The sequence below is a fragment of the Haliotis cracherodii genome, unplaced genomic scaffold (genome assembly GCF_022045235.1).
Source record: "Haliotis cracherodii isolate W230 unplaced genomic scaffold, xgHalCrac1.p SCAF_4, whole genome shotgun sequence".
NCBI classification, from domain to species: Eukaryota; Metazoa; Mollusca; class Gastropoda; order Lepetellida; family Haliotidae; genus Haliotis; species Haliotis cracherodii.
The window spans coordinates 46,010,044-46,082,132 of record NW_027266297.1 but is presented as its reverse complement, the minus strand read 5'-3'; the positions used below and the strand labels follow the sequence as shown (position 1 = coordinate 46,082,132).

Genomic DNA, 72,089 nt, shown 5'->3' with positions numbered 1-72,089 from the left:
TTCTCCATTACATTAGCAATGAGAAAAGCAGATTTCCAATCTTTGTGACCAACAGAGTGAAATCGATTAGAGATTATACTTATCCCGAACAGTGGAAGTGATGTAGCTTCTAAATCCAATCCAGCTCACGTTGCTACCCGAGGTCCTAGCTGTTCAAAATTCTTGACATGCAAAGACTGGTTTGATTGACCAGCGTTTTTGAGACTGTCAGATTCTGAATTTCCTGTATCTGAATTTCATGAATCAACAGAAACTTTAGGTATCACAACTTCACATGAAATGAAATCTTCCTGCAATGTAGATACCATTGATAGACGTATTCATCATTATTCTTCCTGGTATCAGTTGAAAAGATCAGTGGCAATCTACCGCAGAATCTTCAATTTTCTTCAAATGAAATCTAAGCAAAACAGTGCTGAACTGAAAGACATGCGCAGTGAATGCACCATTGTCTGTTCAAGAGCTTAAAGATACAGAAAGCAGTATACTCACTTTTGTTCAAAAAGCAGTAAATGAACCTGAAGTTGCCATGCTTTCAGGACACAGAGAACAAGGAATTCCATTCAAGCTGACAAGAAATAGTTCGATTCGATGTTTGAATCCAGTCATCATCAATGGTTTGCTATGTGTGAGTGGACGGTTACCCAAGGCTGATATATCTGATGGGATGAAGTATCCAGTTCTACTGCCCCGTAAAAGTCATGTAGCTATACTCACTGACCGCCAGATCCATGAGAGTTTAGGGTATATTGGCAGAAATCATGTCATATCTGCTATGAGGGAAGAGTATTGGATTCCAAATGCCAACTCTGCTGTGAGAAGTATCTTGGACAAATGTGTGGTTTGTAGAAGATTTAGGAAGCCAACCAGTGTGCAGATGATGTCTGATTTTCCTGCAAGCCGTGTTCAGCCATCACCACCTTTCACGTCTACTGGACTTGATTTTTGTTTTACCTCAAACTGTCATGGAAGGACGTAAGAACGTCAAACGGTATGGCGTTCTATTCACTTGTCTTGCTAGCAGAACTGTGCATATTGTGATGGCCATCACGAAGAATATATAAATATTAATGTGTCTTTATTATAAAATATGAAAGTTATGACAGCTTGTAAAAATTAGAAATATTTCCTAAATATTTCCCTGCTGTATTTTTGATGGTTGGATGACAGTGCACGAATTATATCATAATTATCCTGTAAACTGTAATATGTTTTGCAGGTATATATCAGTATATTTTTGCCAACCTTGTTTTCACGTAATTCAATGTTTTGAATCCCGTTTTGGTAAGAAATCTATCAGAGGATCATAGCATGCTTTTGTAGAGCTTCATGGCACACTGTTATCTCGTAAAAATAATCATATGTCCATGCCATCATGTTACGCATATTGTTTAGGATGTGCCCGTACCTCATAAGCATCGATGTCAACAACGTGCCTGTCAAAACGATCTTGTTTACTTGTTTCAAGAGTTTTGCATTGACCGTAACTTTTGAAGAATTCATCGTTCTAAGCACACAGTTACGCAAATTAACCATCAGATACAGATTAATCATACCTTTGTTCTTCAACAAACAGATCACAATCACTTGGCAGCTTGATATTTATCCATAATCGTGTGAATTTGTGATCAGGGCTGAGCTACGTGTTTCGCCGACGCCCGCCATTTTAACTGTGTGACAGCTAGCCTAGGTCGCGATGAAGTTACTGAATTTGGCTAATGCTTAGCATTTTGCATTATAAAGTTTATTTAATCTAATGAACTATGTCCAGAGAAACCCAGAATCGTATTTGATGATATGTCAAGACGTGTATTAAAGTTACTGTTAATTCTGACATCAGGAACTATGTAATCTTCGCTGATGTATTCATGCGCAGTATTTTGCGTAACTATTTATGAACATGTTTCTCATAAATATGACATCCAGTGCTTCTGTCAAAGCATACCAGTGGCCAATGTGTGTTATTAAACGTCTTATGCATCAGATAAATTCCAATTGCCTCCTGACATTTGTAATCTTCCTCTTTGTATTGTCCATCGTAATTCCCAGTCGATGTTGCTTGTTGTTATTACGTCCTCTCGGCAGGCAGCAAGGACGTAGCTTCGACGTAGCAGTACGTAATTGTTTATCTTGTGATATTGGAAGGCAATTAGTGAATCAATTAGACAGAATTCATTGATTGGTATAAATACTCATTATTATACCAAATTACCTCCTGAGATGGTTTGCCTTCCTCTTTATTTCAGTGATTTTACATTGTGAAAGTAGATCCCTCCATGTGACCATTTTCTCACACCTATAAATACGATGAGATCCATTCTGGGTCATTCTGACTTTGGCAGTCTAAAGGTCAGTTTCAATCAAAGGGCAGATAATTCAGCCCAAAAGTTCCTCTTGTCCTTATGTAATCATTTCTATAAATAGACTGCATTTTTTAACACAGACACAAATTGCTATCTTAGTAACTGTAAAGTTATTCAGATAAAGAAGTCATCCATATATATATATTTATAGCAGTAAACTACCATTATAGTTACAGGCAATAATTATTTTGCCCTGACACTGGTCCTTACAAATAAACCTTAAAGCTCAGAGGGATCTACTTATTTGGAAGCATTGTGTTGTCCATATAAGGCATTGTTATACCCACATGAATAAAAACTAATTATTCATTGAAAAGAAGTGTTTTGACTCTCAGTTACATCCAGACTTCGAGGTTTATCAGAAGTTCAGGTCCGGGCCACTACAATATCGAGACTGCCAATTCCCTAGACACCGACTCTTTCATAAATTCACTTCGCCGTTTTATTGCTTGTAAGGGACCTGTCAAAGAAATCTTTTGTGACAATGGTACAAACTTCGTAAGTGGATCCAGAGAATTTCGTCAGGCAATTGAAGATATAGATCAGTCTAAAACTAATTCTTACTTCCTCAAACAAAACATCATCTGGAAGTTTAATCCGCCCTCAGCTAGTCACATGGGAGGTGTGTGTGAAAGATCAATAAGGTCGGTTCGGAACGTTCTCAATCCACTCCTACAAGAACTTGTGGAACGCCTTGATGACGAGCTGTTTAGAACTTTACTCTGTGAAGTTGAGGCCATTCTCAATTCAAGGCCTCTTACAACTGTATCCAGTGATCCAAGGACCTCCATCCAACCTCGCCAAATCATCTGCTTATGGTAAAAGCAAGTGCTTATATCCCACCTCCTGTGTTTCATATGACTGCCGTCATATAGCTGGAATATTGCTGATTGCGGCGTTAAACAACAAATCAAACAACCTTAAATTTGCTTTTTTTAAGCGCTCGTATTTCACCAAATTCATTGCAAAATGACAATGGATACTCCATATCTTTTTCAATATAAGTTCCAGCCTTTTGCAACTGACAATATGCTCTCTTAAGAAGTGTTACTTGGCCAAGATTTGATTTCTGTGTTCTGGTTGTAGTCTGTCTGTGAGATAATGTACACATCTTTCTACGACACTGGCGATGGAGAACCTCGGCAGAAGGGTGCATGATCGATGGTTGGTTGCTTTGTTGTTTAACGCCTCTCCAGACAATCCAGTGATTGAAATCATGAGCATCGACCCACGCAATTGTGATCGATGACATGCATCAACCAAGTCAGCGAGCCTGACCACCCGTTAGTCGCCTATTATGACAAGCATAGTCGCCTTTTAGGGCAAACATTGAGAAAATGATTTCTTATATCTTCAGGAAGAAATATGACATGGTTTGACATGCTAATTGTTCATATTTGTTTTGTGAATAACATAGTTCTGTTATAAATGGCAGACAACTATTTCTGAGATTGAAGTTTTCTGAAATTATTTCAAAGAAGTAACCGGTGTAGTCATGTAAGTATCTTAGTATTTTGGCCAAACATTTGGAAACTTCATCCAGGTTACTGAAAGACGTTTTTATGGTTACCCACTCTTCTTAGTCATTAATGTCACAATGTTCCATGTCGTTGAGATCTTCATATAAGAGGGTTTCTTGCAGGGAAGATAACATGTTCTGGATGTCAAGTCAGTGGACGATATCTTTCATGTGTTTTGCAGGGTATACTCACATGACGAAATCCGCCATCCCAGATGATGTCTCTAATTGTTTTGGCTCATTCTTCAGTAAATTCCTAATATCCAGGTACAGGTATCACACATACAAGGGTTTTTTTCTTGATAAAATGTTTAACAATGGCAAATGTTTGTTGATCACCACCAACAACTACTCTTTTTGGAAACTCTTCTTCGCCGATCTTCAGGTCACTTTTAATTTGTGGGGCGGTCGGGTATACTAGTGGTTAAAGCGTTCGCTCGTCACGCTGAAGACCGGGGTTCGATTCCTGACATGGGTACAATGTGTGAAGCCCATTTCTGGTGTCCCCCGCCGTGATATGGCTGGAATATTGTTAAAAGTGGTGTAAAACCATACTCACTCACTCGTTTAATTTGCATTACATATTTGGAAACACTTGTTATGCTGGATGAGTGAGCTGACTGAACGGCTTCATATGGTATATTATCATGTTTACGTGGTGTTAAATCTGGCATTGAAGCTTTTGCTTCATTTAATAGTGATCTTTTGATATGTTTGACTTGTAAGCGTTTTCTTCCCAAACGATGTTTGATTTGACTTCTTAGATACTGCTTCCAAGACTGCTTTTCTTCTGCGGAAAATTATTCTCATCTATAGATTCAGGGCGTTTAGGAAATTAACATGATGAAGAATGTGATGGACTATCTGAACCTATGTCTGAGGATCTATGTGTTTGATGTGATATTGTCCCGTCAAGAGATTTAGCATCCTACCAAGAATTGCCCCTCCTACAGCAAAAGTATTGGCAATTTTTCTTTTAAAATTCAAGTTATCAAATGTTATCCTCCAAAATGCTCTTTTGTCAATTTCATTGAGCACATTTCAAATGATTTTGTAAAGCTGAAACTCTCAATGATTATTTTACGTCAGTGTTGATGATGAAGGCACCTGTCTAGCACCATTTGTTAAACCATGTGATCATGAACTGGATTATACCGTTATAGAAAATCAAGATATAACAGATCTAAAAAATACCCTACTGGTAAATAAGCGAGACGTCCCGACAATATGAACCAGAGATTACTAAAACAAATATCACTGTCCATAGACAAACCTTTACGCTTTTTATTCAATTTATCTCTTGAACAAAGCACGTTCCTATCACAGTGGAAACCAGCAAATTTAATGCCTTTGTACAAAAAGGGAGATAAATCCCACCATTCCAAATACAGGGCCTATTTCTCGAGAGTAAACTTCTTTCCAAACATCAATCGGGATTCATGCCAAAACATCAAACTACATATCAACTAATTAAATTTATAATCACATTTGTAATTCGAATGATAATCATAAATATCTTTGTATGATATTCTGTGATGTTTCTAAGGCATTCGACAAGGTGTGACACGAAGGTATATTGCATAAACTTCAACAATATGGTATAACTGGTAAATCATTAACTTGGTGTCATTGTTATCTGTCCCCTCGTTGCCAAAGAGTATCTATTAATGGTTGTTTATCAAGTAAACATTTCACCAAAACAGGGGTCCCACAGGGCTCTGTACTCGGGCCGTTCCTTTTTCTCGTTTACATAAATGATATTACTATTCCCACCAGCTCCGAATCGAGATATGAAAGGTTGTCTCTGGTTTGCAATCAAAATCAAATTGGAGGTGAATATCATTTTATACAAAGCAATGAAACTACGTCTTGTGTAAATCACCTAAAATTTACCTTTGTATTATAATGTTTCCCTGTCACTGTGTACTCTGTTATGTATAATGGGCCTGTGGCCTACAATACATAATGAATAAAGACTACACAAATGATATTGACCAGCTTCAAAATATTACCAGGTTATTCGTCGATGATACTTGTATAAGTACTTCATCTACTGATATGGTTTTAGTTGAATAAAGACTAAACCATGACCTTCTTTCCCTTCAACGGAGGGAAAGCACATGGCTTGTAAAAGTTTAATTCAACTAAGACAAAACATATGCTTTTTAGTCACAAACAGGTGCAGGGTTATCCACTTATTTGTTATGCTAACAGTGCCATTGAACATGTAGAAACTCAAAAACACCTGGGGGTCACTTTATCTCAAGATACGAAATGGACTGCACATGTTTCAATTATTGCTTGGGTCAACATCGAAAATTGTTTCAGCTATGCCATAACTTAAGTAAAAATTAAATAGATACAATCTGTCAAAAATCTATCTAAGTTGTGAGACCTATTCTGGAATACTCATCTGAGGTGTGTGACAACTGTTCTGCCTATAACGAAAATAAACTTACAGTTTGACACTGCCAGAATTGTTACAGGTTTGACCAAATTTGCCTTGACAGAAAGTTTATATTTCGAAACGGGTTGGCTATTGCTAAAAGAGATACGGAAAGTTATGAAACTAACTAGAGTGCACAAAATAATAATGTCCCTCATATGTAAATGATATGTTACCTCTATCAAGATATCAGTTTCAGGCAGTCCTAAAGAAGGCTTTGGCACAAATGATTTCTCTTCTCATTCTTGCAGAATAGGTGCAGCAACCTCAGCAGCAGTCAATGGCCAAAAACTTAATCAAACAGCTTGGTAGATGGGGCTCAGATTCCGTATATCCGTATACGTAAAATGTGTACTTGACTGCATTGTTTAATCATGACCATTCCACTGTGCCATGTTTGTGTTGCTTTCAGTGTGGCTGATAGGGTCAAGTTACCTGGCCCGGGCCCAACGCCCGAGCTCATGCCCCTGGTAGAGCGACAGATAGCCAGGACTGGACAGCATCCAAGGGCCGTGCTCATACATCTGGAGTCCAATGACATCTGCAAGAGGAAGGCCAGCCAGCTGTACCTTGACATTACCTTACTCTGTTGAGGTTCAACCTGCTAATGCATCAGACCACCAGTCTTTGGTCCGACATGCTGCCAAGGAGGCACTGGAATGGAGCCAATTGCTTTGGCCTGGAAGAAGGTCAATAGATGATTGGGCAACCATGTCAGGGAGCTTGGGGGTTACACATTCAGCCATCCAAGATTTGTGCTAGGGACAGTTATTATTTTCATTAGTGAAGTGTTGTTGGAAGTTTCACACAGCGTGGAATTGTTTAAATTATTTTTTCTGCACTTTTCTGCCCATCGACATAACATGCTCTGCATAAATAACTGACTTTTGTTAGTTTTATTATCTTTCATGGTGACGAAATATATTCACTGAACATTAATGCTTTCTCACCTGGATGATAAGGTTAACTCACGTCATGATTGGGACCATCTTTGGTAAAGTTTCCCAGCTGTATCCATGCCTACCATGGGCTACCATCGTGATACGACATCTTACATTTCTTTAAAAAAGGAGTACCACCATTCCCAGTATTGTTTCTATACTGTCTGCAAGTACCTGATGGCATTTAGATGGCATTTTGAACATGGTTTTGTTAGATACCTCTGGGATAGATTGAGAGGATTTGGGTGAATACTTGAATTCTTGTTTTACCCACAGATAAACATGTAAACTGTTGCAGTGATGATAAATAATTCAACTTTGATAAAGAGATCCAATGGCTTCAAAATAAATGCACATACATTCACAAGATTCCCTAAGGTTTTATAGTTCTACATAATATTAATGCAGACAATGTACAAATGTACTCTTGATATTCTCCACTTGAGAGTTCATAAATGTTATAGGTGTCAGAATTCCAATATGTTCATACCTTTCTTGAATAGTCTCCAGTGGTGTGGATAAAAAAATGCTATATCAAAGGTATATTCCAAAAGAAAATAATCCACAACAGTAGTATTTTTCTACAGCAGACGATAGGTTTAATCCAGTCATTTTACTGATAGACGTCACGTGACTAAAAAAATCTTGACTACTTCCGGTACGATTCAAACTGATTTTTAAAGCAAAAATGTCTGTTCAGTGTGGTAACACAGACAAACTGTGTCCGGCCAGCTTAAGACAGAAAGAAACCAAATGCCAAACACCACAACCTGTAAAAATCAGTTTACACCCCTGACACGCAAATTAGACTCTCAATGACATATCAGTCAAAACAAATTTAAACAAACGGTGTTAAACCGTTCTAAAGTAATGTATCTGTCAGGGGAATGTGATGCCATCAGTAAGGTGTCATATTTATTTAATTTTCTGGAAGCCCTGTGTGGGACTTCGTGGACACTTCGAGGGGGAAATTTGGGTCCGACTATTATCCAATTAAAGACATGTTTATCGTTGTAGCTCCTCCTATTTTAAGGTGGCTTTAGGAAGCTTTGTGATTAGTGATTGCAGGAAACATAGTAATTAGCCCCTCCTCAAGATAGATGGAACCCATATTTTGGTGTAGGACTTTTACCCTTTTTTGAGAAAAATGTTTTGAGGTCACGTGATTTCAACATTCATGTTCTCACAGTGTATGGACAGGTTTTATTTTGGCATTATTCTGATAAATAGACATAGGAAATATATGAAAGCAAAACATATTTGAGTAGGATTTGTAATAAAAATATTTATATGAGGTAGGTGTACAGCACTCTTTTCTGACACTTCCTGTGACAGGTGTTGTGAAGTTACTATGGGGCTTTTGGCATTGAATCTATATACAACCTGTGTTGAACCGAGGATTTCCATCTATAAGCGGTAACATGGGCTGAGCTCGCACACTGATCTTAGTAATTGAAAAGTGCATTCCTCTAGTAGCTGTGAGTACAAACATGTCAAGTTGACCAGTTTTCAGTCAATTTGAAGAAAACTTCACTCTGGGTTTTGCTACACATAGTGATGTAAAAATGGTCTTTATTATATAAAAATGCTTTATTATACTGGTATTGTCATTGTATTGTTTTAAAATCACCTACATCTGTACAGTTAATGTTTTAGCGAACAGTGAGAAAATGCTTACATTCTTCCCATAGGTTGAATTTGAAATGTGTTGTAAAAGTAAATATAGGCTCTTTTAAAAAGAAAAAATGCCCCTCCTTAATTTTAAGAAAATTGGCAACAAAAAGACACATGTAGAAGAATTGTTCTTAATAATGCATGAAAAACATATACATATATACATACACTGTACAATATATCACCATTATCACGAGAATGTTCATAAATGACACAGTTTGATAAGAGGCTGTATAAGGTATGGTTAATATGATTTAACCCGAGACAGAGATTAAGTCAACACAATGTCCGTTCCTTTGAGATGCTTCATCTCGAGATTGTACGCTTGAGGCATTAAGCTCCACCACAATAGACGCTGATTTGTGCATTTTATATATGTATGAACGTCAGAGGACTATGGCCCCGGAACACGGTAATATCCTGCCACGTCCAGGAGACGGCACACTTCCTTTTTGGTCTGTGGCTTTGGAAACTTCTTGATGGCTTCCACGTTAGCTGCCTCAGGCGCGACGCTCCTTTCACTTACTATCCAGTCAGCGATGCGTGGCAGAGGATGTGAGTCGTCTCTCACGTGAGCATTTATCTGTCTCAAGTCGGCAGACACGGAACTGATTATTCCCAGGTTTTGGCACCATCAGGCAGGGGGAACTCCACACGCTGTTGCTGGGCTCGATCACTCCCTGCCGCGACATAGTGTCGATCTCCTTTTTTAGTAAGGCTCTCTTGCGGGGGTTGTAACGGTATGGATACTGCTTGACTGGACTGGTGTCGCCCACATCCACGGACAGCACTCATGGCGTTGGTAGTACCAGGATCATCCGGAAACAAGCCCACGTGATCAATGATCACAGTCTTTAATTCTTCTCTTTGTTGACTTGGAAGATGCTGTAGCTTGTTCTCCAATTCAGCCAGGATTTCACTGCTAGGGAGTTTGGCTTCCATAACTTCTTAATCATTGTTTTTTTAGGGTGACTATACTGACTGACTGTGTGTCACGTCTAGCTCCGTACCCTTCAGCAAATTAACGGGACAAAATCTAACTTTCCTTCCTCGATCTGGTGTACTTAAAACATACCCTACATGATTAATCTGTCATTAAACAAAGTACTTAGCTTTGAGAGAGGACTTTTGGATGGGATGATAGTCCTGACCACCGGCTTTTTATTGCCCAGCACGAGCCTTATCGTCAAAGTGAGCCTTAGACTTACACTGAGCAGTAAACAAATGTTGGTAAGCTAAATTGGTTGCTTGCTAGAGCCTATCCATTATCTTATCCACATAGCCTAGCACATTCTCGGACGGATTATCGCCTAGACACTTGTCTTTTATCTTTTGTCTTTTAAAAATCTAGAGATTCATGTCTAGCATCCCTAGCAGAGAACGACACATACGGAATTCCTACATCCCAGTCCCTCTCATGCTCCAAACATACTTTTCAAACTCTGATGAAAACGTTTTAAATCTATTTGAGACGCACTAGACCTGATCTGATCTACCCCCAAGAACAACGTGATATGTTGAAATAATTGACCCCTGATCCGACTGAATTTCATTAGGCAGCCCTGTCATAGTGAAGTACTAAATGAGAGCCTTAGTCACTACAGCCGCAGTGATCTTAATGGGATAGCTTCCTGGAACATCGTATTTACGCACCTTATCGTTATACAAGTACTGATTGCCTTGAGTAGTCTTAGAGAAAGCCTCGACCACAATTGGCACTATTTTCAAAGGAGCCAGGGGTATACCCTGGTTAGGTGACAACGCTTACAGAAATCTTCCACACCACTGTACATCCCTGGCCAGAAATAATCAGAACTGACCGACTCATAGGTCTTAATCATATCAAGATGACCATCAACCAAGCTCTCATGGGCCAAACTGAGAATACCATCTCTGAATTCCTTTGGAACCACGACATGCATTCTATCGCGATCGTCTAACTCAAAATGAGGATATCTTCTCATTAGAACACATCGATGGACATAAAATTCCCTAGAATTCTGATCACCTGAAGTCACCTTAGACCATCAATCCTTCAAAGATTCGTCTTCCATCTGCGCCCTACACAACGACTCCTGATTCCAATTGACCTGACGTGGCTACCTCCCCCGGAGCGACCTTAGAATGAACAACACTATCCTTGTCCTGAGTGAGCTCTCGACCTGCAGTAACATTGTCTGCTTCGTCAAATAATGATCACACACATGTGTCAGACAAATCAATCCCCTCATCTAACTATCTGATTTTTTTACATAGACCTAGTAGTGACACACGCTGGGACAATTTCTAGATTACCTGGATTAGACACAACCAGAAACTTGCTAACCACTAATGATTGATTGCAATCCACCTGAACAACATTTGTCTGTTACGTCGTTGCCTAACAAGACATCTACACCTGAGATTGGCAATACCCCCATGACGCTATCTATCCATGCTTTGTGTAACTGTACAGACGCACAGCCCTTACCTATGCTACTAAGAATTGAAAAATCACCGGTAGCTACTCAAATCATTGGACTGCCGAGCTGAACATAGGTGATTTCCAAGCTCCCGTGTCTCGATACACTGACACCTCGCTTGCCTGATTCCTACTGACACCACATCACTATGCACATATTTACCATAGCGACCAACTGGACCTTCCATGCCTGCTACGGTCTGAACAGTTGTCTGACAACTCAGCAACCACAGAAAACTTCACAATTTTCTGATCTGACGAGAATTTTCAAACCAGGCGGCAGGCTATCCTCGACCTCTTCTAACACCATTTAATCTCTAAGCTCATACAACTCCTTAATAGACTCTGCAGTAGTCCACATGTATTATCAAACAAATTGCTCTTCTTAGCAATATATACTGAACAACAAAAGTTCCTGTGACATTGAATAAGATTTAATGCAAAGTTATGTTTTTTACCAAAGCGGAAACAATTTCGGTTTGCAACAGAGAAGACTCCTGTAAGTGTTCAAATGGTTTAATTTGCCATACTGACTTCAGAAAATGCATGATTTCATAAAAAAACCATGAACATGCCAAAATGTCAATTTACAAATCAATAGCGTGTTTGTCCACCCCTGGTTGCGATGCAAGCAACACATCTTCGTCTGATGGAATGGACCAGGCATCGCAAAAAGTCCTGTGGGATATCTGTCCATATCTGCTGGAGCATGTTTTAAAGTTCCTTGAGCGTCTGTTGAACACATGGTGGACGTCGAAGGCGCCGATCCATCTCATCCCACATGTGCTCGATTGGTGAGAGATCAGGGGAGTGAGCCGTCCAGGGGATCACATTCACGTTGTTTTGTTGAAGAGAATCCTGAAAAAGTCGAGCAATATGAGGCCCGGCGTTATCATGTTGAAAGGTAATGCCTGGGCCATGACGACGCAAAAACGGTAGAACAACAGGGCCGATGATCTCTTCGCGGTAGCGCTGTCCATTGAGATTTCCCTCTACCACTATCAAACGGGTCCTCTGTCTTGCTGTAATCCCACCCTATACCATAACCCTGCCGCCACCGAACCGATCTTCTTCCATGACACAATGATTGACGTAACGTTCACCTCGACGTCGGTACACTCGAATCCGTCCATCGCTGTGGCTGAGGTGAAAACGAGACTCGTCAGTGACTAGAACTTGTCCTCACTGCGTGGCCGTCCAGCGTAGACGCTGTCTGCACCACTGTAGACGTACTTGACGGTGGTTTCCTGTCAAAATGGGACGTCTGGTGGGTCTTCTGGTGACAATCCCTGCACATCTTAGGCGACGACGTACGGTTTGTGAAGATATTCATCGAAGGCCAGGGATGCTTCTTGCAGTCACTGTTGCTGGCTGGAATCGATTCCTTAGATGTGTCGTTCGAATCCAGTTGTCTTGTCGATTATTGGTTACGCGTGGCCTGCCACTCTGAGGATGATCTCTGACTGCATTCGTCTGTTGCCAACGTTGCTATAAACACCAAATGGTGTTTCTGTGGACGTTAAATTGTCTTGCAACATCACGTTGACTCAATCCTGCTTCAAGCATACCAATGGCTCGCAAACGCTCATTTTCGGACAGGCGTGGCATTTCGTAATGTTGAATAATTGCGTAATTTTGTTGTTTTTCTTAGTGGTTGTTGGCAGTAGGACGCTAAACAATGCATTTGGAATATATTTAATGCCCATTTTTGGGGTAGTGAAATGAATGTGGCTTGCATAAAAGTCAACTTTTGCATGGAATGCATGCTTTTCTGTAGCAGTTGCGTTTTGGTGACTTGATTCCATACATGTCCTGGGGCGGTCGGGTAGCCTAGTGGTTCGCTCGTCACGCCGAAGACCCGGGTTCGATTCCCGACATGGGTACAATGTGTGAAGCCCCTTTCTCGTGTCCCCCGCCATGATATTGCTGGAATATTGCTAAAAGCGGCGTAAAACCATACTCACTCACTCACTCCGTACATGTCCTACAATATTGAAAACCAGACTTTACTTTACACTAAAATATTAGTGTCACTGGACTTTTGTTCTCGAGACCTCGAAATTGTTGACGATACGCTTCACTGGTCACATCATAAGTCCTGAAAATTGCTGATTTAATGTGTTGGTAATCGCTAGCGTGCACGTCATACAATGAGTTATACGCCACCTTTTACCTCAGACTCATTAAAGTTAGGTAAGGACGATAGCACTCATTTATTTTGATCCCATCACTAGCTTGACGCCTATCTTGTCCTATTTCCGACTCCAATCATCTGAATTCATGTTCTAACCGTTCAGCCTATCTTTGATCGTCAATTTCCAACTGTCTTTGCTCACTTTGAACTGTTACGGAGCTGTTCTCCAATGACCAGGGACGCTGAAAGAAAGTAATAATGAAAACGTGGAAATAGGTTCACGGGTTTATTACTTACAACTAATTGTACCGGTAGATGACAATAAAAGGATCAAATAAACCAAATCTGCGCTGACAAAGATCACTGGGTAATTAAATCAGAGAAAATACACAAGCAACTTAGCTGAACAACTGTATTACAGTAATAAAATGAGAGTAGCTAAAACAACACTTTTACAAGATATAGACAAGATGCTCAGACGGCCGAATAAGTCGGTTACGGCCAATTAACACCTGAGGTAATTAACTCACACTCAAGTGATTAAAAATCACTGTCTGTGTTAAATAACGGGAAATAAACACAGAGGGCCTATCCCTAAAATATGTCGCATGGACAATGAAATAGGCGAGAACGTATGTATATCAAACTAGTCTAAAGACTAAAGACTCGGAGCACTTTGACTGGGCAAGGAAATACTAAAATTCCCTAAAAAAAACCCTCTACAATCACCGGAAGGTGGGTTATCCGGGGATTACTAGTAAAAGGGAATGTTGGAAACCCTAGTTACCAAGTTTATCTTAATACAACCATAGTAAGTCACTGCGAGCATTATATCCAAAGTGCACCGTTATCACAAACGAAGCCTGAGTTTCTAGCGACCACCCAGCAGCATGCCATGCGTTAATGATCTAGCGAAGCCTGGGGGTCAAGACACAAGATTTTGATAAAGTTTCAATATACTGCGCGCGGACCTCGGAGGGAACAATCTCTCCTGGACAGATAGGGAATACCATAGTCTGGGGCGCTGTGGGAAAGCGTGTTTCTTAAAATGTGAAAAACATGAAAATACGATGTAAGTATCAAAATTTCAGCGCTGAACATAAGCTATCCAAAGGTATGTTAAAGATTTACAACAACCTATGTACAATTATTTAGAAGGCAAAAATGATCATAAATATATGAGAAATACATTGTACATATAACTTCTCCTAATGTTTGACAAATAAACAGTCACCAGAACATGTTCAACACATGAATAAGGCAGCGAACATATAGAAGATAACATACATCAATTCAATACGTGATAAGATTGTGTCATTAAATCACAAGAGAACAAAACATGAAAGTCCACTAATTCTCTAACACAGAATGCAATGGCACTGTACAACGACGACTGTCAGACTTGTACACAGATCAACCTACTATGCATCAATAAGGCGACCAGCTGACACCAATTTACCCTTCTTTCCTTAAAATTACATACACAGTCAGCAAACACGCAAACACTCCAAGATGTAACTGAAAGCTGTATGTTCAAAACCGCACTAAACTCAACAGCTTATTCTCTGACGATCATACATTAAAGTCAAAGAAAATCGTTATATGCAAGTGCGAATGACCTCTGAGGATTATATGACGAGTGACTTCTGACTTTGTCATTTATTCTATTTCCAGGCTGAAAACTACACCAATACCAACATCCGACGTACACAATAACCGCTCCTTAATTAGATCTCGTTGAGAAATGCCAACACGTGATCTGCTATCAGTGTACAGAGGAACGTTGTTCAGTTATGGGTGTGTAATTAGGCCGTTTTCAAAAGCAACGTGAAAACTGGTAATAATGTTGTCAACACACTCAACATCAGCCTATACATTCGCTTACAGTCAGACATAACACGATTTCTCATTCAAACATATACAGAAAATGTCAACTTGTTAGTCGAGTCAGGCGATAATGGACTTCCTGCCTTGGGGTGACTAAACACCTTTTTCTTTTTCCAGTTGACATTAAGAGTCTTGAAAACTTCGATCTTAGACGCCACTTACTGCTGTTGTACAAAACCTATTCTTGTTCATGTGTATCATTAGATTAATGTGTAGAAAATATACACAGGTCACATATCTATGACCTGAGCTAAAGTAGGTCTCCGGAGTCGCTGTTCTTGAACCTTACCATGGTCAGACCCCAGTCCAGATGCATTGGTTCACCCAGTCCCCAGTGTCGCCGTTCTCCCAGGTAACCTTGTCACCTGATATCGTAACATGCGCTGTATTGAAGTCTCTCAATACCTGCCTGGTGTGGTAGTGAGAAATGGAGCGAACACTTTAACCACTAAGCTAGCCCCACGCCCTGTCTGCTGTAGGAACAGGAGCTGTAGTGAAGTCACCCAATACCTGTCTGATATAGTAACAGGAGCTGTAGGGAAGTCACTCAATAACAGCCTCATGTGGTAACAGGAGCTACAGTGAAGTCACTCAATACCTGCCTGATGTAGTTACAGGAGCTGTAGTGAAGTCACCCAATCCCTGCCTGATGTAGTAACAGGAGCTGTAGTGAAGTCACTCAATACCTGCCTGATGTAGTAAAAGGAGCTGTAGTGAAGTCACACAATACCTGCCTGATGTAGTAACAGGAGCTGTAGTGAAGTCACTCAATACCTACCTGATGTAGTAACAGAAGCTGTAGTGAAGTCACACAATACCTGCCTCATGTAGTAACAGGAGCTGTAGGGAAGTCACACAATACCTGCCTGATGCAGTAACAAGAGTTGTAGTGAAGTCACTCAATACCTGCCTGATGTAGAAACAGGAGCTGTAGTGAAGTCACTCAATTCCTGCCTGATGTAGTAACAGGAGCTGTAGTGAAGTCACTCAATACCTGCCTGATGTAGTAACAGAAGCTGTCGTGAAGTCACACAATACCTGCCTCATGTAGTAACAGTAGCTGTAGTGAAGTCACACAATACCTGCCTCATGCAGTAATTTAATTTAAAACATTTTAAATCAACGAGGCGCATATTTATAACATGTAACAAGGACTCCAATGCGACATGTATATAAAACTGTCGCGTTGTCACACTGTCAAGCTTTCATTATCATACAGGCATAATTGCAATAATTCCATTTATTTCACGACATGTCAACTTCATGTGGTGGGAAAGCTGGAAGTGATGCATGTGTACGGTGCTAGGATTGCGTCGCCTAAAACGACTTGGCCAGCCGTGTACCCTCATCGATTTGAAAAGTTTATTACTGGAGTTGGAAAAGGAGTATGGCCATTTCTGATTAATTCACTTACTGCACATGCTCACCATTAATGGTAAAGGGCGACAATGCGACAGCATCAATATTTAACACCTTACTTTGTACACATTTTAGGTGGGTGACAACGCGACATATTTTGATATTGAAAAATGTCGGGTTGGAGCATTGTCGCCCTTTAGTAAAGATAAAAAAGCTGTGGACAAATAGTCAAATCGTCACGATGTTGCATTGTCGCATTTTTGTTAATTATGATACTTTGTGCTTGCTTTTGTTGAGGCAACAACGCGACAATGCCCCTTCTCATTGTAAAGAGATGGTTGGAAGTAACAACAGTCCTCAATGTTACTGTTGACATTGCTAGCATGGATTGTTCACGAAGTCAGTAATGATGTTGACAGTTGCAAGAGACATTAGCCCAGGTAATTGTGTCTCCAAGACACCACTTAGATCTTTCCCTTTTTAGCTCAGCCGCATAGTCACCATCAGAGCTGATATAATGACACGGCGTACGGCGTCTCTTGAACAAGTGTGTTCTGTTGACTGCAGGCAACAGGCTTACAGTCTGCTAATCAGCGTGTAACCGATGAATATTCTTCTTTTTAAAGAAACAAATAATTAAAAAAATAATAATGCAATGTCGTTGGTGACACAAAGATCATAACAAGGACAATATTAATTCATTCTTGGAAACCTATTAGATGTTACAATATATGAACGCATAGCATTACATGTAAAATTGAAGGCATTCAAACATATAGGCATCGATATGATTTATTGAAGACAGTTAGACTAAATGACCGTTATGCTGGGATGTCTGTAGTGGAGGTTTGTTTGTTGTTCGGTGATGATCCAAAGTCCGCTGTGAAACGTGATTGGTTATTGTCAAGTGATGTTGCGATGTCTGCTGTGAATCTTGTCGAATGACTGTCCTGCGATGTTGCGATGTCTGTTGTGAATCTTGTCGAATGACTGTCCACTGATGTTTCGATGTCTGTTGTGAATCTTGTCGGATGTTTCGTTGACAGTAGTGAATCTTGTCTGTTGGTTGTCCTGCGATGTTGCGATGTCTGTGGTGAATCTTGTCTGATGATTGTCGGATGATGTTTCGATGTCTGTTGTGAATCTTGTCTGATGATTGTCAAGTGATGTTTCGATGTCTGTTGTGAATCATATTAGATGGTTGTCCTGTGATGGTGCCATGTCTGTAGTGAATCTTGCTTGAGGCGTATGAGGCGACTAAATTGGGCAGCCCGTTTGCCATGGGTTGCGTCCATGTGTCGGCCGAGAAGGGTAGTCTGGTGGTTGAGAGCACTGGATCCAGGAATAGCGTTCCTTTGCCCACAACACCACTTCGACCCTTACTTCGCCTGGACGGGTGGTAGGATTGACCCGGTCTTATCAATCGGCTGGTCATGTCGAGCCCTGTGCATTATTTGTATTTGCACAAAATTTGAATTCCAATTTGACATATACTTTAGGCCTAGAATCAATTTTTTATCCAATAAAGCTTGATTTTTTTTATTGTGAAATCTTTCAGATGCCTAGAGTCGCATGCCCAGAAGACGATGGCTCATGGGCCAATCCGGTTGATTAATTTATTTTCAATTAATTCTTCTGCTTGAGTATACCATCTCAGTATCCTTGGTGCTGCCAGTTGGAGTTCAACAGTGTCAAGCATCGTCTTTATGACACTCCGTGGTGGGCGAGGAGCTGGGGTGATGACCCATATACACAATCAGCATGACACAACCCAAAACAACAAAATGTTCACTTGATGATTCCTCAGATGAGGAAAATACTTTTCTGAAGAATTCTTCCAACACCAGTTGGTCTCGATTTTTAGTGATTACTATTTCTGATGGTGCCCCTTGAAGCTTAACCCATTTGCCATTTCTAAGGCTCTTTATGGCATCACTGGTGATGTACATGATGTCAAGAAAATTCGATCTAGATTTCTGCTGGTGGAGTTCAAAACCTCAAAACAATCTTCGATCTTGCAAGCTGCCAAACAGTTGGTTTCCACTCCTGTTCCGATTGCTCCTCACAAAACTCTAAATTCGAGCAAAGGCATTGTTAGAGGCAGGGATCGTTGTCTCTGTGATATAACAGAAAATGAAATAGCCGTTGAGTTACAAGATCAGGGAGTCACAAACGTCAAACGTTTCACTTACAAAAGAGATGATTTTTAATTCAAACACCTATCTCATGACCTTTTCAAAACCAACTCCTCCTAGAAACATTAAAGCAGGATATTTCGACACATAAGTGAGCAAGTATATTCCAAACCCACTTCGATGTTACAAGTGCCAGCAGTTTGGGCATAGTGCTCAATCATGCAAAAATCGCAAGATCTGCCATCAATGTGGAGAACATGACTACGGAACTGATGATAAATGTACAAAAACACCTAACTGTGCAAATTGCCCTGGAAATCATGTGGCTTCCTCAAAGACCTGTCCAAAGTTCAAACTTCAACTCCAAATTGTCCTATAAAAACATGAAAAGAACATAACCTTCCCTCAAGCAAAGCGTTTAGGCTACTACCTCTCCGACCACAGCTGTATCCTACTCGGCAGCTGTCACACACACCTTCCAAATCAGTCATGTCTGTGCAAAACTCTGTGACTGACAAAACTTGGGTTTGGGGAGATAAATATTATTTGGTACAATAAAGTTCCTCTTCACAAACAAATGAAGCACCTGTGTCAACATCATAAGTAGCAACAGCACCATCGCCAACCCTCGCGCCAGCAACAAAGCCAACTCCTGTTGTAAAAAGTGCAAACAAAAACGTTGAGTACTCACAAAAATCAGATCGTGTACCAAAGGGTCACCGTGACCCTATTCAAATTTATAACCACTATCAAACCTTGGAGGACATGGATGTCTCTCCTCATTCTATGGGCGCAACAAAAGTAAGTCGCCTCGCAATGGAAGACGTAGATCTCCTGTTCATCCACCAGTAACTTGAATATTATGAATACACTGATTCAGTGGAATTGCAGAGGTCTTAGGACCAATTTTGATGAATTACATTTAATAATACAATATTTTATCCCATCGTCGATCTGTCTCCAGGAGACATATCTCAAACAGACTGACAATTTTGATTTACGTCGGTATAGTTCCTACAATTCATTTTCTCCTCCAGGTGTTGAAGCTTCTGGAGGATCTTCTGTTTTGGCGAGACAGGATGTGATGCAAACCAATCTTCAAGCTGTCGCAGTACGTCAGACTTTGCACATAACATTTACACTGTGCTCTCTATATATTTCCCCTTTTTCTGCCATTCAGCGATCAGACCTTCAATCACTATATGACCAGTTCCCAAATCCTTGCGGGATCTTGGGTGATTTAAACGGATATAACCCATTATGGGGAAGTGTTGCCGTTAATCCTAAAGGTAAAGTTGAAGATTTTATATCCGATAACGACTTGTGGATTTTCAATGACGGATCAAGAACATATTTACATCCTGCTACTGGAACCTATTCTGCTTTAGATTTGTCACTAACAGATTCCAATCTCTTGGACGAATTTACGTGCTCGGTTCACAATGACTTATGTGGAAGCGATCATTTCCCTTCAATCCTAATAGCAAATAATCCATCTGATGTTCCACCCACATCAAGGTGGAACTTTACCAAAGCCAACTGGACTTTCTTTCAGGAGCTCTGTATTTTTACTTCTCGAAATGGAGAAGTTTATGATAAGGCATTTTCGCTACACAAGCTAAATACTGAGCTAGGTCAAGCGCACGATACTGCAACGGGAGCTGATAATACCTAAACCTGGTGCGGACCATACTGGTGCATCTAATTATCGACAAATATCACTAACCAACTGTGTGTGCAAAATCATGGAACGAATGGTAAACAATCGATTGGTGTGGTACTTGGAAAGTAACAATCTTGTAAGAAACATTCAATGTGGTTTCCGTCAAAATAGAAGTACCATTGACCATCTGGTACATTTAGAATCTTTTGTCAAAAATGCAATTGTAATAATCAGCATGCAGTGTCAATACAATTTTATTTAGAACAGGCGTATGATACCACATCGAAGCATGGTATTTTAAAAGGTCTACATGATTTAGTTAAGTGGCCGTTTGCCTCAATTTATATCCAAATTTTTAACAGACCGACAGTTTCAGGTTCGTCTGGGTTCCACCCTGTCTGACCATTATAATCAGGATCAGGGTGTCCCGCAAGGCAGCATTTTGTGTATAACACTGTTTAGTATAAATATTGATAGTCTGTCAAAGGTTTTAAATGATTCCGTTGATGGTTCCCTTTTTGTGGACGATTTTAATATTTCATGTCGTTGAAAAACATATGCATACCACAGAGAGACAGTTATAGCTATGTCTCAACAAAATCCAAAAATGGTGTCTTGAAAATGGTTATTAGTTTTCCAAAGCTAAGACCAATTGTATTCATTTTTGTAGAAAATACAAACACCACAAAGTTCCAGAGCTATTTGTACATGACACTCCTATCAAGATTGTAGAAGAGGCCAAGTTCCTGGGTCTCATTTTTTATCATCATTTGACTTTTAAGCCCCATATTAACTATCTCAAAACTAAGTGCCTAATAGCTCTAGATTTGTTGAAATTGTTGCTAATACAAAGTGGGGAGGTGATCAGACAACCCTTCTCCACTTGTATAGGTCTCTGATCCGCTCAAAATTAGGTTATGGCTACATCGTTTATGGTGGAGCCTGTAAGAGCAATTTACAGAAATTAGATTCAATTCACCATCAGGGCCTACGATTATGTCTAGGCGCATTTCGAACATATCCTGTGGATAGCCTGTATGCTGAAGCTGGTGAACCATCTTTGAAGCAACGGCGTAACACATTATCGCTTCAATACATTACTAAATTACATTCTAACCAATTAAAATTATCGTCCCCTTCTATATTGAAGTATTGAATATCAACTTGTCTTTTAATTCCTTGATTGTGCCTTGATTTTTAATATTGGTTAGCATTACATACAACCACTGGTGACCAAAGTCTGCAGGGAATTATACAAAAGCACTGTTAGTCTCCATGATTCCCAGTTGGGTGGTCTAGCTTTGATTGTCAGTGGTCTATAGCCTGGTTTTAATTTATATAAATTAATTGACAGAACGATTCTTTGTTTTAATATAGATCAGGTTTGTTTTATGTCTAAACTATGATATTTACCTTACTGTTTAATGCCCTTTGTCGACAGGAATTTTATTATAATCAACTTGTTCTCATCGCGATATGGCTGCAATATTGCCGATGCAATGTAAAATCATAACTCACTCACAATTCTTATCCATTAAACCCTGCATCCAGCTGTGTTTTTCAACCCCTTTACGAAGAACTTTTTCACAGTAAGCCTAACCTGATTCTACCACTAGGCATTCGGATTAAACCACACATTACAGCTGCCAATATTAATCGAGATAATATTTCTCCTTTCAGGTTATTGTCTTCTGGTCCTTGGCAACTGATCAGACCGGAAGTAGATTTTACTCTTTCACAATTTAAAAAATCAGACACAAATTACTTTATTTATCAACAAGAATATATACAAGTTAGAAATAAATATGAATCCCACCGTTCCATTTTTACAGATGGACCCAAGGGTGGTAGCAAGTCTCCAGTGCTGCTGTCATTGGAACATAAACCGTATCACCCGGATTACCAGACCATAGCTCAATTTTTACCGCTAAAGCCAAAGCAATATTCACTCTTTGGAATATATCCCCAAACAGTCCAGCTGTAAAGGGTTCATAATCTTTTCAAATTCATTATCGTGTCTACAGGCAATAAAATCTCGCTCTTCAAGTCATCCATTCATTTTAGATATTTTAGAAATCTATAATGACCTTGCTACTGTCCAATACAACATCGTATTTTGCTGGTTGTCCAGGCATGTTGGAATCACGGGTAACACTATGGCTGATGCTGCAACAAAAGCATCTCTCAACAAATCTGTGACACCACTTCTTATATGATACAGTGACTATAAACCTGTAATTAGATGTTATATCAAAGACCTAATGTCAAAGAAGTGGGACACCAAAGTAGGTACTAATAAAATTACATGCAATAAAACTATAAAACTATTGGTTACACCTACTTGGGTTGTCAGTCCAGATTTGAAGAGGTCATTATGTGACGATATCGTATTGGCCATTCGCGTTATACACATGAGTATCTATTGAAAGGTGAAGATCCTCCATTCTGTTTCCCTTGTGATGAAAGAATCACAGTCAAGCATGTCCTGGTGACTGTATCGATTTTTCCATCACAAGGGATAATCATTTCCAGGTTACATCAATAAAGGATCTTTTAAAGTAAGTTCTCGTTTAATTCTTGGATTTTGAAAAGAAATAGAGTTGATTGATACATTTTGATATGTATTGTAGAAAGTAGGTGATCTTAATTTGGTAGAATGAACTAATAACTGAGATTGTTGGTGACTGTACCTTCAAAGTACCTCCAAGTAACGTAAAATAATTGTCCCCCTGGGAGGGTACGTAAGTCCCATTTCATTCAAGGTATTTTTCATCTCTCTGTGATTTTAATCGTAGAATACTTATGGGCTTTAAATGCTTTGGCTTGAACCTCCTAACAATCACCAGCAGCCAGAGGGATGGTGTAATTCCTGCTTGGGCACCATGTAGGAAGCAGATGTACCGTAAGTCCCCATGGTCCTCAGTATGGTGGCGTTACTTTGGTTGCTGGCGATCGCTAGACCATTTCTATAATGTATAATTTAGAATAGTCACATTTTTATGGCAACATACTAGTTTTAAATCTATAACTGTGATAGTCTAGTGATGTTACTCTCCTTTGTCGACAGATTTTATAGTCTCTATATTTATATAATATTCCTGTACAACATTATTTAGTCACGATATGGCTGAAATACTGCCGATGTGACAATAAATCTTAACTACTAGTTTTAAACCTATAACTGTGATAGTCTAGTGATGTTACTCTCCTTTGTCGACAGATTTTATAGTCTATATTTATATAATATTCCTGTACAACATTATTTAGTCACGATATGGCTTAAATACTGCCGATGTGACTATAAATCCTAACTCACTCACTCACTTGTTAGATGGTTGTCAAATGATGTTGCGATGTCTGTTGTTAAACTTAATTGATTATTGTCAAGTGATGTTTCGATGTATGTAGTGAATCTTGTCTGATGGTTGTCCTGCGATGTTGCGATGTCTGTTGTGAATCTTGTCTGATGATTGTCAAGTGATGTTTCGCTGACAGTAGTGAATCTTGTCTGATGATTGTCCTGTGATGTTGCGATGTCTGTTGTGAATCTTGTCTGATGATTGTCAAGTGATGTTTCGCTGACAGTAGTGAATCTTGTCTGATGATTGTCCTGTGATGTTTCGATGTCTGCTGTGAATCTAGTCTGATGATTGTCAAGTGATGTCTTGATGTATGTAGTGAATCTTGTTAGCGATATTTGTTGTGAATCTTATCAGATGGTTGTCCTGTGATGTGGCGATGTCCGTAGTGAATCTTGTTAGATGATTGTCAAGTGATGTTGCGATTTCTGTTGTGAATCCTGTTAGATGGTTGTCCTGTGATGTTGCGATGTCCGTAGTGAATCGTGTTAGGTGGTTGTTGAACAATGTTAGAATGCTATGTTTCTCAAGCGATGCCATAAGGTCTCTAGTTAAACTTATTTTGGTGCCCAGAGATACTTCAAGGCTGTAGAACTTTAACATCGATATACAGGAATTAAATCTTTTGAAAATCTCAAATGGTATTCATCCAATTGCATATTACAGGTGCAACTACCAGTGTTGTCTGAGTGTCGATCCTGTCTCTTGTGGCATACTGTTGTTTCCAATATACATAGACATCTATTGATGGCAATAACAATCGTAGGGACCATTTTTTTCACCTAGATAGACCATTGTGTTTCAAACAGACATCTAATATCAAATTCTCATTCGTGGAACGTGATCTTTTCAGATTTCGAAATATATAAGGAGATTTGTTATAGCAATTATATATTGATGTATTACAGCTGATATAGATTGGGTCGTGTCGTTACACCCCTTAATTGTATTAATTAACAGGACGAAAATGATCACAACAGGGAAACTCAAACCATTAGTCGGGAAACACGTACGATTCGGAAAAACGCACCCAGTGCATTAACAAAAGGACCATGGAGGTGCACGTACTCCACGTGCAGCAGCACCATGAACGATATTAAAATGCAGGGTTTTTGATTGCCTGGCATCTGCGTCAATCGAACAGTAACAGTTCAACAACATGCCAAGATTAACAGAAGTGCAAAGAAACAACGTCATAGGCCGCTTGCAGGTAGGAGAATCACGAACAGCTGTAGCCAGGGTTTCCAACGTAGCGCCCAGCTACATCACAAGACTATGGAATCGGTTTCAACAGCATGGGGCAACACGTGATCGACCAAAGTCGGGACGACCAAGAGTAACCATTCCCGCCATGTATCTACTACATCCGACTGCGCCACCTGCGTGAAAGGACGACCTCAGCCACCTCAAGCGCAACTACAACTACCCGGACTGCGCGGAATGTCCGACCAGACCGCACGAAGCCGTTTCGGAGCAGCAGCAAGACGCCCTGTTCGACGCGTCATATTTAGTCGACAACATCGTCCACAACGACTGCATTGGTGTCGTCACCACAGGGTACGGCCTCAACTGCGATGGAGAGATGTCTGGTTTAGCGACGAATCAAGATTATTCCTCCGTCGAGGGGATGGAAGAGCACGGGTTTACAGCCATCGGGGAGAACACTGAGCCGGCAACTGCGCACAGGAAGTGGACAGGTTTGGTCGGGGTAGCGTTATGATGTGGACGTCTCTCTCTCATCATGGCAAGACAGGTTTGGTCCATATCCAGGGCAATCTTACGGCTCAACGATACATCAACGAAATTCTCCTACCACGCGCCCTCCCAAATGCAGCCAACGGCAACGGTGTATTCCAGCAGGACAATGCTCGACCGCACACAGCACGGATCACAAGAGCCTGTCTACACAACAACAACGTTGATGTTCTCTCCTGGTCATCCAGATCCCCGGATTTGATCCCGATAGAGCACCTGTGTGGGTATTAAATAGACGGCTACGCCGATGTCAACTACAACCCCAGACGTTGCATCAGTCGGCTTTTGAGTTGCAGGCCGAGTGGGCTACCATTCCCCAGGATGTGATTCGCATACTCGTCTCTTCCGTTGGGCAGGAGATGTCAGGCCGCTATCGATTCCAACGGGGGACATACGCGTTATTGATGGTAGCTGACCTTCACCTTGGACTTTTCCTATGTACCGATAACTGAGATGACTACAATCGCCACGTGTTCTCTCTACAACATTTGGACCAGTACCTTGTACGGTTCGTCGTATAAATGTAGTTTCCTATCTCACACACATCTGGCTTTGCGTTTCTTTTTTTTGAAGAGTTTATATGCTGTCACTTCCAAAGATTCCCCTCACTCCTCCTTTCCTTCCTTCTCAATATTTCCCCGCTGTCTGTGATAGCTGGCATGATCCCCAAATGTACGGTAGGTACGTAATAACAAGAATAACATACTATATAAATAGAGCATACATCAAACCGCCCAGTGCAAGCACCACATGCAGCTATCAATGACTGTCCGAAACATTGAGATAAGCCATGTATTTATCTGTCCGATATACTCGGTATGCTATTGGTCATAAACCTATATGTTCCCAAGAGAATGTAATTTATTCAACAGAACTTGTAGATGAGGAACAACATTCTATAGAGACAAGTTGTTCTGTACAGATGGGAATATTCAGTTTACAATATACACAATTATGTATGAAACAATATTCATTTATGTATGATTACACATTTCTGTCATACTTTAAAATCATGTGCTGCTGCACTGTCGCTTTTGTTTCTCTTGTGTGTCTCTTAGATGGACTTGTGGTGGCTATTGTCTCCCTTGCGTATCCCTTGTATAGTCGGGTATGGACTTGCATGGTGTATTATGAACTGTGGCTATTGTCTCCCTTACGTATCCCTTGTATGGTGTAGTTTGCACTGTGGCTATTGTCTCCCTTGAGTATCCCTTGTATAGGCGGATATGGACTTGTATGGTGTAGTTTGCTTTGTGGCTATTTTCTCCCTTGCGTATCCCTTGTATGATGTAGTTTGCACTGTGGCTATTTTCTCCCTTGCGTATCCCTTGCGTGGATGTTTATGGAACTTGTATCGTGTAGTTTGCACTCTGGCTATTTTCTCCCTTGCGTATTCCTTGTATGGTGTATTTTGCACTATGGCTATTGTACCCCTTGCGTAACCCTTGTGTGGGCATGTATGTACTTCTATGGTGTATTATGAACTGTGGCTATTGTCTCCCTTGCTTATCCCTTGTATGGTGTAGTTTGCACTGTTGCTATTGTCTCCCTTTCGTATCCCTTGCGTGGCCGTGTATTGAACTTGTATGGTGTAGTTTGCACTGTGGCTATTGTCTTCCTTGCGTATCAATTGTATGGTGTAGTTTGCACGGTGGCTATTGTCTACCTTGAGTATCCCTTGTGTGGGAGTGTATGGACTTCTATGGTGTAGTTTGCACTGTTGCTATTGTCTACCTTGAGTATCCCTTGTATAGGCGGATATGGACTTGTATGGTGTAGTTTGCACGGTGGCTATTGTTCCACTTTCGCATCCCTTGTATGGTGTAGTTTGCAATGTGGCTATTGTCTCCCTTGCGTATCCCTTGTATGGTGTAGTTTGCACTGTGGCTATTGTCTCCCTTTCGCATCCCTTGTATGGTGTAGTTTGTATTGTGGCTATTGTCTCCCTTGCGCACCCCTTGTATGGTGTAGTTTGCACTGTGGCTATTGTCTCCCTTGAGTATCCCTTGCATGGTGTAGTTTGTATTGTGGCTCTTGTCTCCCTTACGTATCCCTTGTATGGGGTTGGTTGTATTGTGGCAATTGTCTCCCTTGAGTATCCCTTGTATGGGCGTGTATGGACTTGTATCGTGTAGTTTCCAGTGGCTATTGTCTCCCTTGCATATTCCTTGTGTGATGTAGTTTGCACTGTCTCTATTGAACCCCTTGCGTATGCCTTGCGTATCCCTTGTGTGGGCGTGTTATGACTTGTATGGTGTATTTTGCACTGTGGTTATTGTCTTCCTTGCGTATCCCTTGTATGGTGTATTTTGAACTGTAGCTATTCAATATCGACGTTTTACTTGAGTAGGCATTGACGTTTACTGTGATGAATATTTCAACGTTCTACCCTTAGGGGTGATTAACGTTTCCTGTGATGTAAATATCAACGCTTTACTTGAGCGGTGATTAACGTTTCCTGTGATGTAAATATCAACGTTTTACTGGAGTGGGGATTAACGTTTCCTCTGATGTAAATATCAACGTTTTATTTGAGTTGGGATTAACGTTTCCTGTGATGTAAATGTCAGCATTTTACTTGCGTCTCCCTTGCGTATCCCTTGCGTGGGCGTGTATGGACTTGTACGGTGTATTTTGCACTGTGGCTATTGTCTCCCTTGCATATCTCGTATATGGGGTAGTTTCCACTGTGGCCATTGTCTCCCTTGCGTATCCCTTGTATGGTTATTTTGCACTGTGGCTATTGTATCCCTTCCGTATCCCTTGTGTGGTGTAGTTTGCACTGTGGCTATTGAACCCCTTGCGTATGCCTTGTATGGTGTAGTTTCCACTGTGGCTATTGTCTCCCTTGTGTATCTCCTGTGTGGCTATTTTGCACTGTGGTGATTGTCTCCCTTGCGTATCCCTTGTATGGTGTAGTTTGCACCGGCGATTGTCTCCCTTGCATATCCCTTGTATGGGCGTGTATGGACTTGTACGGTGTATTTTGCACTGTGGCTATTGTCTCCCTTGCGTATTTCTTATATGGGGTAGTTTGCACTGTGGCTATTGTCACCCTTGCGTATCCCTTGTATGATGTAGTTTGCACTGGGACTATTTTACCACTTGCGTATCCCTTGTATGGTGTGGTTTTGCATTGTAGTTATTGTCTCCCTTGCGTATCCCTTGTATGGTGCAGTTTTATTTTGCACTGTGACTATTGTCTCCCTTGCATATCCCTTGTATGGGCGTGTATGGACTTGTACGGTGTATTTTGCACTGTGGCTATTGTCTCCCTTGCGTATTTCTTATATGGGGTAGTTTGCACTGTGGCTATTGTCACCTTTTCGTATCCCTTGTATGATGTAGTTTGCACTGGGACTATTGTATCCTTTGCGTATCCCTTGTATGGTGTGGTTTCCACTGTGGCTATTGTCTCCCTTCCGTATCCCTTGCATGGGCTGGTATGGACTCGTATCGTGTAGTCTTCATGCGGGCTATTGTCTCCTTTGCGTATCCCTTGTATGGTTATTTTGCACTGTGGCTATTGTCTCCCTTTCGTATCCCTTGTATGGGCGTGCATGGACTTGTATCGTGTAGTCTGCAGTGTGGCTATTGTCTCCCTTGCGTATCCCTTGGATGGGCGTGCATGGACTTGTATCGTGTAGTCTGCAGTGTGGCTATTGTCTCCCTTGCGTATCCCTTGGATGGGCGTGCATGGACTTGTATCGTGTAGTCTGCAGTGTGGCTATTATCTCCCTGGCGTATCCCTTGTATGGGCGTGCATGGACTTGTATGGTGTGGTTTGCACTGTGGCTATTGTCTCCCTTGCGTATTCCTTGGATGGGCGTGTTATGACTTGTATCGTGTAGTCTGCAGTGTGGCTATTGTCTCCCTTGCATACCCCTTGTATGGGCGTGTTATGACTTGTATCGTGTAGTCTGCAGTGTGGCTATTGTCTCCCTTGCGTATCCCTTGTTTGGTGTAGTTTTGCACTATGCCTATAAATTGTCTCCCTTGTGTATTCCTTGTATGGGCATGTATGGACTTGTATGGTGTTGTTTGTACTATGGCTATTGTGTCCCTTGCGTATCCCTTGTATGATATAGCTAACACTGTGGCTATTGTCTTCCTTGCGTATCCCTTGTACGGTGTATGTTGCACTGTGGCTTTAGTCTCCCTTGCGTATCTCTTATATGGGGTAGTTTACACTATGGCTATTGTCTCCCTTGCGTTTCCCTTGTATGGGCATGTATGGAGTTGTGTGGTGTAGTTTGCGCTGTGCCTATTGTCTACCTTGCGTACCGTTGTATGGGCGTGTATGGACTTGTATGATGTGGTTTGCACTGTGGCTATTTTACCCCTTTCGTATCCCTTGTATGGGCGTGTATGGACTTGTATGGTGTAGTTAGCACTCTGCCTATTGTCTCCCTTGCGTACCCCTTGTATGGTTATTTTGCTCTGTGGCTATTGTCTCCATACCGTATCCCTTGTATAGACTGGTATGGACTTGTATCATGTAGTCTGCAGTGTGGCTATTGTCGCCCTTGCGTATCACTTGTATGGGCTGGTATGGACTTGTATGGTGTAGTTTGCACTGTGCTTATTGCCTTCCTTGCGTATCCCTTGAATGGGTGTGTATGGACTTGTATGGTGTGGTTTGCACGGTGGCTATTGTCTCCCTTGCGTATCCCTTGTATGGCGTAGTTTGCACTGTGACTATTGTACCCCTTGCGTATCCCTTGTATGGTGTAGTTTGCACTGTGGCTGTTGTCTCCCTTGCGTATCCCTTGTATGGTTATTTTGCACTCTGGCTATTATCTCCATTGCGTATCCCTTGTATGGTGTAGTTTGTACTATGGCTATTGTGTCCCTTGAGTATCCCTTGTATGGGCGTGTAGGGGCTTGTATCGTGTAGATTGCAGTGGCTATTGTCTCCCTAGCGTATCCCTTGTATAATGTAGCTAACACTGTGGCTATTGTCTTCCTTGCACATTCCTTATATGGTGTTGTTTACGCTATGGCTATTGTCTCCCTTGCGAATCCCTTGTATGGTGTGGTTTGCACTGTGGCTATTGTACCCCTTGCGTATCCCTTCTATGGGCATGTATGGACTTGTATGGTGTAGTTTGCACTGTGGCTATTGTCTCCCTTGCTTATCCCTTGTGTGGTGTAGTTTTCACTGTGGCTATTGTACCCCTTGCTTATCCCTTGTATGGTGTAGTTTGCACTGTGGCTATTGTACCCCTTGCGTATCCCTTGTATCGGCATGTATGGACTTCTATCGTTAAGTTTGCACTGTGGCTATTGTCTCCGTTGCGTATCCTTGTATGATGTAGTTTGCACTGCAGCTATTGTCTCCCTTGAGTATCCCTTGTATGGTGTAGATTGCACTGTGGCCATAACATTTGTATGATATTCGAGAAGACGACAAACCTTTAAACAGATATAAACATAATGGCCCAATAATGTCTTTAAGGTAACGAAACCTCACAACGGTATACCATCTATGTGCACGATATAATAATGTCCTAAAGACACACTTCTCATCTGTATTCCATCTATGTGCGCGGTATAATAACGTCCTTAAGACACACTTCTCATCTGTAATCCATCTATGTGCGCGGTATCATAACACCCTAAAGACACACTTCTCATCTGTATTCCATCTGTGTGCGCGGTATAATAATGTCCTAAAGACACACTTCTCATCTGTAGTCCATCTGTGTGCGCGGTATCATAACACCCTAAAGACACACTTCTCATCTGTATTCCCTCTGTGTGCGCGGTATAATAATGTCCTAAAGACACACTTCTCATCTGTATTCCATCTATGTGCGCGGTGTAAAAAGGTCCTAAAGACACACTTCTCATCTGTATACCATCTTTGTGTGCGGTGTAATAATGTAATAAAGACACACTTCTCATCTGTTTTTGCGCGGTATAATAATGGCATAAAGACAAACTTCTCATCTGTATTCCATCTATGTGCGCGGTATAATAACGTCATAAACACACACTTCTCATCTGTATTCCCTCTGTGTGCGCGGTATAATAATGTAATAAAGACACACTTCTCATCTCTATTCCATCTATGTGCGCGGTATAATAATGTAATAAAGACACACTTCTCATCTCTATTCCATCTATGTGCGCGGTATAATAATGTCATAAAGACACACTTCTCATCTGTATTCCATCTATGTGCGCGGTATAAAAAGGTCCTTAAGACACACTTCTCATCTGTATACCATCTGTGTGCGCGCGGTGTAATAATGTTTTAAAGACACACTTCTCATCTGTATATCATCTGTATGTGCGCCACTGGTAATGCACACTGACCACATTGAAGTAATGTAGCGACGACATTCTTTGATTTTACTCTTTCGTCAGGGAAAATGTATTCAAAATATTTTAGTTCGGTTTTCCCCGATAATACTCCGTTAAGAAAGCAACGACGCAACTACAGTAGTAATAGTATGCTCTACAGCACGATAAGATGCGTAATCAACTTGAAGCTGGAATAGTGATAACAGTTCATCACATGTCAGTTAATGATCTGAATATGTACATATTTGAGTGAGTAGAGGCCCCAAAGCACTTAACAATAACACAGGATGTAATTCCAAACTGGTGCCAGGACCAGTACACACTCCATTACTAACATATACGCTATCTACATCATTACTGACATTCAGAACATAACATTGTTATCATGAACTTATCAATGATTGTGTGCATAAATATAGCATGTTATCCTCTGCTGTAGTTTAATTAAAGTGACTAGAGTGTCAGTAACATGCAGGTGCTCGAATCGCTGCTAGTCATCAACAATATCCAACGCCACTGTGGAATGCGAACATACTTCTAAACATGTCAAGCCGACGGAGCATTCCCTGCCTCTTCTTGACTAATTACAACATAAACATATTGTCGTTGACAGATTGCTTCCTTACATAAATAATGGTTCAGTTTGATATTGTGGCGTGTGTGGCAGATGTGAAAGAAGCTCCACATTCTCAAACCTGTAAGGCTATCTTTAAATACCTGGGTACTTGGATGGGCAGAGCATGTAGTACAACTACAACCATGTCAGTCACACTATTCATACATGCAGGATTACAAGCATAACTAAAATAGCGGCAATGTTTTCGTCATGTTGATACGTTCACATGTTATGGAACCGGGGGGATATTTTATTATAAGTGTGAGCAAACCGTGTTGTGCTAAAAATACTGGCAGTATCTGTAATGGGTGCGTGAGTGTTGTTTCCGTACGCTTTTCGAAAGCCTCTAGATACAGGAGACGGGTCCCAGTACGGATATCATCGACCATTCATTGTATTATATCATCATTCTCGTCTGATAAGTTATTCGCCACCACAGATTTTCATTTTGAGCTCCGTTCGAATGACGCTGAAATTCCCATCAATTGAAGTGACACTGTTCTGGCATTATTGAAACAATCGGCAATATCGGTTGTACATGCCTCGGCTCAAATGCTGTTAGCAACGCCTTGCAGAAGACTGATTTTCCGCCCTCAGCCTTAATACTCAGGAAAACATCGCTTCTAGAGCTAAGTTCCGGTATCACAATTCTTATTCGTTATGAACCCATTTGCTTGAAATATATCAAGGGTTTACTTGTACAAGGGCGCAATTTTGAATGTGGAACTATGGTAAAGTCAAGCAATTGAGCAAGCACATTATTATGTGTGACGATCCCTCAACCATCTCATGTCTGTGAAGCCCTTCACCTCAAACCTCTGTGTGTGAAGACCATCCCCTCAACTACCCCATGTTTGTAAAGACCCTTCCCTCAACATTATGTGTATTAAGACCCTCCCCTCAACGCTCTGTGTGTGAAGACCTTACCCCATCACTCTCGTGTGAGGACCTGCCCCCAACGCTCCCATGTCTGTGAAGACCCTCCCCTGAAACTCCGTGTGTGAAGACCCTTCCACCAACACTCTCATATGTCTGTGAAGACCCTTCCCTCAATTCTATCATGCCTATAAAGACCCTCCCCCAACACTCTCATATGTCTGTGAAGACCCTTCCCTCAATTCTATCATGCCTATAAAGAACCTCCCTGAAAACTTTCATGTCTGTGAAGACCCTTCCCTCAACCATCTCATGTTTGTGAAGATTCTCCTTTCAGCTCTATCATGTCTGTGAAGATCCTCCTCTCAGCTCTATCATGTCTGTGAAGATTCTCCTCTCAGCTCTATCATGTCTGTGAAGATCCTCCTCTCAGCTCTATCATGTCTGTGAAGATCTTCCTCTCAGCTCTATCATGTCTGTGAAGATCCTCCTCTCAGCTCTATCATGTCTGTGAAGATCCTCCTCTCAGCTCTATCATGTCTGTGAAGATTCTCCTCTCAGCTCTATCATGTCTGTAAAGATCCTCCTCTCAGCTCTATCATGTCTGTGAAGATCTTCCTCTCAGCTCTATCATGTCTGTGAAGATCCTCCTCTCAGCTCTATCATGTCTGTGAAGATCCTCCTCTCAGCTCTATCATGTCTGTGAAGATCCTCCTCTCAGCTCTATCATGTCTGTGAAGATCCTCTCCTGGTTTCATCTTGCATGACACAATGACCAAATAAATATCAGTTAATTACTGTATTTTAAATTGTAAAAATCGGAAAGGTTATAAAATCATAACTTAAAATATCATCAAAACAGATTTAAATGAATACATGTGAATACACCAGACTATTGAGACGCGGTTGCTTAATGCTCAGTGCCTCCAAGAGCTCATAGACATAACAATTCTTACAGTAGAGGGGGATGCCTGGATCAAACAATACAAACGAACATATGAAATGTCATCAAACTATAAAAAATCGGAAATTCGTGTAATGAACTATAAATGTGAACGCGCAGCCTGAAGGTAGGGCTTTAATTCTAAGCTTAAGTTGCCTCCTGCTGCTCGTTGATCACTGACTGTCTCATCGCCGCGACGTCGAGAGTGTTGCGCGTGTTGCACCGCTCCTCCACTCGTCCGCCTCTGTCCACTGTAGACATACGGAGTCGCTGATAGTTAAACAAGTCCGTGTAAGAGAGGAGGGCCAACTTTTATCGGAGTGTTATCAAGGCGCGCTGGTCGATACACTGGACAACTGCTACATTTGCTGCCTGTTGCGGCAGCATGGAGATCTCCATATGGATTACCATGCCGCCCAGATTAGAAACGGAGAATGTCAAATATTTAATTTCCTCCTGGAAGTGATTCGTGATTGCATTACAACATAACGCGTGTGACGTTACGCCAGGACGACACGTTCCCATCTGGAGCGCTGCATCAGGCTTGAGGTCGTGTTCCGGCTGACAACGACAAACATGAAACAATGAATAACATATGGAAAAGTGGCCCAAATCTACATTCAAACGCACCTTTTACAAAATGACAACACTTTCGTTCATGACCTTCTACAACTCAACAACGTCGCACAACGTCGTTACTGAAGACGTGGAAAACGCCACCGATGAGTACTACTACAACTACGAAGATGCTGTGAACAATGTCCCCCTAGACGAGTTGGTGCCTAACGCCCTAGGGTACGGGCTGACCCTGTTGTTAGGTCTTGTGGGTAACACGCTGGTCATCGTGTCCGTGGCCAGGTACAGGCGGATGCAGAACGTCACCAACATATTCCTGCTGAGTCTGGCAACGGCGGACCTTCTCCTGGTGCTCATCTGTGTCCCTGTTAAGGTGAGTAGCTCATCAAGACACATGAATGATTTACGCCACTTAATTCTAACATATGGAAATGTAACGTAATATATTATTTTTATTAATTAACTTCTAATGCTGAATCAAGACTTAATATTTAATTTTAAAACGTTTGCCAGCTTGCACTTCGTCGGAATATATAAGGGTCAGTATGACGATAAGTCTTGAATGAAGACTTGACTCGTCATCAATGAATCTTAACGCGCATGTCAAAATCAATATATACATATATATATATATACATATCTTTGAAAGATCTTTGAGAGAGCAATGAAAGGAGGCTATTGTTGATGTTCAATAGAATGTATTTGCTTTATACAGTGTATCTCGCAGGGTTAACGTATTGCTTCTCAAGAACAATGAACCACCATGTCTTCTGTTATATGTGTTTATGATAATGTTCAGAAGAGATTGTGCTGGATATACTGCATGAACAAAAAGGGTACATTTTACTGACTGAACAAATTTTAATTTCCCGTTTGGTTAACGTGTGATAATAAACAATGAATGATAGCACCCGTTTAACTGCAAGTTGAAAGAGAGCAATTACATTCACACACCAATATGGACATGTCTCTGATCTGTGAGCCTTGCCCTGGTCATGATAGAGACAACCCTGCGATTACTCACAAGGAATTTATTTTATACATTTTCGCTCTCTTTTTAGGCTGATTTTGAAATAAATAAGTTGCAGGTGATTCCATAGCATTTGATTGGCTTACAAAAAATTAGTTTGCGCTTATGTTTCCATGAACCTAAAAGAAATAGGCCGCGCCCACAAACGGACCACTGTTTTCATTGAGGAAACAGTGGGCAGGGTTTTTGTTGCATTATGGCGCTGAACGATGTCGCTCGTATTTATGTCTACTTATTTATGTTAATGATTAAATTAGTAATCTGTGAAATTATCATTGCTGACGTATTTACATATTGAATTCAATTCTTAAATATTCAAAATTACTATAATGCAATGACCGTAAACAATATAAAATTACATGTTTTAAAACAAAAACATATGCAATCGCATGCACTGTGAACATATTTTTTTTCTTTGATGAGAGCCATATGTGTGTGTGTGCACTTGTTTATGCCCCATTCACAGCGTGCCGCGTGCACAGGAGTCGTGTTTACACATGCCATAGTTAAGGCATTGAAGGGGGATTATTTATAGGCAGGAAACATGATTTTATCCAAATGACACATTAAGGGAATCTTAACAGTAAACCATGGGCCACTGTTGTTGCCAGATCATGTTTTACTGGGGATATTGCAGCATCGTAGCCTACGTTATACATAACGTCATGATGGATATTGCAGCATCTTAGCCTACGTTATACATAACGTCATGATGGATATATTTTAGCATCGTAGCCTACGTTTTACATAACGTCATGATGGGTATTGCAGCATCGTAGCCTACGTTATACATAACGTCATGATGGATATTGCAGCATCGTGGCCTACGCTATACAAAACGTCATGATGGATACTGCAGCATTGTAGCCTACGTTATACATAACGTCATGATGGATATTGCAGCATCGTGGCCTACGTTATACATAACGTCATGATGGATATTGCAGCATCTTAGCCTACGTTATACATAACGTAATGATGGGTATTGCAGCAACGTAGCCTACGCTATACATAACGTCATGATGGGTATTGCAGCATCGTAGCCTATGCTATACATAATGTCATGATGGGTATTGCAGCATCGTAGCCTACGCTATACATAACGTCATGATGGATATTGCAACATCGTGGCCTACGCTATACATAACGTCATGATGGATATTGCAGCATCGTTGCCTACTCTATACATAACGATATGATGGATATTGCAGCATTGTAGCCTACGCTATACATAACGTCATGATGGATATTGCAACATCGTAGCCTACGCTATACATAACGTCATGATTGATATTGCAACATCGTAGCCTACGCTATACATAACGTCATGATGGATATTGCAGCATCGTGGCCTACGTTATACATAACGTCATGATGGATATTGCAGCATCGTTGCCTACGCTATACATAACGTCATGATGGGTATTGCAGCATCGTGGCCTACGCTATACATAACGTCATGATGGATATTGCAGCATCGTAGCCTACGCTATACATAACGTCATGATGGATATTGCAGCATCGTGGCCTACGTTATACATAACGTCATGATGGATATTGCAGCATCGTAGCCTACGGTATACATAACGTCATGATGGGTATTGTAGCATAGTGGCCTACGCTATACATAACGTCATGATGGGTATTGCAGCATCGTAGCCTATGCTATACATAACGTCATGATGGATATTGCAGCATCGCCTTACAAGACGCCCACCTCGGTTAACTCGGCTTCTTCCGTTCCCTACATCAAGCACAGTGACTGGTGAATAATTTTAAAAGGAGTCCAACTCAAGGCTAGAAAGATCGGGCAAGTCTAGATTGCCCCAGCTCTCCTGAAATTAATCCATTTGGAATATATTATTTACATCTTGTAGATATAGATATTAGATGAGCTAACTTATTTGGGACAAAGTGTTCAGTCCAGACTTCACTGTATTCCGTGTAACGCCTAATTTCACCGTATGTAGTTCGTACAACGGTCGGTTTTTAAGGCAGGTTATTCTGTGCTCAACTGAAATGAAGCGTAAACTTTTATTGGATAAAAGAAGCAAAGGATAACAAGAAGAATTCTATTAAGTTCAAGACTGGCTCCGGGTAAGGTTTTGTCATGTGATGGTCACGTGCACTAGACTAGTTCCTGCCAGTGTTTGTGGGGGTTCTATCTAAACAGAGAGAAGCCAAGTGACATGACATCATGGTTGACATTGAGGCACCGAAGCCAAGGCTATCCGCGCATTATGGCGCCGTTTCCACTCGATCTACCTTGAAAAATTAACTTTTACTCTGTGCGAGTTGATTGGAGTACATAATGTTTGTCCATCAGAGTATAAAGCTCCATACTCCAATCAACTCACAGAAAGTGAATGTAAAATCTTATAAATATTTGATTATTACTTTATACCTGGTACGTGTGACTTCAAGTTTACACTGACAGCAGCGCAACAAGCAGCTGCGCCGCGGAATACATTAGTTCCTCTAAAGGATAGGTACTATGATTGTACGTATGCTCAAATTGCTCTACAGCAGCATCTTTTGTAATTTGGTTACAGGAAACAGATTCAAATAATATCATCATTCGATGAGAACGGTATGTTAAGAACTACCTCAGTAAGTCAGTCACGGTAACAGTGCGCCGTAATACATTTACATCAAGGAACATGACGCCAAAATGACCGGCACAATCGACGGGACGGGCGAGGTTTCCGAAATTGTTAATGAACCTGTGGTGATTGCAGACAGATTCTTTATTATAGTCTCAGTCCGATGTACGCTGATATTGCATTATGATCACACCTTTGGATTAAAATACATGGGTCATTCCTCATGGAATTATGAGAGACTGTAGGACAAAGATATTATACAACCTATCCACAAATAATGTTATAACATGACTGGTAAACCATGTTTCCCCTTCGCTGTAGAATATAAAAGCAGATTTTGGCTAGATTGTTTTGCAGATATTCACTGGACATTATAAATCATAGTTGCTCTAGCTTCGTATATATATATTTTTAATGAACTGTTAAAGTAACAAGCATTTTGGAAAAGATTAAAACGTAAGTCATCGTAAATGGACTTCGTTTTCTATCACACTGTTATTGAATAAGAGGCATATATACGTTGATGGACAGGACGATTCTCATATCGCCCGGTTTCAATAAGAATGGGAGCAACACCGCACCTAAATTTAGCAAGAACCCTTCTAAACCTTCCATGCATTAAAGATTTTACGTAATTTTCCGCGCCACATTTCTACTTAAGTAAACCATATGTTCTGAGTTTACCAGTGCTGCTCAGTCTGACAAGAAACCCCCTGTCTATCAGGACATAATTTAAATACATAATTTACAATTGATTTCGGTAGACACACACGGATATTACACTTTTCACATATTTGATGATTTGAACAGAACTGCCGCACGTGATAGTTCAAGGTTTTTTTTCATTTTCCCGATTGGTGCTATTCTGCCCACGAAAATATAAACTTATTTGGTGTCATTCATATTTGTAAGTGACCCTCCAGTGACTAAGGACATTTTTCCACGGGGCAATATTCACCATATCAACATTTATAACATCATTGGATGTGTATTTACCAACGTCACGGGAAAATCTACAGGCTTGATTCTTAGCCTTATTAATAACTCTGTGTTCCTTGGTGCCTGGAATAGCAGCTACATATGTTCAAACTGGCAGAACCTGCGAATTATGTAACTTTGTAAAAACATTGTTAGGCATTGTTGTTCACTCTGAGCAATTAAAAGACCACATCCCTAGCTGTGATATTGTAATCTAAATGTTCTTGTAATACAAGGCCAAGGTATGTATTTCTATCAACTGTATTTAACACAGCATTGCCACAAGCAAATATTTGACACGGTCGGGGTGTAGCCTGAGTACGGAAGTGCATTACCTTAGATTTATCCCCATTAATTAATGGGGCATATCATTAATCACTGACCAGCTACTCATTCAGTCAAGCACCAGCTACTCATTCAGTCAAGCGACCGGTGAAGATCCGTGGTAGAATCGGTCTTCAACAACCAATGCATGCCGTAAAAGGCGACTTACGGTATCGGGTGGTCAGGCTTGCTGACTTGGTTCATCCATGTCATCGTCTCCCAATTGTGAGGATCGATGTTCATCATGTCAATCACTGGATTGTCTGGTCCAGACTCGATTGTTTACAGACCGCCGTCATATAGTTGGAATACTGCTGAGTGCGGCGTTAAACAACAAACAAATAAACAAATATTCAGCCAAGCAAGGTTTGGAGATCGACTCCGTTTCCGCCAAAACATCTACACCATCAGCATATAATTTAACGCATATGATTTCTCCGTTCACTCTTACGCCAATGTCTAATGCCTTGAGAGTAAGGGATTAGTTGTTTATAAGCAGGTTGAATAGGAGGGGCGACAAGAGGCATCCTTGTTTTGCACCACACTTGACCGAGACCAGTCTGTCGTAAAACCATTACGTCTTACAACTTGAAACATAAGTAGCGTGTAGCGCTTTCCACTTTTTCCCTCTAACCCCCCTTTCTCTTAGTCTGTGCCATAATATATGTCCAGCTACTTAATGATACGCTTTCGAAAAGTGGGACGGCTTTTTCTTCAACATAGTTTCTACGATTTTACAAGAAACAAAATAGTGTTATTATTCCTCAACGCTTCAATAGGAATATCACCGGGTCCCCTGGCTTTCCCGTTTTTGACCTTTGACATTGCAGAATACAAGTCATCACTTGTTATATCATCCTGATCGTATACAAGAAGTGGAGGTTCTACTGCAGATACATTTAACAACTGACTGTCTCTGTCATTTACACTCAATAAACTTTAAAGTGTGCAGAGGGATATTGCAGAGGCCGCTAATGAACACAGTCATTTTGTTCTGGAAAGCTAGGGTACAGTTGGAGAAGGTAGTGAGCGGCGCTAGTCCATACCTATGGAGGTTGTCTGTGTCATACAGGACGTCATGGCTGATATTGCCTCACCATTGTCTGTGTCATACATGGCGTCATGCCTGATATTGCCTCACCATTGTCTGTGTCATACATGGCGTCATGCCTGATATTGCCTGACCATTGTCTGTGTCATACATGGCGTCATGCCTGATATTGCCTCACCATTGTCTGTGTCATACATGCCTTCATGGCTGACATTGCCTCACCATTGTCTGTGTCATACATGGCGTCATGGCTGACATTGCCTCACCATTGTCTGTGTCATACATGGCGTCATGCCTGATATTGCCTCACCATTGCCTGTGTCATACATGGTGTCGTGGCTGACATTGCCTGACCATTGTCTGTATCATACATGGCGTCATGCCTGATATTGCCTCACCATTGTCTGTGTCATACATAGCGTTGTGGGTGACATTGCCTCACCATTGTCTGTGTCATACATGGCGTCATGACTGATATTGCAGCACCATTGTCTGTGTCATACATAGCGTTGTGGGTGACATTGCCTCACCATTGTCTGTGTCATACATGGCGTCATGCCTGATATTGCAGCACCATTGTCTGTGTCATACATGGCGTCATGCCTGATATTGCAGCACCATTGTCTGTGTCATACATGGCGTCATGCCTGATATTGCAGCACCATTGCCTGTGTCATACATGACGTCATGATGGACACATGCCGTTGCCTCTGCATACATGACCTTTGGCATCTCTTGTTGATCATCGACTAGTATAATGTTTCTCACTGAAGTGGTCGAGCGTGATGGATGATACACTTAATTAACGTCAGCGCTCCGTGTCTGTAATAGTTCGGTGAATGTTGGTTTGATGTGGACGAAGACACAGAGATAGCATTGATTCAGTGGGAGCTACCGAAAGGGCAGGTAACCGGAGATTACAGATGGATCGCTAGAGTATCACAACCACCAATGTAGCTCCAACTGGGCTTGCAAAGTAACATTATTTTGATGACGGCACCAATCCTTCATGTGAAGGGAACAATATTTCATGTTTTCTAACATTGTCTATCATCATTAAAACCTGATTCTAATAAACAGATGGCCTCATGGATGCGCCACACAGGAGAAGGTCTTTCAAAAAACCTTATCGTTCAATCAATATGGTATTTATAGCCTAAACACCAGTTTTGATAAATTATTAGATTGACAATTAAATGTCAGGGTAATAGAATACAGCGCGGTCATTTCTTAATCTAACTCCACTGCCTGGAGATAACGCCTTCTGATCGAAATGCCAAAGCGATTTACATTGTCATAACAAGAAAATGTTCTTGACAAATTACCTTAAAAGCTGCATTATTAGATCGACTTATTCCCGTTATGTCAGCACGGCCAGACTTAGAGCAATGTTTGCGCGATGTATTATTATACCACTGTGATGAAGTACGAGTGATCAAGATAGATATCGCAAGATATTTAACTCCTAACCACATCTTATGTTGAGAAAGGGCCCGTACCATTTAATTTCTGATGTAACTGTACTACACGTTGGGGTGAAGGGTATTTGGAATGAGTGAGTATGGTTTTACGGCGCTTTTAGCAATATTCCAGCAATATCACGACGGGGGACACCAGAAATGGGCTTCACGCATTGTACCCATATCGGGAATCGAACCCGGGTTTGACGAGCGAACGCTTTAACCACTAGGCTACCCGACCGCCCGAAGGGTATTTGGAAGTCAACACATGAAGGCATATTGAGATGGTAAAATCCTCTCGTCTCCTCTCCTCCCCTCTCCTCTCCTCTCCTCTCCTCTCCTCTCCTCTCCTCTCCTCTCCTCTCCTCTCCTCTCCTCTCCTCTGAGTTGGGCTTAACAGAATTCCAGTTATATCGCGGAGTGTCAGATTAATGTGGGAGGAAAGCCCGAAGTAATGCAGGTCTCAGGCGTTTACAACTTCGGTGAAACCCACGAGCACGGGTATGGTGCTGACAAACCCAGAAACGTAATTGGGGCGAACCGGGATTCGAACCAACAATCATAGGTTTCTGGCGTGCCCAAGGGACGAAACTCTGCAAAGCGAATCGCGGCGCCCTAGACGACTGGGCCACCTGTGCCCCCGAATCAGGTTAGTATTGAGTTAGTGTTAGTTAGTCAGTTAGTGTGTGTCAGTATTGAAACTACGTATTATTACATTGAGATATATAGCCTCCATGATGTATCCAGAGTGTGATCTTGTATATCTAACGAACTTAAACGTCTGATAGCATGATTACAGGCTTGTATAAAGGACATTGTATTTCGACTGAATTGTCTGTGTCACGTCCACGTTTTTGAGTTATTGAACTATGCAGCTGAGATAGACTACCTGAGGAGAACATCGGCAATGATACAAGATGCTGCTGGAATCAGGTTGCCAGCTTGTCAGCACAACTCATTACTGTGCATGTGGGCCGCCTGCTGGAAGTAGAGGTTGTTTAAGTTCCAAGCAGGTGCTACAAGATAATTCCTGTTTTCCCCGTGAACCTGCTGTTCGTGCACGATGCCGACGGTGAAAACTCACTTTGACTAGAACCATTTTTCTTTGATCTCTGGTACAGAGTGTGTTGGTAAGTACTCGGCCAACATGGTGCAATGTTTCAATTTATAAATCGTCCACTCAGAGCTGTTTTAGGGATAAAACATCTATTCACAAATATGTCACACGTGTGACAGAATGAAATCTGAAGCTTTGGTGTGACCACGATGTATGATAATAAACTGGCCGGTTATCGAATTTATAATTTCATTTCTTCTGGTGGCGATATTAGGAACATAGCTATATTTTCCAGGAATATATCAGTTGCCGTGACAAAACGACGACGACCGTTGCTCATTCTATCAACCACTAGTTTACCTGAAACATAGTCAGTTATTTACAGGTCACAGTTGTCCTGGAGCTGAATGTCATGTCTGACCAAAGCAGTCGGACATTTTACCACCGACATACATGGTCAGCAATTTAGGATTACTTTACAACCTGATATAAGGGTCTTCGAGGTAGGTATATACTTGTTTATGAAAATATGAAGCATAAGGTATGTGATCGAAGTATCACTAAAATATGTGACCTATTCATCAGTTATGGATGATCGTGGGTGCAGCTTAAAAGTCATGAATGTTTTTTTTGATAATTATGAATTTTAAAAATGTCACATGATCACAGAGCATGTATAATATTCAGCGAGAAAACGAAATCATCACGTTTTCTTTCAGCGGGATTTATCCCCGTTCCACTTGACGGATTTGTATCACAAATCAAATTATCTTAACGAGTAGCAGGACAAATGACATGAGCTCTTTATGAAAACAGAATTGGTTGCACGTTAATGGACATATTTGCAAAGGCATCAACATTATTTTAAGCATTATAGAATTCTCTTTTCGCTGCAAATAAGTACGCTAATGCTATGATGGTAGTGCTGTGGTCGAACTAATAAGATGACGGTTGACGGGAGTTGATGTACCTCTTGGAATTATCATCTTAAGCATCACACACGTCTTCATCCGTCAGTCTGCGCGATGGTTCGTTTCTGCCAAGTTCCGTTATTTCCACCAATTCTGGTTCCAATTACCGGAATTGGTGAGTGAAAACAGCGTTGGTGTGTCTTCACCACAGTGAAATGTGCCAGTTGAGGTGCACATGGTGAATGCATGTCGTTATCTCGCCCTATCGTGGACTAAATCCATTTCTCAGCAGCAGGCCCTTAAATATACCTCCCTCCGTCGTAACAACATGGAACATCTCCATACGGTTCAAGGCAAACATGCTGGCGATGCAGTCTCATTAAAACAGAACATGTTTCGCACTCGTTTTATCGGGTGGTAAAAATCGCCACATAATCCCTGTCTCACAACGTGCAGAGAGTGATGGCTATGTTACTTGTTTATCTAAGATGGTTTCTTGAAAACAAAGCAATTGCTCTCCTTGATAATACAGGTTACCCCACCACCCCCATCTTCATTGGGATTTTTTTAGGCAAACAAGATGCAAGGGGACACCTACTCAAATCGGGATATTTTGTTACTCCTACAACATTACTGCTGCCGACTTGGACAAACGAATGACAATACCACCTGGAGAGCATGATGTAACACCCCGTGACAATAACGTACCACCTGGAGGCCACTGAAGTCACTGCGTATTTGAGTTTGTGTTTTCACCAAATGCCATTGAGATGACATCACGAAACCATTCATATACATAGATATGTAGTATGCTATTCGTTGGAACCTTTCATTTCAATGAGCGATTTACAGTTTCGCCCACTGTAGCGTATACAATGTGTCTGTTATGCGGCAGAGATAATAAAAAAGAATCGTTCAATTACTCACATAATTCAGCCTTTGTCTTCATCGATTGTTCAAGGTAATACGGCACGGGCCGCATGTGTGCCTTTTTGTCAGATTACATAGTGAGACACAGTAATAATTGTATTTGATGTGACTCAAGATTAGTTATACATGTTATTTCTAAAAATTGATAAAATTCTGTTTACTGTTCTAACCGCCGTCCTTGATCTCACCACCAGAACTGTTAACTCCCAAAGCACTAAGTCTTCATGGCAATGTCAGCTGTTTATTCAGTGATTTCATCATATTGTTACATGACGGCATGGTGGTATGAATGAACAATTACAAAGGGCGAGTGCAGTAATAGTACTAGAAAATGTCACTGTACATGTTGGCTTCCTCAGCATCTCAGTATTACACTGCCAGGTTATAAATATCAAGTATATATCGCTCATCACCGTCAGTGAAAATGTCCATTTAACATGCTAATCTATGCATTATGCATTTTTTTTTACCGAGACAAGTCTTTAACCCATCTCGACAAACTGAAATTGGTTCCTCTATATGATGTTATTTCACTCAGTGTATAACATTACTTCAGTCAATATATAACATAATTTCACTCTGTCTATAATATTTTGTCACACAGTGTATAACATTATTTTATGCAGTATATAACATTATTTTACTTATTGTAAAACATTATTTGAGTTAGTATATATCATATAATTCAGGATATATCATTATTTTACTCATTGTATAACAATATATTACTTATTATATGACATGAGTTCAATCAATATATAACAATGTATAAGTCATTATGTAAAATTATATAACACTATTTCACATGATTTCATTCAGTTTGTGACATTTTATTCAGTACATAACATTTTTTCACCTAGTTTAAGACATTACTTAATTCAGTGAATAACTTCTTTGCACTCAGTTTATAACATTATTTCATTCAGTCCATAACATTATTTTACTTAATTATAACATATTTCATTGAGTATATAACATTATTTCACTCACATTTATACCATTATATAACTCATTATATAACATTATTTCACTGAGTATATAACATTATTTCATTCAGCACATAAACGGTGTCTAGCCGGGAGAGCCACATTTCAGAAATGGCTATTGCCGGTAAAGCCACATTTTCAGCTGAGTGCATTTCACCTATTCTAGCAGGTAATTAATTAATCCGATTACCGATACCTTTATATGAGTGTCCCACATTTAAATTACTAAGCGTGGTGTTCTTTAGAGATACCTTTAAATGAGTGTCCCACATTTAAATTACAAAGCGTGGTGATGAAAGAAGGTCTGGTGATGGACTATAAGGAAGATGAGGAGGTGAAGAAGCTGGTGAGAAGAGCTGCTGCCCTCCTTCTAGTACCTCGTGACAAAGTGGATGATGTGTGGCTTGATGCCATTGCTGACTCTCCTGCTGGCCCTAAAGTGACTGCCTTCATGGACTACGTGACAACCAGTTCATGGAGGGGTCTTCATGCCAGAGATTTGGAACCATTTCGAAAACCAAGGCCACCGTACCAACAATCACCTGGAAGGGTGGCACACCAGTGGTCAGAACCTTCACGAAGAAAGAAGTACAAGGCAATCGATGAACTATTGCGTTCCCTGAAGATCCAGCTCCTGAACCAACGCCTGAGTGAGATGGAATATGCTGACCACGTGGGCGACCTCCTTCATCTGCAGTAATGCCATTAAATCCATTATGATATTCATATGCTATTCATATTCATCAGTGTAAAGTTTTGATGAATATGTTATCCTTGTTGAATAAAAAATGAGAAAACAAGACTTGTTTTGTTATATACGGTAACCTGTTAGAATCACAAAGCACGTTTTGACAGCATAGCCGCGAGAGCCACATTATACAATCACGCAACCATAACCATTGCCGCGAGAGCCACATCAATTTGGGCTATCTATTTTCGAAATGTGGCTTTGCCGGCCTGTAACCACATAAACATATTGCACTTGGTATATAACGTTACTTCACTCAGTACATGTATATGACATTATTTCACTCAGTAAATAACACTATTTTACTCGGTATATAGCATTAGTTCACTCAATATACAACATGTTTCATTATGTTTACATAACAGTACTCAGAGATAAACGATTAGTAGAGCAATGTGTATATTTCGATATCTCTTCACAACTTTCAAATCAACATTATTCGTAAAAGGTCATTGTTAAATATACCTCATACAGAATCTATATGTGAAGAATGTGAAATTCATTTACTAGAGGATGAATACCATGTCTTTTCTTGTATGTAAGAAATATACATACATATATATGTACATATTGAAAAAATACTTTTTTTACCTCATTACAGAAATACTATAAAGGTAATATTACGTTTGTAAATGTAATATTTATGTAAATTATTTAAATATTCATGCCAACTGCAATCAGTACTTTTTCCGTTTCGAAATGACCCAATCATGCAATCGGCAAGACATTGTATATGTATTTATATATTTTTCATTGTGTCTGTTTCTTGATTATTCGTCGAGTGTTTGTGTTGACAGGTGGTTTCAGCAGAGGACTAGTCTGATAACATGTAGGAGGTCGCGGGTGGGTGAGTTTGATGGGGTGGGGTGCAGTGGAGTGTGCGCTCGCGCGCGTTTGTGAGTGTTTTAAGTGGGAAACTTTCAATGTTTGTTAAATGCAGTCGTTTGCTCACGTGGTCACGCGAGCTTCACTCCGTCAGCTCGATCACAATAAGGCACTCAGTAGTGTATCAGTGTGTGTTTGTATGGTGGGGACTCTGCCACGCCTTAACGTCACTAGTATCACCAACAGTCCAGCGAAGTTAATACCCACTTTGAAGTACATCACTACTTCCGTGAAAGCAACAAACACTCCTACATGTCCCTCAAAGGGTTCCTTTTATGTCATGACTAATGTCTTCTCACTTGCCAGAGGAAACGGTTCTATGTTTACGTTTTCTCACAGTGTCATTTAACTAACAGTACCAATGTAAGCAGAAGACGACTCGCCCTGAAGATAGAGGTTCCCCACACGTCAGGAAATACTCTCAGTTTGGTCAATCCATTGACAGGTATGCAGCGGAAATCCGTTCAGTGAGTGAGTGAATGTTATTGTGTGCCGCAGCCCGCACTCTTCCATCTTCATCAAACGACATGTAACCAGTGTTTGACAGCATGACTAGCCAGCTTATACCACAACCATGGGGCAGTGGCAACCTGTCCAAACCTGTCTAGAGACATAAATTCAATCTTTATGTATATTTCTGTAATCCATTATTTATTTGTCAGATTATTGTATCGTTTCAAAACGTCGATGTATTCCACTGAGTAATTAATTTACACTTCTGGAATGAAAACATTCCACAATAAACAAATTCTTCTCATCGTCATAGGTGCGGATAAAGTGCATTTGCATGAAACCGTATATGGCTGCACTTAATTGAATATTAATGAAGCAGAACGTCGAGCTGATCCTACAGAACAAGTTAAGCCAGTCATCTGGGTTATCGAAAGATTATCAAGGACGTTTGATGGAACGAATGCGCTTGATTTAGTGATCCCAGACGCAGTAATAAGACTGCTCGACAGAGTTAAGTTTTCTCATTAAATTAAATAGCTCCAAACATGGTACGATGTTTGCAACCAACTTCTTTTAAACTGACTTTATGGTTAAGTAAGATGGTGAGGTGCAGTAGCCGATACGGTGCGATGTTCTCTAGTTCAGCGTGAAGAACTGTGTTAAACGTGACGCATGTATTTCGGCCACAAGAACTTTGAAGTAAACAGTAAATAGCATGTGTGTGCGTGACACACCTCTAAGTACAGTTTGTAAGTGTTCAGTATTACACTCTAACAACAATGTATTTTGTGCATGTGAGTGACATGATACGTTTGGTGTATAGTTACAGGGCCAAATGGCTTTCAGCAATATCACGACGGGTGACAGCAGAAATGGGCTTCACACGCTGTACCCGGAAATCGAACCCGGGTCCTCGGCGTGACGAGCGAACGCTAAAACCACAAGGAAACCCACCTCCCAGTACCACATTAAGATTAAAAGTGCGATTTGACTGAAATTATCATTGGGAAAAGCAAATGGCTCTCACTCAGGGTACAACGATTAGATGTTTTTCACGTTTTTCCTGAGATCATGGTTTGAGTCATGTTTCATGATCATATTTCAAAGTTGTCTTTCTGAATGTCTCGTTTCAAACAATAATAGACAGCTGTCTGCGTTTGGAGATGTTTCGAGCAAATTTGAAATCCTGCGAGCAACGAAACCCACCTTTATCCCATTATTCGTTACAAAGCACACAGCTGACTGTTATTACGTTCAAAGCTACATTGTATGTACATGTATTTCATATCATGGCGACTCTATATAGCATTATGCACAAACAGGTCATTTGAACTACGAGGGTTGATTGATATGGTCTAAACCTCACATAGATGGAATTACGGAAAAGTGAAATCTCTGGTGTCATAGAGATATAGCCACATAAACCTGAGTCAACTGAGCAAATTGTTTCACTGTGACAAGTCAGTAAAATAAGCAGAAGTCTGTGACCTTTGGGAAAGTTTACAAACTCGAGGAACTTGCTGTGATCAAGTAACAAATCATTTTTATTTGACAAAAAATGAGTTTTAAGCTGGCATACATTTGAGCAATTGATAAGCTGCATTAGTATAGACCTATGCAGTTTATTGGAACAGGCTTGATGGTGTGTACACTATGGTATAACTTTTAACAAAGTTTTAAACAGACCGTAATACAATGACAATGACACAACACACTGTTTGTGTCTGATTGTGCCGATTAGTGGTATTGTGTTTCGCCGTTCATATTCAACAAACTACACAACACTCATTTAACGTTTAGGTCTTTGAAAGGCATTTTCAAGTGATACACATAAGAGAGAATATATGGATGTCAACTTCTTTATTATTCTTATAATAAAGAAGGTGACATCCATATATTCTCTTCCTCATTTAATTTTGCCATTATCAAAGACTTTGCCCTTCTTAGGATGTGTTCAATGCGAAGAATGAAAAAAGACCAACGTGTTTTAAACATTGCCATTATTATTTTTTTTGTTTAACACCGCACTCAGCGATATTCAAGCCCTTATGACTGCGGTCTGTAAATAATCGATCCTGGACCAGACAATCCGGTGATTGACATCATGAGCATCGATATATGCAATTGGAATACGATGACATGCATCATCAACCAAGTAAGTGAGCCTGACCACCCGTTAGTCGCCTCTTACGACAAGTGTTGGTTGCTGAAGACCAATGCTAACCCGGATCTTCACGGGTAAACACCCAATGTACTCAAGGTGTTTCAGATTTCGAATATTTCTTCAAAACGTTAGGCAGATCAAAAGCACTCTTTTACATATATTCTCATTGTCATTTTTCTATTTCCTGTCTAAAGGTAGCCATTAATTCGAGAATGCCCGAGAATGAAAAATAAGAATTATAAACACGATGGATTTACTTCCTACTTCTCGTCAGTTATCATTAAATACGATATGAACAATTGCAGAAATAAACAACAGTATCAGCTTCTTCCTTCACGATTACCCCGTCTATTACCGACGGCCAATTGGTGCCATTGAGGAATGTTATCATCCGCTGACGTCATATATGTTTGTCAAAGACATGACTGCGCGGGAACGTTCTCAAACGTAGTCACTTGACAAGCCGTCAAACATCATTGAATAGTTGTTTAGGAAAATTAATGTTTGAAAACCCGGCACAGATTATTGCAATAACTACTCGCAGGACCAAACTTTCTTGTTACGAATGTTTTTTCAGAGCTTAAGTGCACCAACTAACAAGTTAAATCAACATGTTGCAGCTTAAGTACTTCCACCATCTGTCGAAATGTCACACATAATGTGACGCGAGAGCCTGTGGGGTGAGTTAAAAAGGGAAGCGTTAAAGGCTCATTTCCCTTACACCAGAGATCATACACAGACATGGCTGCTGCTGACATTCCTTGCTTCAATGTTTTATTCACGATGTTAACAGGAAATAGGAATGCGCTTTTCAACTTCAAACATTATCCATAATTACAGAGATAGATAATATTCATGTAAAGCATATCTTTGTAAGGAGGCTGACATACGCGATTCCATGTACATGACCTGGTGATTTAATATTGACCTGCGTACATTGATTTTTTTTCATCTGATTATATTAATTTTCGAAAGAACAGTGTGGGCAAAGTAGCATCTTTGGTCTGCCGAATTTTCTTAATTTAAGAAATGTTCGAAGCTTTCATAAATTCTTAAAAGGAATATCTGATGTATACATATTAATAAGAAGTAGACTTTGTTCATTTCAACACCGGCATGATTTGGACAACATTAATATATAGGCAATGAGGAAACGTCACAAGTTTTCTGGACAAAGAAACATATATTCCTGGGCCCAACAAATGTACCACCAAATCTTTAATACAAACAAGGAATGTGTTTTATCATAAGCTGAATAGCATTTATCAATAATGTTCATCTACAAAAACGTGTTTGAAGCGAGACATTAAAACTGCCATCGACTATGTTGCAAAACGTACATTATATACGTGCTTCGTTTTGCTTGTAAGCAGTAGAACTAATTCCAAGTTAAGATATCGTCACTGGACGCCGGGAATCGCCGATGATCAACATGTTCTGATGATTGTCATGGTATACCTCGCCCTTCCTTTGTCTTGTCAGTACATTACCATCATTCGCTACCTCTTTGTATTTCTCTTATCATTTGTTATTTTCGAATATTTACATTTTTTGAGAGATGTGGAATTTGGAAATAGGATAAGTAGGCGTGCAATGGGCACCAAGTGTGCTCCACACCTTTCTGGTCTGTTTCTTAAAGCATACAAGTCGGGATCTCTTCACGGATTACCAAAATCAAAACAAGGAAATTTGGCCGACAAGTTGAACTTTAGCGTCTGGCATATCAATGATCTGATTTCAATCAATAATGGTCATATAACCATTCCTCTCCACTCATTTACCAAATTAACTACACATAAAAGCGACCAGAACTAAATAAAGATTCAAAGTGACCAAAATATCAGCAAGATTGTATGAGAAGAGGGATGACGTCAACTGTTATGTCGAGAATTATTCCAGCCGTTCCAGCCTTTGGCATCTACATTTCACAACTTTGAGGTACAGTCGAGCTACTCTTTCCGCGAAGATTTCAAAGAACTCTTGCTCAAAAACTGTTTAATCAGGCTTACAACATTCAATACCCTTGTACTAATAATAAAATAATAACAAGTGTACCCCACAGAACTATCAACAAGGATGTACAATTTTTATTTTGGAATGTATCAGGGCTGATGGCTAAATTACAGGATCGTGACTTTGTAAGCTTTATATGTAAATGCGACATCATTGGATTGACAGAATCCTGGTCCAAAGATATTGACTTACTATCCATATTTCCAGATTTTAAGGTTATAACAAAACATGGAGAAAAAATATCTGACTTCGGCCGCCTTTCAGGTGGAATAGTACTTCTTATAAGAAAAAGGTATGAGAATTTTGTGAAATGGACAAAAATCCGTAAAAGTGGAATATTTGTGTTATTAGACAAAACCATGTTTAATATAGATAAGGATGTAGTGTACTCATGTGTGTATATTCACCCAGAATCGTCACGCTGGTACAGTGCGTTATCACCTGATTGTAGTAACGGTGTGCTATTGTTGCAGGAGGAGCTACTAGATGTTCTTTCTCACTGCGGCAACTATTATATTATGTTAGGTGGAGATTTCAATGCACGCACAGGTACTGAGCCGGATTTTGTTGAAGATGATATTCTTGAATATTTAGAAAATGATAATTCTTCCGTGTATAGTTTTCTACTCGACCATTTTAACATGGTACGAGCGTCAGCAGATAATGTGTTAAACAACTTTGGAAAAAGTTTGATAAATTTATGCAGTATCTTAAATATACATATCTTGAATGGAAGATGTGGGTCAGACTCAGAAGTTTGAGACTATACGTTTATTGGCCATCAAGGTGCTAGCGTCATAGATTACATAATCTGTTCATCTGGGTTGTTTGGCGTATGCTGTAATTTCACCATTGTATCACGCACGGAATCCTGTCATCTTCCTGTCATGGCGAGCTTATATACTTCTGTGCAGACTAAACCCGTGCAAGCTCATGGTAATAAGAAGGCTTCCAAATTCGTTTGGGTCAATGATAAAGCTGACCAATTTATGTATAACTTGTTGAGCAGTGAATGCTACTCTTTATTAGAAAAGGCTGTTGACGAAGTGTTACACAATATAGACGAAAGTGTTAGATACATGTCAGAGGCCTTGTGCACGGCAGCAAGCGACATGAAAAGAGTGTGTACTTCTAACACATCTTGTCAACAGTGGTTTGACCGTGAATGTGAGCTACTCAAAAAGGAAAGATGTAAATATTTAAACAATTTTAGGAGAAAAAAAGGATAATAACTCATTATATGAGTATAATTATATTAGAAATAAATATAATAGTGTATGCAGAGAAAAGAAAACGAATTTTTTCAAAGAGAAACAGGAAAAACTTGAACGTTGTATGCGCGATTCTAAACAATTTTGGGCCACTCTTAAAGGGCTAAACACTAATCGTTATACACAAAACAATATTCCAATTGATGATTGGTTTAACTATTTCAGGGATCTGTTTTCAACTTCTACAGAGAACGAGGAAAGATGTTTTGATATCGACGAATGGAATGTATTTGATAACTCTTTTTGTCAGTTAACTTCAGATATTCTTGATTCACCTATAACAAGAAATGAAATTTCAGAAAGCATCGCAAACTTAAAAAGCAATAAAGCAGCTGGTGAAGATAATTTGATTCCTGAATTTTTTAAATATTCGTCCGATATTCTCCTCCCCTACCTTGAAATTCTTTTTAACGTTATGCTTGAAAAGACTTATTTTCCAGAACAGTGGACTCTGGGGAAAGTAATTCCTTTGCACAAACAGGGATCAACTAATGTCACCAATAACTATAGGGGTATAACCCTTTTGAGTGTTTTCAGTAAGATTTTTACCAGTATTATACACAAACGTTTAGTATTTTGGACAGATTCCTTTAATAAGATAGATGAAGCACAAGCCGGTTTCAGGCATGGATACTCTACAATTGATAATGTATTTGTATTGCAGACACTTGTACAGAGATATTTAACACGAAAAGGAGAAAAAATGTATGCTATATTTGTTGATTTTGCTAAGGCGTTTGACTCAATTAACAGAAACATGTTGTGGTCCCTTTGCAAATCTCAAGGTATCAGTACTAAAATTGGTAAATTACTATGTTGTATATACCACAATGTGAAGGTCTGTGTTCGAAACAATAACACCTTATCTGATTCCTTCTACTGTAATATTGGGGTTAGACAAGGATGTATTCTAAGTCCATTTCTGTTTTCATTTTTCATAAATGAACTTTCGATACAAATATCTGAAAATTGTAACGAGGGTATCCAACTCCATCCAGCAACTATTAAACTTTTCCTACTCCTTTTTGCTGATGATATAGTTATGTTCTCGAGCACAGTACCTGGACTTCAAAAGTTAATAAATGAACTTGAGTATTATTGTAACAAATGGAAATTGAAGGTCAATATCGATAAGACAAAGGTTGTAGTTTTCAAAAATGGAGGGAAATTATCAAAACGAGAAAAATGGCTATACAAAGGTGAAAAACTTGAGGTTGTAAGAAGTTACAAATATTTGGGGGTACATTTTACAAATCGACTTACTTGGTCACTGCATTGCAACAAAGCCGCACTACAAGCCAAAAAGATTTTAATTGGCATTTTACAAAACCTAAAACCCCTTGGATATATTAGCTTTGAAACATTCTCTAAGATTTTCGACACTAAGATCAGTCCTATTTTACTCTATGGTGCTGAAGTCTGGGGTCTAGAGAACTATGATACAATAGAGAAGGTACATCTATTTGCGTATAAAAGATTTTTAGGAGTAAATTCCAACACTCCAAATGTTACAGTTTACGGGGAATGTGGGAGATACCCAATGTATATATTCAGTTACATAAAAGTAATAAAATATTGGATAAAATTGCTTAAAATGCCAAATACCAGATTCCCAAAGAAATGCTATAACATGATGATTTTTTACGATAGCAGAGGTAAAAATAACTGGGCCTCGGGTGTCAAAAAGATACTCCAATCTTGCGGGTATGAGTACATTTGGAGAGAGCAACATGTAACAGTACCAGATCGTTTCATATATAATTTAAGACAAAGGCTAAAAGATATATATTTTCAAAAGTGGTACTCTTCACTAAACTTACATAATAAGTTAAAGCATTACACCTGTTTTAAATCATTCATTCCGACCGAAAAATATCTTTTGGATATAAATGTTAAGAAATTTCGAACAGCACTATCCCGTTTCAGATGTGGTTCTCATGACCTTCTAATAGAAAAAGGTAGACATTTAGCGATATCAAGGGAAAACAGATTGTGTAAATATTGTACTTGCAAAGAGATAGAAGATGAATACCATTTTTTGCTAGTCTGTCCATTGTATGCAAATATCAGAAAAGAATACATACATAAATATTTTTATCTGAATCCTAGAATAGACAAATTTTATATCCTCATGTCATCCCAAAATGAAACAGTCACAAAATATCTTTCAATGTATATATATCATGCAATGAACATCAGATCCTCTGCATTATAGATGTGATATTTTGTTACGATATATGTAATTCCTATTGCACCCATTGCTACTGTATGTATATATGTACTATAGGCCTATGGCCTTTTCAGTACTTGAAATAAAGATTGATTGAAAATAATAGAAGTAACGAGAAAATAATTGAAATGACGAAAATATAATCTTAACAAAAATTTCGAGAAAATAAACAAATAATTGACAAAACGAGAAATTTCGATTTAAAAATATATATCTACGATTAAAATGGCACCACTAAGCTTTCATACTGGTGAGGCGCGTTAAAGCGCTGAACAGCCACTGCTGTCTGTAGAATACCTGAAGCTAAGTACCACTGTATCTATATAGGCCACCAGGAGTCAAGTACTGACCTCTTTCTGCACACCATCAGGAGTCAAGTACTGACCGCTCTCTACCCACTACCTAAAGCCAATCTGACCGCTCTCTACACACGACCTGGAGTCAAGTACTGACCTCTCTCTGCACACTACGTAAAACCATTTCTGACCTCTCTCTACACACCACCAGGAGCCAAGTACTGGCCTTTCTCTTCACACAACCTGGAGCCAAGTACTGTCCTCTCTCTATAGACCACCTGGAGCTAAATACTGTTCTCACTCTACACACAACCTGAAACCAAGTACATTCCACCCTCTGCACACTCTGTGGAGCCAAGTACCGACCTCTCTCTACACACAACCTGGAGCCAAGTACTGTCCTCTCTCTAAACACTGTCTGGGGACAAATACTGACCTCTCTCTACACACAACCTGAAGCCAAGTAATGTCCTCTCTCTACACACCACCAGCAGCCAAGTACTGTCCTCTCTCAACACACAACCTGAAGCCAAGTACTGTCCTCTCTCTATAGACCATCTGGAGCCAAGTACTGTCCTCTCTCTACACACGACCTGAAGCCAAGTACTGTCCTCTCTCCATAGACCACCTGGAGCCAAGTACTGTCCTCTCTCTAAGGGGGCACGGGTGGCCCAGTCGTCTAAGGCGCCGCGATTCGCGATGATTGTGGGTTTGAATCCCGGTTCGCCCCGATTATGTTTCTAGGTTTGTCAGCACCATACCCATGCTCGTGGGTTTCACCGAAGTGATAAACGTCTGAGACCTGCATCAATTCGGGCTTTCCTACCACATTAAGAAAACACGTCGCGATATAACTGGAATACTGTTAAAAGCGGCGTTAAACCAAACTCACTCACCCACTCCTCTCTCTACACACAACCTGCAGCCAAGTGCTGTCCTCTCTCAACACACAACCTGAAGCCAAGTACTGTCCTCTCTCTATAGACCACCTGGAGCCAAGTACTGTCCTCTCTCTACACACAGCCTGAAGCCAAGTACTGTCCTCTCTCTACACACCACCATGAGTCGAGTACTGTCCTCTGCCTACACACAACCTGAAGCCAAGTAATGTCCTCTCTCTACACACCACCTGGAGCCAAGTGCTGTCCTCTCTCAACACACAACCTTGAGTCAAGTACTGTCCTCTCCCTACACACCACCCGGAGCCAAGTACTGTCCTCTCTCTATGCACAACGTGGAGTAAAGTACGGTCCTCTCTCTACACACCACCCGGAGCCAAGTACTGTCCTCTCTCTACACACTGTTTGGAGCCAAGTACTGTCCTCTCTCTACACACAACCTGAAGCCAAGTATTGTCCTCTCTCTACACACTGTATGGAGTCAAGCACTGACTTCTCTCTACACACCACCAGCAGCCAAGTGCTGTCCTCTCTCTACATACACCCTGGAGCCAAGTATTGTCCTCTCTCTACACACCACCTGGAGCCAAGTGCTGACCTCTCTCTACACATCACCTTGAGACAAGTCCTGTCCCCCACCTGGAGCCAAGTACTGACCTCTCTCTACACACCACCACCAGCCAAGTATTGTCCTCTCTCTACACACTGTCTGGAGCCAAGTACTGACCTCTCTCTACACACAACCTGGAGCCAAATACTAACCTCTCTCTACACACAACCTGAAGCCAAGTACTGTCCTCTCTCTACACACCAGTATACTGAGATTCATGTGTATTGACATTTATCTACAGTTACATACTGAGGTTAATGTGTATTGACGTTTATCTACAGTTACATACTGAGGTTCATGTGTATTGACATTTATCTATAGTGACATTCTGATGTTCATGTGTATTGATACATATCTACAGTTACATACTGGAGCTAACGTATCTGAGGTTCATTTGTATCATCATTTATCTTCAGTTACATACTGAGGTCCATGTGTATCAACATTTATCTACACTGACATACTGGAGCTAACGTATCTGAGGTTCATGTGTATTGACACATATCTGCAGTTACATACTGAGGTCCATGTGTATCAACATTTATCTACAGTGACATACTGGAGCTAATGTATCTGAGGTTCATTTGTATCATCATTTATCTTCAGTTACATACTGAGGTCCATGTGTATCAACATTTATCTACACTGACATACTGGAGCTAACGTATCTGAGGTTCATGTGTATTGACACATATCTACAGTTACATACTGAGGTCCATGTGTACTGACATTTATCTACACTGACATACTGGAGCTAATGTATCTGAGGTTTATTTGTATCAACATTTATCTACAGTTACATACTGAGGTCCATGTGTATCAACATTTATCTACACAGACATACTAAATCTAATGTATCTGAGGTTCATGTGTATTGACACATATCTACAGTTACATACTGAGGTCCATGTGTACTGACATTTATCTACAGTGACATACTGGAGCTAATGTATCTGAGGTTCATGTATATTGACACATAACTACAGTTACATACTGAGGTCCATGTGTACTGACATTTATCTACACTGACACACTAAAGCTAATGTATCTGAGGTTCATGTGTATTGACATTTATTTACACTGACATACTGGATCAACGTATCTGAGGTTCATGTGTATTGACATATATCTACTAAACCGCAAAATAAACGTCACCATGGATAGATACACGAGACACCTTATTTGTCCAAACACTGTAAGCATACTTTGAGACATATTAAAAAGATGAAACTGGGCAAAACTGATCATCAAGGTTGAAATTAAAGTGTCAAATGTTCTTATAGTGAAACACAACACTAGTCTCTGAGAAAATGGCATCACAAGTCAGTGTCTCGCGTGTCCGCCATGTGCATTGTTGATTGGCGAGCAACGTCGATACATGGAATGGATGAGGCGGTTGGTGAAGGCCATAGGCACATAGCCCACACTCTGAGGGACGCCTGAGGCAGTTCAGCTGCAGTTGTCGGCCTTGGTCGGACGTCATTCAGTCGTCTTTGAATCTCGTCCCACAGGTGCTCAATGGAATTTGAATCGGGACTGAAGGCAGGCCACTGCATGGTTCTGATGCCATTCTGCTGGAGGAACGAACGGTGTCGGCACTAATGTGTCGCTGGTGTATAGCCATATAATGTCGGGCAGTTTCCGCAGCAGTAACAAAGCGATCTTGAAGATGCTGTCGCACAATCTGACGATCCTTGGTCTTCCACTACGTGGTCGGTCATCTGGTACCGTTGCTGGAGCCTGTATATGGTCCTTACGACCAAGGGCTTGGTGTCGCTGATTTCTTGTCAAACGAATGAATGTTATCCGACCTGTGTGATTTTTTATACAGGGCAAGAATTTAGTATTTAGTAAGGACAACTGTGTATGTACCTGTATTTAGTAAGAGACCACTGTGTATTTACCTGTATTTAGTAAGGGACAATTGTGTATGTACCTGTATATAGTAAGGGGGAAACTGACTGAAACTTCAAAGAGTGATAGTCAACGGAATGTTTGTGATTTAGTTTCGAATATGAGAGGGCTGGAATAAAAAATGCCTTTTCAAATTATTTGACTATTTAGCTTTGGTAAAACAAATGTCATACCTATTTTCACAATGGTCCGTTGTGATTTTACATGTTGGATGTGTTTCTCTTACATTTCTCAAAATATCATATCTTACAACATTTTGCAAACAGTATATTAGGTTTGTCAACAGTGTCAAAAAAAGAATGCTACTTTCGCCCAGTTAACTTTGATTATTATCCAGAGGAAAATTAGAATTGAGGCCACCGAATGCCAGCTGAGTGTCTTCAGGCACAATATCGCTTTTTCCCTCCGTTGAAACCTTCGCGTGAATGTGGACGACTGCTGCATACTGGGTGCAAGAGTTGTGACATCTCACTCAGTATAACCTTCCTTACATTTAGACGATGACTTATGGATACTGACTACGAAACTATGTCTGAAAATAATCAGTCTTGTGTATCTCTTAATAGTCGTCATACAGATATGTTCTCAGGTAATATCGGTGTAAAGGTTTTCTTATCTCTTAGGAAATAAATGATTCACAATGTGGCATTGATATCGACGGCACTATGCTCAGTGAACTAGAGAATTTAGTTGTTTAAATGCTATTCATAACAGAGCCTGCCATGGTAATAAAACTCTAAATTTGACCATCCGCGGCGAGATGGGTCGGTTGTCTTGTACAACAAAAAAGAAAATTGAGGTAATCCTTGTTTGGAGAAAACTGAACATGGTAGCCGCAACGTGAATTGTAAATGTAGTGAAATTTTGGTCTTTTAAATCCCTTAAATTATGGGTAATCAGTAATTAATTTAATCCATCAATCCATAATTGATTGACGTGTTCTACAATGCACTGAGAGATTTTAATGATATAAAAAATAGTCTGATTGCTATTGATCACGATATTTAGCTTCGAACTCTATGGAAAGACAGTGGCCGTGCGGTAACAAAAAAAATGGTGAAACAGGTTTCCCGCCTATGGTATAAACTGCACGAGAAAGTTAGCTGTATAAATGCGTTCGTCTGCAGGGTATAACCACACGTGATGAAAGCACACAAAATAAACGCCACGACTGTCACAGGAGCAGAGAGCCATCGATATGGCCGAAATAGGGGCAACACAGGTCAAAATTGCCAGAAGGTTTGGTTGTACACTATTGACGGTAGCCAGGTTGATTCAACGGTACAGGCAGACAGGGAGGACACAGGACAGGCCTAGAACCAGACGACCCCGAGTGACAACACCACTGGAAAACGGTCAGATACGGCTCATTCACCTGCGAAACAGATTCGTTACGACGACGGCAGCAACAGCGTTGGGACATCCCATTAGCCAACGTACAGTACTACGACGACTTCGTCCTTTCCGAGGAATGGTACTTACTGCTCGCCTGAGACTGCGATTGGCGAGGCAGGTTCGACGCTGGCAAGTGAGAAATTGGCGTCGAGTGCTGTTTACTGATGAAAGTCGGTTTAACTTGTTTCGAAATGACGGCAGAGAACGAGTTTATCGACGCAGAGGGGAACGTTTGGCTCCGGCGTGTATTCGAGAGGTCAATCCATTCGGCGGGGGAGGTGTCATGGTGTGGTTGCGGTATTTATGGAGATCAGTAGACTGATTTGGTGATTATACAGGGAAACCTAAACGCTGTGCAGTACAGAGACCAAGTGTTGCAGCCAGGTGTGCTTCCGTTCTAACAAAACCAACAGCAGGGGAAATTGTTTCAACACGACAATGCCAGGTCTGACTCGGAACTTTCTAAACCAGCAGAACGTTGACGTTTTGCCCTGGCCTGCCCACTCACCCGATATGAATTCTATTGAACATCTGTGGGACCATCTTGACAGACAAATTAGAGCACGCCATCAGCCTCCCGTCAACAGACAAGAATTGCAGCAGGCCCTGAGAGACGAGTGGTAACGGATTCCAGTCCACGTCATCAGAAGACTGACGTCATCGATGAGGCGGCATATCACAGCATGCATTGAGGTAGCTGAAGGTCATACACGCTATTGAAGGCAACTGTGTCGACAATGAACTTGTAGAAAATTACATTTCTTCCCCACCATTGTTTACCTTGAGCTTACATTACCTATGATTTCAAAATTTCATTCAAACTGTGGTTGATCAATCATTTGTTACCCCTCCCTAGATTATATTATAATTCACAACAAAACCTCTTCTTGTTATTTTTTTTATCGATCATGGAACTCGACCTATACTTTCTTTTGCCGACCAGTTTATTATCGTAGTGTTCTTGCAAAGTTGACATGCGGTACACTCCCTCCAGAAATAGAACTCGGTCGAATTTCACGTCCAAGAACTCACTTCATCGTATTTGGAAATACTGTGACCACCAACAAGTGGAGGATGAAGTTCACTTTTTGACTAAATGTCAATTCTTTTCTGAGATTGTTTTCATATTGTTCTCCAATATGTCACCAACTGATCAGACCACATATAAATAATGAAGAATAATCTGATTATTTCCCCCTACCCGCTGCTGCTACTTTAATGTGTATTCGCAAAAGTTCACTGCGCCATCTTTCAAATTTGATAATGATTGTATTACATATTTATGCACTTATTTGTATTCTGGTGTCTCGTAGGCCTTTGTTGGCCGGACAATGCACATTGATGAATGTTATGTATTATATTATACGTATGTGCATTGTGTGACACCGTAATAAAATAATTTTCTTCTTCTTCGGCCTCTTCTCGTCGCGGTGTCAAAACTCAAATGTAACTTAGTGTATGATGACAACATCAGCGTCTGCAGGTCCACGCTTCTTCTCCACACGGCAACTTACAGGACTTCTCATAACCCTACTGTTGGTTAATGTGGGACATTGTTATGATATATCACACTCAGTCAATATTTGATTACAATATTCCTTTGGCTTCTATTGACTGTCTCGTCGCTTTTAAAGGATGTGCGGATTTTTTTTTTATTTCCGAGTTTTGTGCCTACTAATGCAATATCCAGAAAGTAAATTAACATCTTCTGTTACACAAAGGGCTGCATGAAATAAATAAATGCGATAGAATATAACAAGCAGCAGGAAGTGCATGCTCAGTTGTATGTGTGATGCCCCAACGACGCAATGGCCATACATCCAACGCTGTTACATTGAGTCACAGGTACTACTGTACCCTTGGGGCTAATATTTATTTTATTTGTCATAAATGACAATACCAAGGGTCATTTTGGTATTTTTCAACCAAGCGTTCAGGATGCCCTAGTTCTTCCCAGCTGTCGACCTCCTGGTGCGGAGGAGGCTACAATGTTCTATAACGATTTACTAGCCATACCTAAGAATGTTTTTTGTATGTTTCTTTGTTCTTTAACGACGCACGCTTATATATTATGAGCACCGTCCCCGTCTTGTACGATGACACGCATGCCACCACAACCACCACCACGATCACCACCAAGTCACCACCACCACCACAATCACCACCAAGTCACCACCACCACGATCACCACCAAGTCACCACCACCACTAAATCACCACCACAACCATATCACCACCACCACCACAAAATCACAACCACCTCTACCACCAAGTAACCATCACCACCAAGTCACCACCACCACCACCAAGTCACCACCACCATCACCAAGTCACCACCACCACCACCACCAAGTCACTTACACCACAACCAAGTTAGCACCACCACCACCAAGTCACCACCATCACCAAGTCACCACCACCACCACCACCAAGTCACCACCACCACCACCAAGTCACCACCACCACCACCACCAAGTCACCACCACCACCACCTCCATGTCACCACGACCACACCTAGCCACAATCACCACCACCAAGTCACCACCACCACCACTACCAACTCACCACCACCACCAAGTCACCATCACCACCAAGTCACCATCACCACCAACTCACCATCACCACCAACTCACCATCACCACCACCAACTCACCATCACCACCACCACCACCAAATCACCACTACCAAGTAACCATTACCAGCACCAGCACCAAGTCGCCACCACCACCACCACCAAGTCACCACTACCAAGTCATAACCACCACCACCACCAAGTTAGTACCACCACCACCACGATCACCCCAAAGTCACCACCACCACCAAGTCACCACCACCACCACCAAGTAACCACTACCACCACCATCAAGTCACCACCACCACCACCACCACCACCAAGTCACCACCACCAAGTCACCACCACCACCAAGTCACCACCACCAAGGCACCACCACCAAGCCACAATCACCATCAACAAGTCACCACCACCAACAACAACAACAACTCACCATCACCACTAAGTCACCACCACCACCACCACCAAGCCACAATCACTATCATAAAGTCACCACCACCAACAACAACTCACCACCACCATCAAGTCACCACTACCACCACCAAGTCACCACCACCACTAAATCACCACCACCACCATGTCACCACCACCACCACCAAATCACCACCACCTCTACCACCAAGTACCCACCACCACCAAGTCGCCACCACCACCACCATCACCAAATCACCACCAGCACCACCACCACCACCAAGTCACCACCACCACAACGCCCACCACATTGTCGCCACAACCATCACCAAGTCACCCCCACCACCCCCAAGTCGCTACCCGGACTACCACCAAGTCACCACAACCACTCCCAAGTCACCTCAACCTCCACCACCACTAAGTCACTAACACCACAACCAAGTCATCACCACCACCACCGAGCCACAACCAACACAAAGTCACCACCATCACCAAGTCATCACCAGCACCACCGAGTCACCACCACAACAAAGTCTACACCACCACCAAGTCACCACCACCACCAAGTTACCACCACCACCAGGTCATCACCACCACCGAGTCACCACCACCACCAAGTCACCACCATCACCAAGTCATCACCAGCACCACCGAGTCACCACCACAACAAAGTCTACACCACCACCAAGTCACCACCACCACCAAAATTACCACCACAACCAAGTCAACACCACCACCACCAGATCCATATAGTCATCTCGACAAGCACTGCGCCTTGTCAGATGTATTAACGGCAACTATAGTCACTTACAATTGCTGATATAAAATTCCTATATCTGACACTTATTAACCTGTGTTGAAAGGAATGCTTGACATGTGGAATTGATTGGTATCATTATCAATGATTTCCAAGAGGTTCAGAACTTCCCAAAGGGTACACGGTACCGCCATTGACGGGGTATTATTTCGATACATGTTTTGTTTTGACGATAAACAGAACAATTATCGTATTAAAAATCGTATAAATTGTCTAATACGGGACAACTTATTGTGGGACTTATAATCGGGTCTGGCTGGACGCTATTTCTGGTAGACATTGTACAGACTCATGTATGAGGCTCATTTAAGAGGCTTCCAAAAAATGCAGCCACCTTAATTACAGCATGTTTGAAACAGGATAAATTGTACTGCTGAATGGAACACAAAGGTTCTTTAATTTTTTAGGAAATATTTGGTGATCTGGCATGGAAAAAAGATAAGTTATAGTCTTTGTGAAAAGTACACCCATCGAGTGTCGTCCAAGTATCTTGCGGCACGATTGTAATTATATACATTATAAAAAGAAAATACAATGGTCCCTGATTTTATACAACAACTCGATCATGTTTCATTTGAACCTATGTTGTTTTACAGATTGCCAAGTTTTTCACATTCACGTGGACATTTGGCGAGTTCCTTTGTAAAGGTGTCCACTATCTCCAGAATGTCGTCATCATTTGCTCAGTGGCCAACTTGACCGGACTAAGTCTCGAGAGGTAGCGTACTTACATTGTATTTCTCCCACCCTCAATCATATCCCCACATTGCAACAACCGTACCGTATTTTTGTGAAACGTTTATTACATACATGTTTTGTTTAATCGGTAATATAACATACTTAAATAACACCGATTACACCAAAGGTGGACATGACATGTCATATTGCCGATAACACTTAAGGTAGACGTGATGTACTGTAATATTTGCCATTACACTTAAGGAAGGCGTGATGTACTGTAATATTGCCCATAACACTGAAGGTGGACGTGATGCATATGAACTGTAATATTGCCCATTACACTGAAGTAAGACGTGATGTACTGTAATATTTGCCAGTACACTTAAGTAAGACTTGATGTACTGTAATATTGCCCACTACACTTAAGGTAGACGTGATGTACTGTAATATTGCCCACTACACTTGAGGAAGACGTGATGTACTGTAATATTTGCCATTACACTTAAGGTAGACGTGATGTACTGTAATATTGCCCATTACACTTAAGGTAGACGTGATGTTCTGTACTATTTGCCATTACACTTAAGGAAGACGTGATGTGCTGTAATATTTGCCATTACACTTAAGGTAGACATGATGTTCTGTACTATTTGCCATTACACTTAAGGAAGACGTGATGTTCTGTACTATTTTCCATTACACTTAAGGTAGACGTGATGTACTGTAATATTTGCCATTACACTTAAGGAAGGCGTGATGTACTGTAATATTGCCCATTACACTGAAGTAAGACGTGATGTACTGTAATATTTGCCAGTACACTTAAGTAAGACTTGATGTACTGTAATATTGCCCACTACACTTAAGGTAGACGTGATGTACTGTAATATTGCCTACTACACTTGAGAAAGACGTGATGTACTGTAATATTTGCCATTACACTTAAGGTAGACGTGATGTACTGTAATATTGCCCATTACACTTAAGGTAGACGTGATGTTCTGTACTATTTGCCATTACACTTAAGAAAGACGTGATGTGCTGTAATATTTGCCATTACACTTAAGGAAGACTTGATGTTCTGTACTATTTGCCATTACACTTAAGGTAGACGTGATGTACTGTAGTATTTGCCATTACAATTAAGGTAGACGTGATGTGCTGTAATATTGCCCATTACACTTAAGGTAGACGTGATGTTCTGTACTATTTGCCATTACACTTAAGGAAGACGTGATGTACTGTACTATTTGCCATTACACTTAAGGAAGACGTGATGTACTGTAATAGTGCCCATGACACTTGAGGAAGACGTGATGTACTATAATATTTGCCATAACACTTAAGGTAGACGTGACATACTGTAATATTTGCCATTACACTAAAGGAAGACGTGATGTACTGTAATATTTGCCATTACACTTAAGGAAGACGTGATGTACTGTACTATTTGCCATTACACTTAAGGAAGACGAGATGTACTGTTATATTTGCATTTACACTTACACGCATTGACACTTACACGCATTCACACTCACACACGTATTGACACTCACACGTGATAATCTGTGAGATTCTGCCCCGAATCTAAAGTACACAAAGAAACAGAACAGTACCATTGATATTTTGTATATACTGAAAAACAGTAATGGGCCCCTGGTATTTTTCATGCACTGATGTTGATATCGTGTGTTCCTTAAACCTTACTTTGACTGAGATTGACTACCAACGCCTTCATTTGATGCAGAGACATATGGTTCAGCTCAAAAATATTGTGCATTTTGTGTATAGTGCATCTATAGGTTTAGAATCCACAGAAGCTTACACCGTAAAGACCAGAAACTAGCCCAGTGCCAGATACCATGCTTAAATCCTTCCTCCGATTGTTAGACCTTAAGCCAATCATCGAGGGACATATTCAATAATAATCACACCTGTCCATTCTAATTAATCTCAAATTAAGATTTAGTATAATGATATAATTCAATAATTGCATATAGTGACATGAAACATATTGACTACTACCCCGATACTATACTTATCTGACAAAACATTCATGGAAGGTCATGTCAGGTGAGTCCTAAGCGAACTTAGATCGCCCAATCTAAAGCACGCGTAGGTTTGTTAACCGTCGTTAACCGAACATATAGTACACCACTTTGGATGTAGATGTCATGGAGCTCAGATAGGATACGATAGCTAAAATATCCACAACATATACAGAGCGCCCTTTATTATTTTGCATTCCGAGAGTTCGTTTGCGAGGTACATAAGTCAGATATGCTGCATGTCACTCCTTCGGATAGTTTAGAAGCTTCGGCTCTTATTGGCTAATAAGAAAGTTCACCTGACGCTCCCGTCCACAAATGTTCGCAAAGAGGGTTATAGTATCGGAGAAAAATGTGTTAATTCGATTGCCTACGGTATTGACAATTCAAAAACATTTTATTGAGTAAATGTACATGTGTACATAGGTCGGAAATTATTTACATTTTAATCCTGAATTGAAGAGAAACTGAAGTGTATGTCTCTAAGAGTATAACTACATACATTGAACACCCAGGCGGTATGTAAAATAGTGTATGAATTTCAGGTACTACGCCATCCTACACCCTATGAGAGCCAAGTACACCTGCACCGTGGCTTTGGCACGAAGAACCGTTCTGATACTTTGGGTTCTCAGTATCATAATGGGCGTACCAATACTCATTGGGCAGGTAAAAACACTGTAAACACATGTTATAAAAATGTCCCAAACTATTATTTTGGTTAATATTTATTTTTTAAATTAAATATTGAAAATCAAACATTTTTGTAAAACGTTTCGCATCAAAAAGTAAAACGAAACAGTTCTTTGAATAAACAAATTAAACCGAATGACAGATAGCTGCTACTCTACACCTGATGTGATAGAAAGTTGTATTGAATATTCATATGGGACTATGATTTTTTGCTGATTTTTTTTTATAAGTTTACATGTTCGTGTTGAAGTTGAAGCTGGGATAGGATTCATTCTTTGAAAGATGAACAGTAGGTAGTGATGTGCACTTGTGACTCCAGCAACACATCCTGGTGGGGTCCAGGCGGAAAGGTTACTGGTGCATGGAGCAGTGGGATCTCCCTATCTACCACCAGCTCTACCAGATATACATGTTCTTCCTCATCTTCCTCCTGCCCTTGACCTTGATGACGTTCGCCTATGCCAGTATCTGCAGAAAGCTTTGGCTTGTTCGCTATCACAGAGCGTCTATCAGGGCGAACAAGTAAGTCGACAGCAGGCTCCTAGTGGTTGTTAACGACATTAGTTTGTCGGTTATTAGAAGTAGACTGATTTGCGTAACGTGGTGGGAAATGGAAATGCTGTTGATATGCCTGGATATTTACGATATGTTATTCTGTGCAACATTATGAAGGTAATCAATTATACGTATGACTGGTAACAATTTGGATGTTTATATTAATTATTCAAGAAAACAGTGTGTTAGGGAAGATAACTTATGGATTTCAACTTCTTTATTATGATGAACACAATGTCTCGGAGTATATAACTACTACTCTCATCATTTTCTTACTTGTGTGTATCACTTCTAAATGCCATGCAAAGGCTTGAGGAGTGTTTAAGTCAGAAAACCTTTTTGTTAATGGCAAATGAAGCATAGTGTTGTTTTCTTTGTAAAGATTCCTCATGATGCTCTGTGAAGTAAACACGCAACCAGAACGGTATCACAATACCTTCATTTTCACTACCTGAACACAATACATGATGTCATATATATTCAAATGTTTAAAGACAGTGATTGAGCGTTCATTCCAGATGCTGCTTGTTCCCAAAAAGATGCTTACATTGTCGTGCCATTGTTGGCGTAAATTATATCGACACAGTCCTAACTGGTAGTTTTGGTGACCGGTACAGAAATGGAAATCCAGTATTACTTAATTAGATGTCATGTCACTTTTGGTCATCAAGGCTTTGGGAGTCGCTCGATTGGTGCCTTTAAGGAAGATTGAGAATATTTCATGGACGTTTCGATGGGCGCCTTTAAGGAAGATGTCACAATATTTCATGGAGGTTTCGAGGGCGATATACTTCCAAACAAAACAAGAACAAAATATTACTGTATACTTTACTTATTACTACTCTTATAACAAGAGGATATGTTGTTTTGTCATCCAGCTTACGGTACTCATGCCAGGAGACAATCCTGCTCAATGGGGACACTACACCCGGAGCCTTGCGAAGAGACAAAATAGTCCCGAGTGCTTTTACTGTTCGGCGGAAGAAGCTATTTGCTGCGGATGAAGACTCCACTAGGAAACAGGTAGGTGGCGACTGATGATGAAAATGTTCACTGTTGGATATATCAGCAAGTTCAGATGGTTCAACAAGATCCTCACAATAACAGACCATTCTAAGAACTTATTTTTTGTCGGTTACGCATTATTTCATTTCAAGTGTCATGGTATTAGTATAGTAAAAATGCAATCTACAAGCTCTATCCAGCCTGACTAACAAACACTCGTAAATATAGGGAAATAGCAAGTTAGTCTAAGACATTTTTGTCAACACAATATAATGACATTCATACAGGCATAATAATACATCTGTCTCTATAACTTTAGTTTGACATATTTTTCTTGGGGTCACTCTGGAGGGTAACGAGGGGGTTCCATACAATGGAGCAATCAAATTCATATCTACTTGCACTTTCAGATCCCTTGCCCAAATCTCACTTTCACCTTCCGTTTTAGTTCCAAATGATTTTTTATCACCTTATCACCCCCCCCCCCCCCCCCCAACCCCCTCCCAACGAATATATAATCTATGTGTAATGCACGTCCTAAATATGTGCGAGATAGGTATGTGGTAATGATGGTGCTAGACGTAAGCCTCTTTAGTTCACGTTTCAGGTGATAAAGATGCTGGTGGCTGTCATCGTGTTGTTTGCTGCATGCTGGGGCCCCATAATGGTCAACAACCTTCTGGTCTCCTTCGGCGTGCTGGAACAACTAAGCCTTGGCTACCTGAAGCCAATGAGGCAGGCTTTCTGGCTCATGTCGTATTTCAACAGTTGTGTAAATCCAATCGTCTATGGCTTTATGTCCAAAAATTTCCGTGATACATTCCGTTATACCATCGGCCTTTGTTGCTTGAGGAGGACACCCAATAGGATGATGGTATTGCAAGGCCGCTGCTCCCTGCCTTCGGGGCAGTCCACTAGCATGCGGGCAGCTTCCATGTATGAAGCAGACAGATGGAACATCTATCGTTGCTCTAGAATGAATATATCACATGGTTCCCCAACCACTGAAATGACAGACTTACGAAAGTGCGCCGAACTTAAGACTCCTGTTAATCTGACCTTGAATGGTCACATCTGTACCAAGCCTTCTCATGATGTATGTCATTTGCCGTGAAGTGTCATAAAATGTCCGGAAAGCTACGTTCCCTTCAAGTGTCAACGTCTTGTGTGTAATGTGGTATCACCATGGACCGTCTTGCCGGGTTATCTGGACGTTGGCGTGTACACATTTGTTTAATTCCAGTTTGTGTAAGTACAACGCCCCACGATATCATCATGAGGAAGTCAACTTTTGTGTTCTGTGATCAGTCAGCAGATTAGGGGTTCTACCTCATCTAGTGCCATAAAGTACTGGCTGTAGATGGCGCTGTGAGCACCATCCTTTGTGTTTGTTTACTGTGTTAATTCCATCTTCCGCTGTTGTCCAGTGCTGTTGCGATCGATGTTGTACATCGTTATTAAATGAGAAACAATGCGAGAGAGAGAGAGAGAGAGAGAGAGAGAAAGAGAGAGAGAGAGAGAGAGAGAGAGAGAGAGAGAGAGAGAGAGAGAGAGAGAGAGAGAGAGAGAGAGAGAGAGAGAGAGAGAGAGAGAGACCATGTCGTAATTTAACATGTATACCCCTCTCAGCTATATTGCCTACGCAATACCCCCAGGTGAGAAAAACCTAAACCAAGCACATATTTTATCTGATAATTAGATTCAGTTTAAAAGAAACATCCAATCCAGATACACCTTACAATACGAACATGGAAATGGTGTAATATCTCACACAGCATCTCTGATTTTTCCTCATCCTTTATTTCACACATCTATTTCTTACTATGCTGAACACGTTTGCCTTCGTTTTCCCCATGTACAGACATGTGGTCGCCAATGCAAGTATTTCGTATAACAAATGTGTATATCTCGTGAAGTCTCACAACGGTACGTTGATGCTTCGTTACCTTTAAAGCTAACATAGCTTAAAAACTGCCTTTGATGTGAATAGCTTGAAGCACAGCTAAACCTCAGTAGGTGGACCGCTTGGATTACACCCACGTCTGATAGGAAACACGAGTGGCAGTAATACGTCACTGGTATGT

General features: G+C 40.7%; 1 protein-coding gene across 2 annotated transcripts; it reads left to right on the top strand.

Moving 5' to 3' along the window:
- Positions 1-34,747: 34,747 nt before the first annotated feature.
- Positions 34,748-71,341, top strand: LOC139480083 (QRFP-like peptide receptor). Of its 2 annotated transcripts, none has more exons than XM_071263090.1 (6): positions 34,748-35,389; positions 65,620-65,741; positions 68,298-68,421; positions 68,765-68,967; positions 69,879-70,023; positions 70,613-71,341. In XM_071263090.1, the coding sequence occupies exons 1-6, from the start codon at positions 35,036-35,038 to the stop codon at positions 71,117-71,119; spliced, it is 1,455 nt and encodes a 484-aa protein (XP_071119191.1). In that variant the 5' UTR covers positions 34,748-35,035; the 3' UTR covers positions 71,120-71,341. The 2 variants fall into 2 exon arrangements, with proteins under 2 accessions (XP_071119191.1, XP_071119192.1); XM_071263091.1 differs by having other exon boundaries at positions 70,601-71,341.
- Positions 71,342-72,089: the final 748 nt, after the last annotated feature.

Coding starts and splice junctions, on each gene's coding strand:
- LOC139480083 (XM_071263091.1), top strand. CDS start 35,036: ATGGAAAAGTGGCCCAAATCTACATTCAAACGCACCTTTTACAAAATG. Junction 68,422..68,764: donor TACCAATACTCATTGGGCAG/GTAAAAACACTG, acceptor TTGTGACTCCAG/CAACACATCCTGGTGGGGTC. Junction 68,968..69,878: donor GCGTCTATCAGGGCGAACAA/GTAAGTCGACAG, acceptor TTTGTCATCCAG/CTTACGGTACTCATGCCAGG.